A 60407-nucleotide genomic window follows, 5' to 3' on the forward strand; every position below is an offset into this window, starting at 1 on the left:
ACTAGATCGACCTTCTCCTTGCTAAAAAGAGAGACAAAGAGAAACATATGACACAGTTACAGTGAGCAGAGAGAGAGAGGCGGCGAGTGTGAGATCGTTTTTTTTTTTTTTTTTTCTAGCCAGCACCAAAATATCACTAGCTCTGGCGAGGGATACTCTAATGTTAAAATTGTGAGAGAAAATATTGAGAATGATGCGTGAGTTTTTTTTTTAGTAGTATTAAAATAACTACACTGAATGCTCTTATATATACCACACAAAGCCAAACTCAATCTCATTGTAATGCTTCTTGATCTTTTCGATGATCTTTCGCTTTTCCTCTACTTGCTCAGCCAACACTTTCTCCTCATTCTTTATGGCCCAGAGAAATTTAGTGCTTAATGTGCTCTTGTTTCCTTTACAAAACTACAACCTCCCTCTCACTTGCTTATATTGCCCAAGTGGAGAATCAAACAGCTTTTTAATTAAAACATAAATGTGCTATCACAGGGTCTACTACTTTTAGAATCATCAATCGGCATACATATGATTCTTGTTAAACAATCAAACATGTGAATTTATTTTATAGGTCAAAATATGTGAAATAGGATTACACTAGTCACTAACCCGTGCAATGCATGAGCTAGTTATTATAAAAAGATAATTAATCAACCACATGGTAAAAAAAAAAAAAAAAAAAACCAATAAGAGACTAATTTGTTCATCAAGTAATCAATCTAAGTAGCATCATAGCTCATGTACAAAACTATTAATCTATTGTCAAAGGGTCAAATGACAATGTGGAAAACATTTCATAAATAACTTATTGATAATAGGTATATAGAGAGGGGACTTTCGTAAATCATCAATGGAATTCGAGTCAACATCTCATTGCAAATGGAATGTAGCTCTATATTAAAACTAAAAGTAAAGTTTCAATCATTCTCTTTCTATAAAACATTATCGAAACTATAAAACATTATCAAAACTATATGTAGTTTACCTCGGTTTCAAATGGAAATTACTTGAAGAAACAACTATATCTATGTCCTCAGCACCATACATTTCCATCACGTATTGTTGTGTCAAGCACACTAACATAGTGAAGAAACAGTCACCAATACATGCTCTCACCAATCATAGAAGTTGGAATGCCAAATTGTGACGATGCAGAAGATACCATTGCCATACCATAAAAAATATTCTCTCTTTCGTCTTATTCAACTTCAATTCCATTACTCTTTCCACAAAATTGTAAAAAATGAAATGAAAAAGCATGAAGTAAACTTTGACATCACAGCCACTAGGAATGTTGTCTTTGCTAAAAATTGAGGGATGAGGGTTTACACCCATCACAACTTGGCAACAAAATTCATTCCTCTGCTTCAAGTTCATAATTTCTGTAAAAGCCATAAAATGTTAAATACTATCCCAAGTTTCACTATTGCAACTGAAACCTTCATGACTGCCTGTTTTATATGCTTACAATTAATCATTAAATAGGAAGATAAATACTTGATAGATCTCATTTACCTACTTTACCCAAGTGCTTCAACATCTTCCAAATAACCTTTTTTTTTTTTTTTTTTTTAATTTTCTATTATTATTATATGGTAACATCTTCTAAATTACCTATGACATGGGTGTGATGATTTAAAAAAAAAAAAAAAAAAAAAAAAAAAAAAAAAAAAACCATGAACTTGATTTTTTTTTTTTTTCCTGAGATTGATTACCTCAATCCTATCTATGTCTATAACCTTGAGATTTTGGAAACCTGACTAAGCCAAGTCTTTTAGTAGCTCACAGCCCAATCCATCAGCCCCTTCTACTAACACTTTTGCATTTTTTGCAAGATCCTCACTCAAGTCTCAACTACCACCAATTAAAACAAAAACCTTAAAAGTTTTAACATATTTTGAATAAGGATTAAACCCAAGAAGATTGAAGATGAAAATTGATAAGAAAGAGCAGTACCGTGTGGGGGTACCTTGTTTGCCGATTAAGTCCATGAAATAAAAGAAAAAGAATTGAACCCATAAAAGTTGAATGAAAAATAAAGACCCAGATATTATAAACTAAAGAAAATAAAATTTGCTTTAAGAAAGTGAGTGAATTTGAAGGAAAATTTAAAAGAAACATTGCCATCACATAACCAAGTATATGCTTTGAAGAGCATCCCAAAAAATAAAAACCTATACCTGAAAGGCCAAAGACAACCTTCATGGCCTTCTACTTTGATCTATCATCATATAATCTTTTACAGAGGCTATTTGAGACTTAAAGATTCCATTTGTGGCACTGTGAGATGATAGCCTACCCTAATAAATAAAAATGGAATTGGTAAAGCAAATAATACCTTCATAGATTTCATCCCATCCAATGTAGTAATGATGTCCATTTTTCTTTTCAAATCCAAGGCTTTTGTTCTCTAAAGATTTCATTGCATCTTCCATCTCTCCAACTTCTTTCATGGTTATTGTCTCTACTGCCTAATGAATTAAAAGAATAATCAAAATATTTAGTCAAAAACCATGTTATATGTACAAAAGATTGCAAGACTTTTATTTTTATTTATTTTATTTTACCTCATCCTCTTCACACAGGTTCAAAATTTTTGGTAGCACCAGACTCAACAATATAGTTGAAATTTTATGGGTCAATCTTGATGGTAAGCTCAGCAAAGCATCTGTACATTTGAAGTAGAATCAGAACCTTCGAATACCTAATTAATTGTCACCAATAACATCTACTTATGGGGAGCATCATGCGTGCTTGACCCCTCAAAAGCCTCTGGGTTGAAGACAGGTGAGTAGTATTTGTCTAGCACCTTCCTCTCTCCCATCCTTCAATTATTAAAACCAAGAAAATTTTCAAAATCCAACACCTAATTGTAATGTGTAAGACACAAATAAATACTAAATCATAAGAAACAATTTGTTAGTAATCTCCATTATTTAATCAAATAAAACACATCCACTCAGCTTATTTTTACCAGTCAACATCTGATACCAAATACCCCCCCCCACCTTTTTTTTATAGAGAAAAGAGTTCAGTCAACATTCGATACCAAATACCCCCCCCCCTTTTTTTTACAGAGAAAAGAGTGCAATAGTGATACACATTGTGATTTCTTAGAATGAGCCAACAATTATGAACAATCGCATGATAACAAAGTCAATGTTTGGTACATGTTTAGTCATATCATATACAAATGAATAAAAGAATTGAAAGTCAAAGATTTCAAGTTTTTCATATCTCCTCTTAGATTCATTGTGACTGCTTTGGTTCTCATTAAAATTATCAAACATGCAGATTGAAGTGGCTTTTCATTCTTCTTCTTATAGTCATGCTCCAGTTCCTCCTAACACATAGACACCTAATAATTAAATAAAACATATATAAAAAAATATGCTAGAGTTCCAAAGATTGGTCATTTGGTTGCATTCAAATAAAATAATAATAATAATAATGGAAAAGAGAAGAACAAACAACTTATGCAAGAGTATAAACTAAAAGAGAATAAAAAGAATTTGTCCAATACCAGAACAATCTCATATACATAATATTCAACTCCATGCTTCATCTGTGTCAGATCAGCAATTAATACAGCAATCTTTTCATCAGTATTAGAGGGCACCGGTCTGACAGTAGTGAAGGGCCTCCCGTAGATCTCTCTTTCTCTCTCCAACTCTCTCTGCACAATACATATTCATTACCAAAAAAAAAAAAAATGAAATCAAAATTAAATCGCTGAAAACTATAACAAAACAAAAGGGCCTGAAAACAAAATTGGAACAGAAAATTAACAACAAAAGGCTTACATTTCTTCTCAGAGTCATAACAAAGGTCATATACCTGTATTCATAAAAAGTAAGGACTTCCTATAGCGTGAAAATACCAAAATTGTTATATTCAAGAGAAATACCTGTTGGGGAATGAGTCGTGGGCAACTCATTCCCTTCGTGGCCTAAACAAAACCTGAAAACTCTTGAATAACAAAAAAAAAAAAAATTAAGCTATAACCAAATTAAGTAATAGAACTTTGACTAAAACAATCAAATCAGGGAGGAGTAAAATAAAAATCAGATAATGATTCATAGATATAAAACCCAAATTGCCCAGATTATAAACCAACCAATCAAATCTTCAATAATTTTGACCCTTTTTTCAAGTAGAGAAACCCCCTGATAGGATTAAAATCAAAAGAACATTAAATTACCAAGTAGATTATAAAGTTAGCCTAAAAAAAAAAACACAAAACCCCTTAGTAACAATCGGAAATTAAGCGAAAATTGAAATTAGTAATATATCTTTGACTAAAAAAATCAAAACAGGAAGGAGGAAAACAAAAATCAGATAATAAGTCATAGATTAAAACCCGAATTGCCCAACAAAAACAACGAAATTTCCCATTTTTTAATCAAATGAAAGCAAACCCAGATTATAAATCAATTAGGACTGCCCAAATTTTGATTGAATAAACACAATAAACCTAAAAACCCTAGAATATGAAACTAAGATCAAAAACAGAAAAACAAAAGGCAAATAATAGAAAGATTCAGAGAGAGAGAGAGAGAGTAGAAACATTGTGGATTTGAAATATCTTTTCCCTTCGTGGCTTGCGTTTGCTCCACTACCTTCTTGTCTAATAACCAAGATATCAAACCAAATAAATAAAAATGAAAAACAAAATAGAATAGAACAGAACATGAAACTGAAACTTAACAACAACTGTGTGGAACTGGAAGATAGAGGGAGATTGGTCTAACAGTAGTGAAGAGGCCTCCCTCAGGTTTCTCTCTCCAACACTCTCTGCATCTTATCATATTTCTCTATGTTTCACTATCACAAAAGCTCTCTATTCTTTATATCTCTCTCTCTAGTCGTTTTTTATTTAATATAGAGAAGCAGAGCATCGGGTTTAGGGTTTAGAAAAGTATTATTATTATTATTATTATTTTAATATTGTGCTGACGTGAAAAATTGTAGAAGTTTTAAAAGTTTCGGTATTGTAGAAGTTTCAAAAGTTTCGGTTTTATATATATATATGAGTAATTCTACGGTACCCTCCCCAAAAAAAGGGGGTACGGTACCCACTAGTAGGTAGCCTATTACATCAGGTTACTTTTTTCTCACATTTGACGGTTTCATGTATACATTGTGCAATTCCAACATCATATTTGACAATTCTTTTTTCACATTTGATGGTTCCTTTCTCACATATGACGGTTCTATTCTCACATTGTGTAGTTCCAACATCACATGTGACAGTTTTTTCTCACATTTGGTGGTTTCCTTACTTTTTTTTTTCTCATATTTGACGGTTCCATCCTCACATTGTACGGTTCCAACATTACATATGACAGTTCTTTTGTCACATTGGATGGTTCCCTTACTTTTTTCTCACACTTGACAGTTTTATGCTTACATTGTGCAGTTCCAACATCACATGTAACAGTTCTGTTCTCACATTTGGTGGTTCCCTTACTTTTTTCTCACATTTGACGATTTCATCCTAATATTGTGTAGTTCCAACATCACATGTGACAGTTCTTTTCTCACATTTAGTGGTTCCCTTACTTTTTTCTCACATTTGACGGTTCCATTCTCACATTGCGCAATTCCAACATCACATGTGACAGTTTTTTCTCACATTTAGTGGTTCCCTTACTTTCTTTTTCTCACATTTAACGGTTCCATCCTCACATTGTGCGGTTCCAACATCACATATGACAGTTCTTTTGTCACATTGAGTGGTTCTTTACTTTTTTCTCACACTTGACGGTTCCATCCTCATATTGTGCAATTCCAACATCACATGTGACAGTTCTTTTCTCACATTTGGTGGTTCCCTTACTTTTTTCTCACATTTGGTGGTTCCCTTACTTTTTTCTCACATTTGATGGTTCCATTCTCACATTGTGCAGTTCCAACATCACATGTGACAGTTTTTCTCACATTTAGTGGTTTCCTTACTTTTTTTTCTTACATTTGACGGTTTTATCCTCACACTGTGCGGTTCCAACATCACATATGATAGTTCTTTTGTCACATTGAGTAGTTCCCTTACTTTTTTCTCACACTTGACGATTCCATCCTCACATTGTGCAATTCCAACATCACATATGACAGTTCTTTTCTCACATTTGACGGTTCCATTCTCACATTGTGAAGTTCCAACATTACATGTGACAATTTTTTCTCACATTTGGTGGTTCCCTTATTTTCTTTTTCTCACATTTGATGGTTCCATCCTCACATTGTGCGGTTCTAACATCACATATGACAGTTCTTTTATCACATTGGATGGTTCCTTACTTTTTTCTCACACTTGACGGTTCCATTCTCACATTGTGTAGTTCCAACATCACATGTGACAGTTTTTTTTCTCACATTTGGTGGTTCCCTTACTTTTTTCTCACATTTAACGGTTCCATTCTCACATTGTGTAGTTCCAACATCACATGTGACATTTTTTTCTCACATTTGACGGTTCCATCCTCATAGTTGAGGTCATTTTCTTGATGTTTATATTTTTATTATTTATATATGATGGTGAACCAAAAATTAGACTATCTCCAATTCGTCCATAGTGTCGTTCAGGACCAGAAAGGTCACCCAAGTGTAAGAAGGTTGTCCAGTATGGAGTCACCTGGACGACCGCCAAAAACTTAAAAATTTTCGGAGTAAATCTATATCCAAAAGCTTATGATTCAGACCATGTTCTACTATTCTGAAGTAGAAGCAAAATTCTTATCCATCGCTCTAACTTCCCACAAATTCTTAACTTCTGATGGCAGTTGTAGAAATTGAGTTTGAACCTTCTAACTTCCATCCATGTTGAGGAAGTTACTAAACAAGTAACCACTCCAAAGCTCACTATAAAAGGACTCAGCCATATGAAATCAAAATAAGTTTTTCACCACTTATAGAGTTGGAATTCCTAATTTCAAGAGAGAAAACTAACTTAAGCATCGGAGGGTTCTTGGCCAGTTCACCACAGTCACCTTTGATCTTGTGCTTCTTTCTTTTCAGGCCTTCCAAGCAATCTCAAGCCCATTGAAACCCGAAGCATTCAGCCTACTGATTTTCTATGCATCATCAATATATACTATAAAACTGAAGATGTATAACCTTATGTGCTCTCTAATTGTTCTTATGCAACATCTGCAACTTAATCACAGTTTTGTGTTTATTGTGGTGTCTAAGGTTGGAAATAGGGTGACTATACAATTAGCAAGATATGCAAAAAATCCAATACAAAGATTGTTGACAATTTTAAATTTTCAGTAAACACTTGAATTGAAACTACAGATCCAGTATGAAATAGTCATCAATCAAGGCTACTACACCAAGTTTTATATTTTTTAGGCATTTTCATTAGATCCACGTGTGCGGAAATGTCAAATGACTGTGTCCGACACAAGTATAACCACCCCAACTAAAGTGTCTAGTTTGTTTCATAAAATTATTATTATATTTAGACCCATCTAAAACAAAATAAACATCCCAAAAAATTTCCACAATAACAAAAATTACCAATAGAAAAGCTAAAAACAATTAAGCATAATTGACCGATTTTACCAAAAACGAACAACCCAGTCCTTTTAAAAAAAATTATCAAAATAATTTTGTCATTGAGAGTTTAACATATCGACCACAATGATAAGTGTGAGCCTTATTTGAGTTAGCAGAGCCTCCACTAGCTAAGTCTGAAAGAGCCCTAATAGCAATGGAATGTTTTCATTGTTGAAGACTTATCGGTGCCACAAAGCACTTATCTCTCTCTCTCTCTCTCTTTCTCTCTCTCAGGGTTTCGCAAAATTTATACAAACCCGTCATTCTAAATCCATTTGGTATTTGTTCCTATAAAATATTAGAATGTGTAATTTGAACATAATTGGCTGTTAAAAGGTCAATTTTCATCTCTATATTTTGTTTGAATCAGCATGGTGGCAAGTCGATATATTTTTTGCCGAGCAACTCTAGTTCGAATCCTTCACACTTGCAATTTTTTTTTTTTAATTTTCAATTTTTGGTCCATAAGCTGAAAAGCCCACAAGAGCCTACGCCCAAGAAAAACCCTAGTTCATCCCAAATCTTCATTCCTTCAATGTTGGTGATAAAACCGCCGATTTTCCTCTCTTTCTTTGCCCTTTTGTTCGAAGTCTCCACCGTTTCTCATCTCTAAAATATCAGTACGTCTCATCCTTATTCTTTAGTTTTCCATCTGGGGTTTTTGCCGTTTGGCTTTTGTATTGCTGAATTGTTATTAATCTTGTTTTGTTTTTGTTTTCCTTTTTGGTTTTGCAGGGCCAGGGATAGACACAAGTGGGGGCCTGGACCCTTTTGGCCGAATTTTTTTTTTCTTTTTTTAAGTAGGTTAATTTTCAAAAAATAAAAAATCAAAAATAAAAAGACTTGGGCCCCCTTACAAAAGGCTTGGGCCCCCTCAGAAACTGTAACCCAGCCGGCCAGCCCACATGTAAAAAAAAAAAAAAAAGGTTTTAGTCCAAAAATGTAAACCTAGCAATCCGACCGAAGACTCCAGTCTCTGAAGTCCAAACAGAAAAACAAAAGAAAAGAAAATCTAAGGCTGAGGCAAGACAGAGAGAGTGAGGGGCTTTTCAAAAAAAAAAAAAAAAAAAAAGACAGGTGTAACTTCTTTAATATTGGATACTTTTTCTGGTCCAAATTCACTACTGGCCTTTTGATTATTTGAACTGCTTTTGCCTTTATTTATTGCAATCATCTCAAACTTGAACTATTTTTGCCCATACTTCAAGCACTGCCATATTTTTCTTGATACACAGTGTCAGGTCCTGTTGCTGCATGCAATGGGGTATTGCTATTTTTCCCCCTGTACTGGTTTCTCTGCACTAGGTACTGCTGAATTTCTGCACTGGATAGCTGCTGCTTGTAGCGTGTGGACTGTTGTTTTCTTAATGCAATTGCATCAATAGCACTCACTGAATAGGCTTGCTTGTGTATCTGATGGTGAAAGTGGTAATAAATACATTTGTACATAGTATTACAGATTGCATCATTTATTTCTTTTGAGCTGAATATTGCCAATTGTTGTATGTGTACAATTTTTTTGTATGGATTATTTAATTAGTGTACTTGAAAATCTTAGTGTTTTCTTGGTTTTGGATGAGGGCTGTACTTATTGGATCATAAATGAATGTAGCCAGTTGCTTTACTAGTTATATGCTTTGCCTTCAAGATCATATCTCCACTTCATGCAAGACCTGCTTGGAAAAATAGTACCTACTTTGGTATTTTGGATGTCAGAAACTTGAAAGAAAGCATTGATTTTTTCATTCACCAAGTAAAATTTGCACCGATATATTTCTCAGCTTAACAACATGTCTAGCCAATACTAAACTAACAATATCATTTCACATCACAGAAAATTATTCTCATATACACAAATATTCACTTCCACAAAAACATACTGCAAAAAAATCTATACACATAGCTCTTAGTTCCCACTATTTTCTTTAAGTGCAGGTAAATGAAGGTTGGTGGACTCTTTTTATAAAGGATGAGGCAACCTGTGGTGAACATAGAGCCAAAACTCACAATAAATTCAAATGAAATGGCTTAAATGCCACACTTATAACTCCAAAAAAAAAAAAAAAAAAAAAAAAAAAACCTTAGTTTTGATAATAAAATGAAGTAAACAGTGTTTTATTATTGTAAACTCACATTACAAATATCACATGGCATATTGCAAAAGATAGTACACTAAAGTAAAAACAGAATTCACTAATTAAATACAATGCTTATTGTGCAATTTTTAAATAACTTGCAACTGTACAAAATAATTTGAATGTATTCAACATCATAAGTCCTACTGCCTATTCAATCTAACACGTCTTTCTGCCGTTTGAAATGGTTGAGCTGCAAATCACTTTATGTCTCAAGACGCTTGAAATGCATCCCTCATAAATCCTAAAGTGGCAAACTTTGCCAATCTGTCTGCCTATGCACAAGTCAGAACCAAGGCAAAATGAGAAATATTAACAAAAATAGTCAAAAGGTGGCACTAAGAAGCAAGCAGATATGTACAAATATTTATGTTCTTCGCATACATTGGCCTTCACATAATGCTGTTAAAAGCTCCTTAAGGGAGACAGTAAATGCAGAATGCTAGTTAGAACAATCAAATACGTATTTATGTCTCCACTTACTACCTAAATGAAGTAATATACTAGCTAGCCGCAAGGTAAGAACTTCAATAAATAATCCTTGGCATTACCAGAACTTCACTTTCTTACAGCAACTTGTGGACAGGTGTTTTAATTTTAAAAAGGGTACCTAAGGTACTGTATCTAAGTTTTGCTCTTTTCATATATATGCATCTTAGCATCCTCACCAATCAAACAACATAAATTGATATCTAAAAACATGCAGGGCAACTCACATAAACAAGGGTAGTGCAACTCACGAAATTCAATCTCCCTTTCAATTAAAAATAAAATTCACTAAATTGCAGCGAGGAAGTGCCCAGGTGCTGGGGTTGCTTGTGTGGAAGGTCCAGAGAGAAGGAGCCAGGGAAGGAAAGTGTGAGCTTCCCTATAAACTTGAAACTGTTGAGAGAGAGACGGAAGAGTTGAAAAAACTGAGACGTGAAGATGCAAGAGCCACTGAGAAAGTTGTGAGAGGCAGAATAAGAGTGAATTAGAAGAAAAGCTAAAAGAAGCTGAAAATGTCATCAAAGAATTGAGAGAAACTGCAACGCTTGAAGCCCAAGAGCATTCTTCTGAGCTATGGAAGCACAAATCTGCCTTCATTGAAGTTGTGACAAACCAACGGCAACTTGAAGCTGGAATGGGCTGCACACTTAGGAAAATTGAAGCTACAAAACAAGAACTTGGAGTAGTATTAGAGCAAAAGGAGGAGGCAGACTTGATGGTTCAAAAACTATCAATGGAGATGGTAAAAATGCATAAGGATTTGGAGCAAAAAGAAAAAATTATGTCAGCAATGCTTAGGAAGAACAAGCTGGATACAACAGAGAAACACTTGCTTTTAAAGGAGGTTAAACTATCAAAGGCTAAGAGAAAGCAAGCTGAAATAGAAACTGAAAGGTGGAGGGCAGTATCAGAGTCTAGACATGAGAGGCATTCATTAAGAAGTATGTTGACTAACCAAGTAAATTCAAAATTGGACTTTTACGCAGGGGCAAGAGGGGTGCATCAGCATGCAACAGGATCATCATACAATGGAAACACAAGATCACAGCCAATTGATCTTGTTCTTGAGTATGGGCATATTGGACTTAAAAAGGACAGAAGGGAGCCAGAACTTTCTCCAATCTCTGACTGCTACTCACTGGAAGGAAATGAGGCATTGGGTAAGAACAAATTTCCCAATTTTCATTAGGATTTAACATATATGAACTCTTAGCTTTAACCAACATTATCAATAGCGAACTCTAATACACATGTGTGCACGCACACATATATTCTTGATTTTATTTTCCTTTATAAAATCCAGTCAAAATGCTTTAATTCCTGATTATGTATAAAATTCTAGATTCTTATTTTCTTAATACCTTCCCTTTTCTTGCTTTTTAAGCTATGACAGCTGATGTTAAGCAATTGGAAAGTTGGGTACTGTCAGAAGCTGAGAAGTATGCAACTTTAATTGAGCAAAGGCATCACTTAGAACTAGATGCTTTTGCAAAACAAATGAGAATCAAAGATGAGAAATTAGAAACATTTCGTTGGCAGTTGATGAGCATGGAACTAGAATTAAAGCGGCTGCAGTCCCATATTGAGGGAATGAATGAGGATATGTCACAGCTCAGACATGATAATATGAAATTGGAAGCCTTGTTATTGGAGAGAGAAGAAGAATTAACTTCCTTAAAAGAGCAACTAGCATCACAATTGAAGGCCCTAAATTACCAAAATACTAATTTAAATTGTTCTGTACATAGTCCATTAATAGCCCATAAGGCCATTGGCTCTGAAGTTATCAATAAGAGAAAACAGAATGAGAGAGAGCAAGAAACAAGGACTCCAAATTCGGAGGATTTGTGTCAAGAGGAAGATGCTGAGAAAGAAGAAGGAAACTCATCCTTTAACCAGTCCAAGGATGTAGGTTTAATAGCCCATTCTCCTGAAAAAGAGTTAGAAGATGATAAGGAAATTGCCAATGAGGGTCCTGTAAAAGAGGGAAGAACAAGTCCAGTGGATATTGATGTTACTGAAAACCTGGCATCATCTGTTCAGCCCTTGAATAAGACAAACAATTTTCCTTGGAGGATGGATCTTCATGCTCTTCAAGTTTCTTATAAGATCAAAAGGCTGAAGCAGCAACTTCTAATGCTTGAGAGACTGACAGGGAAGCAAGAAAGCCTAGAAGATACAGAAAGCAATGATAATGGGCAAATTGGGATCAAGAGTTTCCTTGCATTGATGTCTTTGCTGAATAAACAAGTTGGCAGGTACTAGTCCTTTCAAGAGAAGGCAGATGACCTTTCCAAACGCATAGTAAGCTTGGATTAATTCAGTAAAGTTCAAAAAACTATGACAATAAAATTGACTTTTGGCAATTCAGTGTTCTCAACACTTTGATAGTTGCAAAATTTCAACCATCTCTTTTAAATATCGGTGCTTCTGTTTGGCTTCAATTAGGGCCTAACACACTATATGACATTCTCATTGGCCTCTCTTTTGGCAGTTTAAAAATGTAGTCATTTACGTATGGTTTCTTATTTATATTTTTCAGCATAAGCATAATCTAACTGCGAGTGGTGGACATTCTAGTACAGCAAGACCAAAGGAAGAAACTAAAGCACTACAAAAATTCCTAGACGAAACATTTCAGCTGCAGAGACATATAGTTGCAACAGGACAGAAATGGGTGGAAATTCAATCCAAGATTGCTTCTGGATTTATTGGGGTCACTGAAGAAATAAATAATATTGCCAGCTTTGACATGAAACGCTTTGCTGATAGTGTCAGAACTCTCTTCCAGGAAGTTCAAAGGGGCCTTGAGGTTCAGATAGCTCGAATTATTGGAGATCTTGAGGGGACATTGACTTGTGAGAGGATGATACATTTAAGGAGGTAGTGAGGAGAGCTAAAAAAAATAAAGATGAGGCTTAATACATATTAGATAGTCTTGCAGTTTGTAAGTGTTTCTACTGATTTTTTTTTGAGATTTTTTTTTTCTTTTTTTTTTGAGAAACCAGTCTATGAGACAGAATGATGCTTTTATTAAAACATAAGAAAACTAATCAAACAGAGCAAGGGGGATAATGTCCCCAGGTAAGTCTTCAACCCAAACCTGACGTTCTAGTTCTAGCCCAACCCAAGATTTCTTTGCCAAAGCATCGGCAACAGGCAATCAGTGGTGGATTGTCAAGCCCTTCGGTGTAAAGATTAATTTGTCAAATATATAAGAACCGAAACTCAAACAAAACAATAATATCATAAACCCACAAAGTTTAGAGAAATAATATAAACCCATATCAGCGATAATCACATGTAAAGAGAGAACCTGAAGATTGTGGGTGGTGTTGCCGATTTAGAATGGAAGAGAAGAAGCGCCGCTGAGTCGTCCGGGAAGAGATGAAGCGCCGCCGAGTTGGATTGGATATGAGTGCGCTGCTGATTTGAATATGGATTGGAAGAATAAGCTAGAGAGTGGCGTTGACGAGTTGGATTGGATGAGAAGAAGCGCCTCCGATTTGAGGTTGTGGGTGCGCCACAAATGTGGTATCAACTGTCTGATTTGAGGGTTTTGTTTAGAGAGGCAAACAGAGCAATTAGCAAACGAAGTAGAGAGGTACAGAAGCAAACGTGAGAAAGGAGAAAAGGCTGAAAAAGCGTGATATATAGATTAGGGGTATGTTTGGATAGAACTTATTTTACTAAAATTGAAAACTGAAAACTGAAAACACTGTAGCAAAATAATTTTTAAATGTGTAAATAGTACCGTGGGACCTATTTTTAATGAAAAAGTTGATAAAAAGTGGAGTTTGTGGGACCCGTGAACAGTACAATTATGCACTGTTTACAAAAGACCGGTCAACAGTTGCAGCTGAAAAAAAAAAAAAATTTTGAGAAAACGTAGACGCAACACTTAAACCTGCTATCCAAACATACACTAGATAACACATAAGTATTGAATTAACTTTGATTCATTCAGCGAGAAAAAGAAAAAGAAAAAAAAAAGACTTTGATTCGATGTTGAATGGAAAGATAATCATATGTTTGGATGGATGGAAATAAATTCATGACTCACATGATGACTATTTTTCGATCCTGGTCATTCCACCATACCCCCTCTTTTTTTTGGGGGTATGGCACCCACCTAAATCTAAACCGTTAAATGAATAAAAATTTGATCCGGACCATTCATTTAATTTGGAGTAATTTAGAGTAAATACTGGCTACCGGTCAAACAAGTTATATATATAAGTAAAAAATCTAAAACAACCCAGTATTGACTGTGCGCTTCTCCTTCTCAGAAACAAATTTCTCTCTGTCACGCTTCGGACTCTGTCACACTTCGGACTCTATCACGCTTTCGATTCAGTTTATCTAAAGAACCCAGAATTTGGCTTCTTCTTCTCTTACTAATCAACCACAAGAACCTAGGATAGCTAAACAAAACCCAAAGAAGAAACAGTATCGGCCGGCGACGATATTTGAAATAGGTTTGTCTTTCTCTTTCTGTTTCTCTCAGACGAAGTTGATTTCACTACTAATATACAGATTATTAAAGTTTCTTTGACTATCAACGCATGATTTGTCTTTAGTTTTATTCATTGTTAGTAATCGCTAATGCTATTAATTGATTTGGGTTTTTATTTTTATTATTTTGATAGGAGATTTGGGTGTTGTTTGTTAAAAGTTGATTTGGAATTTCCTCCTATTTGAGAAACAAAATTTCAATACCATGATTGCTGTTTTCTTTCAACTGTTTAGGTCCCCAAGTAAAATTTCAAATACAGTATTGCTATTAATTAGATCTTTTCTCTTCATGTTCCCCATATTAATTTCCCTGTTATGCTCACTTTCTTGGTACTGGTCCTTATATCAGTGAGTCTTGGAATTTAGCACATGGGTCCAGAAGTTCCATTGTACGATGAAGTTATATATGTAGACACTGTTCTGGAAAAAAATTGGCATTGAAGGTGAAGGTAAGGCCCCGCCTCAATTCTTCTAAATGAATCTACATTTTTCTACCTGAACTCCCATTTCATATTTTTTCTTCGTATAAATTTTGGAATGGTCATTGTTTGCAAAATAAATTTGCTGCACAAATGAATTCAAAAGCTTTCTCACGACTTTATTCTATGGAAGCAGATTTTTTAGAACCCAAGGAAAATTACACTTCCGAGATCAAATAGATGTTGATGTACTATGATTTTTCCCTTTTAAGAATTGTACTCAGTCTCAACTGATTAACAAGTGCATGAAAAAAAAAAGCTTCATTTTGTTTTGTCCAACCAATGAATTTTCCATTGATTAGACTATTTACTCCTTGGTGGTTGGTAAAAGTGTCATGTATGCTTTGTAGATTTGGTGATGAAGAGTTTATTTTTAGAAGTCAATTACACAATTTGCCTTAATGTTTTCTTCACTCAAAATATTTTCAAAAAATCTCTTGAGATAATCAAGTTAAAAATGTTTAGTTGAAGTTTATCTTAATTTCTCAACAGATTTCCTTAGTGTATGTAATTATTTATTTATCTTATAAATTGATGCTTAAAGTCATGGCTTAGTTCGTCCAAGTGAAACAGTGCTAGCACTTACAGTGCATAAGGCTAGAATATGGCTTAGCTCACTAAATGTTTTTATGGTTAATGAGTTCTTAGACTTCATTTTTTGCAATAGGAAATTTTAGACTTTTGTCATAGTTATTGAATCTTTCTTAGCAGATTACCTTAGTGTATGTAATTATTTATTTATCTCTTAAAATGATGCCTAATGTCATGGCTCAGTTCATCCAAGTGAAACAGAGTTGGCACTTACAGTGCATCAAGCTAGAGTAAGGCTTTGCTCACTAAATGTTTTTTTTTTGATTAATGAGTTCTTAGACTTTATTTTTTGGCTATGATGATAGAGTTGGGGGTGGTGAATGTCATTGCAGTTCTGGCAGCATGGTGTGAAAGAGATTTAGGGTGGTATATCATAATAGGTTGTTGCATCTTCATCATAATCACAAGGTGAATATGTGTTTACCCAAATCAATAGCTGATGTGTTTTTGTCATTATCACAAGATGAAGATAGCCTTAGTGTGGTATATTTATCTTAGTTTTAAAATTGATTTTATTATCCATTATAACATTTGTATATGCCTTCTAATTTTTTATGATATAAGTTTTATGTTAAGTTGTGCGGTAGTCACTCCACAAGTATAAGTATTTGTGGGGTGTGAGGGATAAGGGATAGGGTTTAAGTTTCCAAGAGGGAACTTCACACACATATGCACTTAGATTAGGCTATAATAGAATTTTTATATTGTATAAAAAAATAAAAAAAATTAAAAACATTGATCATCTATGTTGTCCAGGACAAAGTTTGCAAGGAAAAAGTTTGCAATTCCCACAGCTTTCAATTGTGACTTTTTTTTTTTTCAAATGTATGTCATTGCTTACCTTGTTTTTATTTCATGTTATATTGAGATAGGAGAATGGGGATAGTGGACCATTTTTAATTTATTAGTAAGATTCATTTTCATTATATATCCATTTATAATATATTTCCTATTTTTATATTTAAAATAATTTAAATTTGGATTTTCAGTAAAAAGCAAATAGAATTGATGAAAGCTAAGGGCATTGTCGCTAAGATAAGCACAGCTGTAAGTTGAATAATACTTATAGTTTTTAGGTTATTGTTATTGTTTAGTTGACATGACATATTCATGGAGATCTTAATTGAGTATGAATATCTATTACACGTTAAGACTAGGGGTGTCCAAGGCAACCCGGGAACCGACCCACCCGCCCAAACTGCCCGGGCCGACCCGAAAACCGGCCGACCCAATGCCAGTGACAGTTGAAGACGGGTCTCTGTCACCAAAAACCGACTTAGGCGGGTCGGATGGCGGGTTTTCTTCTTCAAAACCCGATATACCTGATCTGACCGACGAAACCCATGAGAGAAGGCCGGAGTTCCTAGATCCGTTCAGATTCATCAGTATTCCGGTGAAGGTTTGGTAGTTTTTGGTTAGATCCGGATAAGATCTAGGTTTTCTTCCTTAGATCCGGGGGTGAGATGAAGATTTTGCTCTGATTTGCGCGTGCTTTTGCTTCGATTTTTCTTAGATCCGGCGATGAGAAGAAATTTTCTCTCAAATCTGAACTTGATGTGGGGGTTTTTGCTTCAATTTTTGCTTAGATCCGGTGATTTTCGCTCAAATCTGAGCTTGATGTTGTGGTTTTTCTTTGATTTTTGCTTAGATTCGGTAATTTTCACTCAGATTTGGGCTTGATGTGGTGATTTTGAGCTTGATCCGGTGATTCAAACTCAGACCGAGGCTGACCGACCCGACCGTTGTCAACTGGAGACCGATCCGACTCGACCCGAGGTTGTCGACGGTCGGCGGCGGGTAGTTAAGCCATTCACCCGATTCCGGCGGATCGGTTTCGGGTTGGGCACAAACCCGACCCGGACCGACCCGTGGACAGCCCTAGTTAAGACGGAGATTAGAGAAAAGTGGATGAATCTTGATGAAGATTCTAAATTAGAGTACAAGAAGGAAGCACGTGAGAATTTTGAAAAGTATGCTAATTTGTCACATAATATTCCTCGCAAATCACGTAAAGTAAGTATTTACCTATGAAACTTTTAGCATTCAGGACTATGTATTAAATTTCATAATGAAACCCTTTTTATTCATTATATAATGCAGGTTTCATTATATTCTCGGTGTGCCCCTAATCGTGTTCATTTGATGGCTTTAAATTTAAATGAAAGACAAAGATTTGTTATTCGAGAAATGGGATTTGGTAGTATGTTGGATTTAAGGTCTATACAGTTGGATAGAGATTTTTGCAAATGGTTAGTTGATCATTTTGACCACAATTCTTGTGTATTGGATATTTGTGGAAGGAGGTTACCAATATCCACTGAAGATGTAGAATTTATTATAGGAATAAAATCAAGTGGGGTAGATGTGTCTATTGTTGCAAGCGCTGAAGAGATAAATCATATATGCCTACAACATGGATTAAATGTGGTAGGGGATATACCAATTAACCTCTTAGAGGGTAAGCTGAAGGAGATGAAAACATCAGGAAAAGAATTTGTTGGTTGTTTTTTGCTGTTTCTATTGGGTACTTTATTATGTCCCACTCCAAAACCTTATATCAAATGGTCCTTTATCTCAATTCTGCTTAATATTGATGAGTTCAAAAACTTGAATTGGGCAAAGTTGGTGTTGGATTTTTTTATTCAAGGTGTGCGCAAATATAAAGAAAAGAATCGTGTTGGCGTTAATGGTTGCTTGCTATTTTTAATGGTAAGTTGTAGAAAATAGTTACTTTCAAGAATATGATTTTGTTTATCAAATTTCTATGACTCTTTTGACTAAATTTCTATGACCCTTTTATACATATTGCAGTTGTTTTATTTTGAGCATGTCAATGTTGAAACGAATCTTGAACATGTGTCCAAACGACTTCAACCACGTGTTTGTTATTGGGGGAAAAAAGAAGTTAACCAAACGATGCTTCAATTACAGTCAATTGGAAGTTTTGACAATCCTAAGGTAATAATTGACTTTTTTTAATGTTTGACTTTTTATAAATAAGTTAAATATGTTTTATATATGAATTATTATCCCCATGTCGTTGACACTTTTTTATTTTTATATATATATATATATATATATATATATCATAGTTGGTTGTAACACAAATGGATGGTGCACACGCGACAGAAAGTATTCCACTAGAGAAACAAGATATTAATGAATCTCATGCTATGCCATCTCAACATGAAGACAAGCGAAATATGGTATCTTTTTTCGACCAATAAATCTTATGAATTTGATGATAATTTGGTGCTAGACATTTGTTGATGATTGTACCTATAAATTAATCCACAGGATTCTGTTGAAGCAATTTGTAGAATTGAGCAATCAATAACAAGTCTTAGAGATGAAATGCTAGTCATGCAGAAAACCGTGACAAACATTCCAAACAATCTGGACACATTTAAGAATGACATTCTTTTGGAGTTAAAGAAAACAGCAAGGGAACATAGTGGACATTCCAATGACCTCAACTTAAATGATATTGTAGATGTTAAAAAAGAAATGAAGTCTGCATCTCCATATATAATCCAAGACACAATGGATCAAGATGATACAGTATGTGCTAAAAATGAATCTAAGATAGAGTCTACATCTCCAGTTCAAGACAAAATGGATCAAGATGATACAGGGCACATTAAAAAAGTATCTAAGATGGTGTCAATGAAGGAAGACTACAATGTTCACATTGCTGGGCTAAATCAATCTAATCAAAAACCTGGCAGTAAAACACCCTTATCTCATAATGTGGTAAGTGAATTAGTATTTGTTATTTATTTATTTTAAATGTGTTTAGGATGTTTAGTAGCAACATGAGTTTTTTTATTTTTTTTATTGCACAGGATGTGGATATGCTGCAATTAACTTTCCCTCATAATGTTCAACTTAAAGCATCACGGGTTACACCTTTTAGCAGGAACAACTTCTCACCTCCAAAGCTTTCTCCTCATCATATATAAATTTTGGCAACTTCCTCAGTAGATCTTTTCTGTCAGCTCCAGCAAGTGCCTTGCTTATCTGCAAAAACTAAACTAATTAGTACTTCAGCCTAAAAACATTTTGAAAAATAAATAAATAAACAGTGCATCTGAGCTGTTAATTGTATGAACAGTATATAAACCACATCAATAGCCCAAAAGTGAATCAATAGCCCAATACTTACTGATGCATCACATTGCTGTTTAATTAGGCCAAAGAATTACATACATTTACATATTTCTTGATACTATGACTTTAAATGAAATATTTTTACTCTATAGGCTCAAAAATGTGACAAAAACACATGTATTACTCCAATTAATTAGAACCTAAGGAGACAGATGAACAACATTCTCATTACAAAGCCACTAACAAAGATACTTGCACAATTTGGTTTTCCATCAAATAAACCAGATTTTAAATCATTAAAGTGTCAAAACGAACACATACACCACTCTACTTAATTGATAACCTAGGGAAACATAGACACCCAAGACCAAATAAGTTGGATTTCAGTAGGTATATTTCTCAAACATCTTCAGTGCATTTCACAACTCAAACCACAGCAGTAACATAGGGAATGAAAAAAAACTGATCCATTGTGACAAACTTCAAACTAAGAAATTATTATCAAGCTAAGAATCATAGTTCTGTTTCAGTGAAAGAAACTAAGGAATAAGAAATGGATACTCTTAGGCAAAGAAATCTGGATCAGAGGAAAAAATCATAGATTTAGTATCAACATTTCCAAAATGCCAAAGCCAAGAGACCCATACACACAACAATTACAAGAAAACCCATATTCATTCAATCACAACAGATTCGGCCATATTGCAAAGCCCCAATTTTCAAACTCAAGCAAAACCATCAAGCTTTACACTCAACAAGAAAACCCATTAATCAAGCTAATAAAAAAAAAATTCCAATTTCCATACACATAGCATCACAGTTTTAGCATAAAAATCCAAAAAAAAAGGCAGAATACAGAGAGATAAACTAAAACTCTATGAAGCACTTCAACAAACATCTTCAATGCCCACCCAAAAACCAGCTTTAAAAATGCCAATAATAACAGTTATTGCTAATACCAGAAATCCAAACAAGAAAACCCATTCATCAAGCTAATCAAAACTGAAAAAAAAAATGTTATTCATCAAACTAATAAAAAAAGGAAACAAAATGAGTGTCAAAGGGGTTTCAGTCTTGTCTAAAAGGTAAAAAAAAAAAAAAAAAAAAAAAAAAAAAAAAAAAAAAAAAATATTGAAAAAAAAATAAAAGAGAATGAAAATAAAGAATAAGAGAGCTGGACCCGCGGCCACCAGTGGTTGTGACGTCGATGAGAAGCACCGCCAACGGCGATAGGTGTGAGTGGAAGCAGAAGCTCGGCCACGGTTGGGCTTGAGAGAAGGAGAAAACAGAGAAACCTAGATGAGAGAGAGAGAGAAATAGTGAGACGAGGAGAATGCCATAGCGGCAAGCATCACCGGTTGTGGTGAGGGATTTGGTGGCTGCTAGCTATAGCCATGGAGATTCAACCATAGACAAAGGTTTGGTGGAAGAGAGAAATATTTTGAATTTTTTTGGTTCTGATGAGAAGCTTAGGTAGGAAGCAGTGAGGAGAGAGCAAATTGAATTGGCAAAGAGCTGAGCACACGGATTGCCAGCCTGGTATGATGAGGTGTCAAGTAAATGAGTCTTTAGATTAAATGGACGCCTGAGATTTGTGGGGTATTGCAATACCTATGGGATGTGAATCCATTTTTTATTATAGGAAAGCGCAGCATGGTGGTACTACTCAATGTAAAGATAGTACCATTAAATGTGAGAGAAAATAAGACAATTAGGGAATGTGATAAAAGTGCAGTGACATGTGATGCAGGTGCTACATAATGTGAGGATAGTACCATTAAATGTAAGAAAAAAATAAGGAAATTATTGAATGTGACAAAAGTACAGTTACATGTGATGTTAGTACTACTCAATGTGAGGATGGTAACATAAAATGTGAGAAAAAAAATAAAGGAACTATCGAATGTGACAAAAGTACAGTAACATGTAATGTTGGTACTGCGCAATGTGAGGCTGGTATCATAAAATGTGAGAAAAAATAAGAGAACCACTGAATGTGACAATAGTCACATATGATGTTGATATTGCGCAATGTGAGGATAATACCATAAAATGTGAGAAAAAAAAAATAAGGAAACCATCGAATGTGACAAAAGTACAATTATATGTGATATTGGTACTACGTAATGTAAGGATGGTACCATAAAATGTGAGAAAAAAATATGGGAACCATCGAATGTGACAAAAGTACAGTCACATGTGATGTTGGTACTGCGCAATGTGAGGATAGTATCATCAAATGTGAGAAAAAAAAAATTAAGGAACTACCGAATGTGATAAAAATACAGTTACATGTGATCTTGGTACTACGTAATGTGAGGATAGTACCATAAAATGTGAAAAAAGAAGGGAATCGTCGAATGTGACTAAAGTACAGTCACATGTGATGTTGGTACTGCACAATGTGAGGATAGTACCATCAAATGTGAGAAAAAAATAAAGGAACTACTGAATGTGACAAAAATACAGTCACATGTGATGTTGGTACTGCACAATGTGAGGATTGTACTATCAAATGTGAGAAAAAATAAAGGAACCACCAAATGTGACAAAAATACAGTCACATGTGATGTTAGTACTGCACAATGTGAGGATGGTACCATCAAATGTGAGGAAAAAAAATAAGGAAACCACCGAATGTGACAAAAATACAGTCACATGTGATGTTGGTACTGTACAATGTGAGGATGGTACCATCCAATGTGAGAACAAATAAATGAACCACTGAATGTGACAAAAGTACAGTCACATGTGATGTTGATACTGCGCAATGTGAGGATGGTGCCATCAAATGTGAGAAAAAAGAAGAAGAAGAGAATCACCGAATGTGACAAAAGTACAATCACATGTGATGTTTGTACTGCACAATGTGAGGATGGTACCATCAAATGTGAGAAAAAATAAGGGAACTACCGAATGTGACAAAAGTACAGTTATATGTGATGTTAGTACTACACAATGTGATGATGGTACCATCAAATGTAATGTTTTGGTAACCTGGTATAGCAGGTTGCCTACTAGTGGGTACCGTACCCCCAAAAAAAGGGGGGTACGCTAGAATTACCCCTTATATATAAAATGATTGCCTAATTTTAATTACTCATTCCGTTCATTGAATTTTTATTTTCTTTAGTTGGTAAATAGTTAATATGGTAATTGGGTAGATAACTTGTGATTGCTTAACTCAATCAAGACTAGTTCCTTTTCATATGGGGTTGCTATGCTTTATCTTATTTTATTTTATTTTTCATTATTTGAATTACTTTAATTTGATTGATTAATAAATTCTATAAAAAAAATAACATAACAAAAAATTTTTAATTCTTGCAATTGTCATTTAATTTTCATAAATTTTAGAGTTAGGGTTTTCGTGACTTTAAGTTAGGATATTTGGAAATAAGGAAATTCAGAAAATAATTAATTTGGAGAAGATTTAGTCTTTAAAAATGAATGAAATATCACATTTACATAAGTGAGCTAAGTCAAATGAAATTGGAATAGTTAATTTAGGACATATCTTAAGGGGCACTTAAAAATAAAATCTTTCGTAAACAATGAGAATCAAATCATTTTTAAGTCATTTTCAAATTCAAAATTGGGAAAGATAATGGTTTTAAATAAATTAAATGCTAAAATATTTTTTAATAAAAGATATAGTCAATTAGGTTTAAATTTCAAATTTGATTCTAATTCATTTTAAGTCAATTTAAGTTTTGAACTTCTCTCTCTCTCTGACTCTACGTAGTCTCTGACAGTAGAAGTTATGTACTCACCTTTCCTTGTGAGTTTTCAACCTCTCTAATCTGCTTTCTTATCAAATTAGAATCTCATGAAGTAGCTGTTTCTGAACAGCAGGCTCAGTTTAGCATTTTGTTCAGATAATTTGAAATCTTGGTTATCAAACCATTAATGTCTCATTATGTCAATCTTTCTAAAAAAATCGAGTTCAATTCCTTCAACCATTGCAAGGTCAATGTTCTGATATCAAATGTAATGAAAAATTTATGAAGTTGGACTCTTAGGGAAATTAGTGGTAAATAGACCAATTTGAGGTAGTTGACTTCCAAGAAAAGAGAATGAGAGAAACAAATAGGTTGAAAGGAAAGAATAAATGTATATGACTAGTTTCTTATTGAGGTTCAATAATATTGACACATATTTATACAGGCTGGTTTACATCGAGTTCTCTAGTTAGTTTACTCAAACTCGTAAAATTAATTGAGTGAGACAACTAGCTAACTCACCAGCCAACTAATTATAACAAATTCTTAACAACCCTTTACAATACCCCTTAACCCTTCCAACAATTAGAAGTAAATATTACAACATTTGGAGTCATTAAAAAAATTCCTCTATAACCTACCTATCCCACTTTGTGTATTCAACAAGGAGTTCTATCATCTATGACATTTCGATTTTTGACGGTGGGGAGGCCCGAGCAATATCGTCAGGAATGTCGATAGTGTTCGGGTCTTCCCATCTTAAAGAAGTCCAACTATGTAAGTCTGGCGTAGATGAACTTGAAGCCCTCGGTGGAGTAATGATCTCTCCATTGTAAAAGTATTTTGCAAGTCCAACTACCTTGTTCCAAACTCTTATAGGGCTAGGAGTTGCATTCTCTTCGTTTGGCTCCTGATGATGTTGATAATTCTTTATTAATCGAATAAATGATAGGAGTAAACAAATAGTAGAAGTGGTAGCAGATATAAGGAAGAGACCCCAGAAGCTCTGGACGCTCAAAGGATCTGTATTACTAGATGTTTTGTCTGTTGAACACTCAGATGAGGGAATCAACCATTTTTTTTCTAGCTCTGTTAGGCTACCATCTTCTGATAGTTTTAGTATGGCTTCTGAAAAATCCTTCGTTATTGGTGAGCCCTTTGGGAATACCTGGATGGAGGGTAGTTAGAATTTAGAAGTGAATCCTACTAGATAAAAGATGATCCTCTCAATTTCACTTGAATTAAAAATAGTCTATTTCATTGTTAAAATTTTAGTTTCTGACAAAGTATAGATTTTCACGTTATTTAAAACTTTAAACAACAGGGCACTAGATACAACTTTAAATTTATAATAATATTTAATCTAAAGCATGAAATTGATACAATTCAAATGGCGAGGATGCTAATGCATTTGGAATGGAATTACTAAAACAAAAATCATAGCATTTATGGAAAATTTTATTTAATCAATATTTATTGAGGATTTGTGTCTTTAGAAGTCAGAACCAATGTCTGAAAATAAATGAAGACTTCTTAGCCACCATCGAAAGCTTGTATAGAAACTCTCTACAAAATTGTTTCTTTCCATATTCAAACTGTCTTGGAATTCAAATTTTCTGCAAAGAATATATAAATACCTGAAATAATCTAAAAATGCATGAAAATTTTTGAAAAAAATTCTGTTATGGCCAGTGCTAATATGTAATATGCTTCTGTTTCTTTTCTGGAAAAATTCAGTATTGAGCTTTATTTGGAATGATCAACTTGAAGTTATGTGGAAACTGAAAGGCCATAAGGAGTTTTTTTTTTCTTTTTTTGTGCGCGTGTGTGTAGAGGAAGGAGAACATGTAGAAGGAGTAGTTATTACTTACAAAGCCAAAACCTCCAAATCTATAGGTCTGTGTGGAGGCAGTGAATCCCTTGCAATACTTGTTGATGAAAACTTTCTCATATGGAATTTCAAAAAAGGCTGCAGTTATGTTTTTGTTTCTGAAATGCTCTTGATAAGCAGATTCGTTTGTAACTTGAATGATGTTCGTTAACTTAAGCACTTCCTGCAGGTAAGTCATTACAAATGAATCACCATCACAACCAATTGGTGCATTGCTGCTCTTCAGCCACTCGATATCTCTAATTGGTTGCAGTCGTTGCACAGTGAGCATTGAAGACAGATTAGCAGTGTAGCTTGAGGTTAGGATCAACACAACAAAAAGCCAGACTACTACCACCACTCGAGTGAGGTTGCTATAAACTCTCTCCCCTGCAAATTATTGGTTCCGTTCATTAGAAATCTCATCTTGGCTGTGTTTAGTCTTTTCTCTGGGGGCTTCTATTGATTAGAAAGCAATTTCATTATAAGATGAACCTAATTGATCCTGCAAGGGTTAATCCCTTTTTAATATTGGCATTATGTTGTAAGAAAAATCTTGCATCAAATGAAAGTTTCTATTTCACACACAAGTATATTTTCAAGTCATATATGACCTGCAACCTTTCACATATTCTAGCATTCTAAACCTTGAACATAAACCTACCTCTTTATCTCCCTCTAACTACTAAGTGCTAGGTTTCTCAAAATTAACTAATTACACATACAGAAATAAGAGAAGGATTTGTGCCATGGTAAATCAATTATATTATTTTACATCCTAGACAGCCATAAGTTATTAGGGGTGGGTACAATAAGGCTAATTAGACCCATAAACAGTGTTGGAGACTTGATCTTTACCTTGTGCTGACTGCTATGCGTCACACAGTACTTATCATAATCCCAAATATTGGTGTCCATTAAAATAATAATAATAAAATAAAACAGATTATAGAAATTGGTACTTACTTTGAGCAAAGAACAGAGTGGAGAATGTGAACCAAAGTGTGGTACCAATCTGATTCTTCAGTGTGCCATTAAATTCTGGATTATATTGATGCTCCAAGAACCAAACTATAAGCATTGTGTACATTAAGACGACACCAGTCATTAACCACATTTTCCAGGTAAGAGGCTTCAAGAATATCCATGCTGATCCTTCAGGTTGTGCAGGAACTACCATGGACAACCCTGACTCGGCATATGGCTGAGTAAATTCCACATATTTTGTACGGCTGGCTAATATTGTCAAATCCCCAACAACAGCATCAAATGTCTTCCTTGGTTTATGGTCCGTACAAAACAAGCATAGTCTTTATCAGAAACGAGTTCATAATGGAGAAAAAAAATGAAAAAAGTGCAGGTTATACACAACTTATTTTAGATATAGATTCGCTGCTCTTCCAAGGGCTTTCACTTTCTGAAGTCAAACTGGCAGTTTTCTTGAAGTGCAAGTTAGAAATGAGAACTTTGAAAGTTATGAGAAACCATAAGAAGAAAATTCTGTATGAATTTATCTCCTCAATAGTCAATACTCTTTTTTCTTTTCATGGTAGCATGTAGAAACTTGACCTATAGAAGATTTGACTTGTAGGCTCTCTTCTATGTAAGATCAGATTGGAGAGAATTTACATTTATTGCTTAATTACTTGCTCTTGAAGGATAGAATTTATATTTATTGCTTAATTACTTGCTCTTGAAAGCAGCCAGTGTTGGACAGTGTTCCACTTTGTATTATATCAATTACAGCCTGCCACATGCCTCTTTTTCTTTCTTTATAAAATTATCAAAGTTGAAAAAAAGAAAAAAAAAAAAAAAAAAGAATTAAGGACACATGATATACTGTGATTGGAAAAACATAAAGTGGAACACCTAGAGATGGACAGAGGATTTCTATTCAAATTTGTTGGACTATTGAATTGAATTTCATTATACTAAATAATGTGTATCCAATGTAACTTTTTGCTAGGTGAGTAGAAGCAATGAGGAAATTTTTTGGTAAGTCCATAAATATAAGTGAATATATAACAATTTGAGAAATTAATGTGGGAGTTTGTTTGTTTTGTGTCATGCAAATATGAAACGCATGAAAATTAACAAAGAGGTTCAAGAAACTGAATGGTAAATCTAGAGTTGTTACCTTGTTGTAGACACAATCAACCAGATCCTCATAGGTGCCATTCAAGGGTATGAATTTATAGGGCGGAGAATAAGGCAAATTTTTATGCACCTCATTGAAAACCTCAATGCACCAACCATCAAATTTGGAATTATCTAGGTTCCCGTTGTAGTCAACCTTTACAAACTTCGGAAATGAAGTTCTACCTGGAACTCCAATTTTCAATGGATTTTGTTTAGTAGGCATTGCCCAACCCTTTGGAACTTGAATTAGATTTCCTGGCCAAGTTACTAGACCTGCAATTTTCTCTGTACTATTTTTCATTTCAACACTTTCTGAGAATCCAGACTCTGGCGTCCAAAAGTCTAGTTCTTCATATCCCTCCTTTACAACGTTTACTATCCTCAATATAGGAGTTTGCAGCAGCTTTCCTGCTTCAAAATGTATTTGGCCACTTAAACCAGAGAAATTGCTTGATAGTATATTTTCTAAAATCATCTTTTGGCTAATTGAGTTACTAATCGTTCTCTCTATGGCTTGTGAAATTGTCATAATGCTATCATATGCTCTTAGAGCATAAATTCCAGGTTCGTGATTATGTTCCTTGGGATACTTGGTTTCAAAGATTTTTGTGAACTGGCCATAGAAATCTTTATAAGAATTACTACTATTAGAATAGTAGGTCTTGATTCCCAAAGCACCTTCCATAGAGGAAATAACAGAGTTGTTAACAGAGTCCAGTACACTTGCAACACTCTCGGGAATTATCCAAGCTGACTCTCTCCCTACAAGTCCTACTTTCTTAGCTTCTTTGAACAAATGAGATACCATTGGTATTGATGACTGAAGAACGATAAAAGCCCGAGATTGTGTTGTTAATTGTAGTTTCAAAAGCTCATCAAGAACAAATCCCCCTGCATTAGGGAGAGAAGAAACGGGTGGAAGAACCAATTGGTACTCAATCTCTGAATCAACCTCCTGAAGAGCCTCAGATAGAAGACCTAACATCCCTGAGTCACTGCCATATGCATCATCTTCATATATTGCTATAACCCTTCTCCAGTTATAGGCCCGAACAATTTCTGCAATGCATTCAATCTGAGCAGAATCATTGTTAGCCATTTGAATCAAGAAGGGCCAACGATGTTGCAGAATTGGTGAGGTTATAGCAGGAGCTGCAAATGAAAGAACCGGAACATTAGCTTTGTTTCCAATAGCAGCTACTAATGCTGCTTCCTCCCACTTGTTCATGCCAACAATCACTTGCACTTTCTTTTCTTTAATAAGCTCATCAGCTGAACCAAAAAAACAAATTAAGAAACAATATAATTAATATCAAATCAAGAATCTGTCATAGTCATCCTAATAAGAAAATAACTCACCAGCAGAAACAACTTGAAGGGGGCCTTTCCCAGGGTCTTGGAAATAGAGAGACAGCTTGTGACTCTTTGCATGGTGGTTGTTGAAGTTTTCAGCAGCAATTTCCATAGCTATTTTCTCTTCTTTCCCAATTCGGGAACTGACATCAATGATGGCACCGATATTTGTAACTTCGTTAGTCGTATTAACTGCTTCATCTCCATGAGAGAGTAAGAGAAGAAAGGAGATTAGTATGAGAAAGAAGAGGCAAAACTTTATCACTGTTTTACCAGTAATGAAAGGGAAAGCCATTCTGAGAATTTGATAATTATGTTCACCCAAATGGGAAATAAAAGAACACACAAACAAAAGTCTCTTAAATCTTAATGTCAGCAACTATTATACATGGACATGGTTGAATACTATTCAATTTACGCAAACGTGTATGATAGAAAACTACAAACGAAATCGAAGGCTGGCTGGTTTGAACATTATTCAAAATGTCGGAATCGAATTTTTGTTTTTTAAGTATCTTTGACTAGGTGCCTTAGTTAGACTTGACTGATTCAATCGAACAAATAAAAACGAAAAATAACAAACTCGATTGTTTGCAGGGAAAGTTGGCTTCTGATGGTCAAATCCAAGCAACTTTTTACGTGGCATTGTGGAAGATGTTATTTTTGACTTGTGATGTTAAGAAAGTACATTACAACATAAGTTGTTTAATTGCTCCTAAATACGACCAATGATACATATATCTGCGATGTCAACGTTTAGAGATAACTAGATGATATCCCACGCAATGCGCGAATTACTTTACAATTTTATTTTAAATTAATTTTATGTATATTAAAATCTACATATAATACTTAATACTTATTTTTTTTTGTATAATATTTATGTGCCCACAATATTGTTAATTTTGAAACTTGATTTTCTTAATTCATATTTTCTTAAAAAAAAATTGTATTACACTATAAGATTATAATATTTACTATTAAAAATAGATTTTATTTTTCAAATTAGTTAAATGATTTTGAAATCTACAAATAAGAATTTAAAGTATATAATACTTTTATATCCTAAAATTATATAAATTTTAGCAACCTACCAAACACTTTCTCAACCACACTATTCTCACAACCAAATATAGAGACCTTGATCACAAACACCTAATTAATTATCTCAATGAAATTAAGGAAATCATTTGTAAGTATCAACATAAAGAGAACGTGATTAAACAAAGAGAAATTTGCTAAAAACACATTTATTTATGAAAATTCAATCGTCTTTAGTTGGGCTTTCGTATCCTTTAAAAAAAAGCGAAAAACACTTAAAATCACTATGGCTCATACGGCACAAAATAGCAGTAAAATAAACTTACAAAGAAACCTACAAATTATGAATTCTAACACAATTTTTTTTTTTAAAAAAAATATCTAACTTCATAAATAATCAATTATAATGTTTCTTTTTCTTTTTCTTTAGTTCTAAAAAAAATACATTTATAACTTTCCCAAACCAAAATCTCAAACACCCAAAGACTCCAAGCGAATCATAATCTTGACAAAATCTACAATGTCTGACTTCAACATTAAAACGGCAAACTACCATTACTGAATAAAAGACGTAAGCCCCCTTCCTTGGTCATAACCTACTCATACAAGTTACGATCAAATGATACTACAACATTGGAGTTATGTAGGTGTCATTGAAAGGTTGAAAGTAAATGACATTGTTTTTTGTCTAAGCGTATTTGAGATGGGATGGTATGAAAGGCTATGAAAATGTGTATATAAAGGAGTAGAAGTGAAAAGGGTGAATGGAAATGCAAAGCGTATTTGAGATGAAAAGTCTTGAAACATTAAACAAAATAAAACAAATAGTAGTAACATTGAATAATAATGTAACAAAAATAGTCTTGAAACATTGAACCAAAAGAAATAAAGAGTCTCTATTTTAAATTTGTGCTTATCTCTAATGTGGCTTAAGGGTATTTTAATTCTCTTCATAGAGTGCGTTACATGGCAGAACCTCATTCTTTCTCGCATGAGGTCTCTGCTTTTATATATATATTGATACGAATATTCATGTGTGTTGCCACCCCCATATTATGATATTCAATACTCAATAATTTTTCTAATAATACATTATTCATTTAATATTCTCCTATAATATATGAATGGGTCAACTTATCTAAATTTTTTAATAAATTTTAGCTTATAAGAGCATTCATAGTAAGAAAGCTAAAAAAAATATAGTTAAAAAAAAGTATAGCTTTTAGTAACTCAAAACACTACTTTATCTATTTTAACACTCCACTTTATAATACATTCAACATCAAAGGTTTTATTTTAACATTCAACACATTAAAATAATATAAACAATACAATAATAACAATCACAACTATCAACACATTAAAATACTAATTTTTTTTAGCCCCACGCATTAAAAAATTAATTATTATTATTATTATTATTATTATTTTTAAGTTTTAAGCTACAGTGAGCTACTATCTAATATCTATAGCAACTTACTGGTAATTGATACTCAAATTTTTTTACATTTCCCTTCTTTGCTATAAAAACACATTTTAAGGTTATTGGTTGCTAAATTGACTTTATAGTCAATTTAGCAATTTTATGATTGCTCTTACTTATTTTTTTTATATTTGCCCCGCTTTTTATATATAACTAAGTCAAATTTACCTTTTTTTCCCCCCTAGTTTTGCATTTAAGTAATCCTTTTATGTTCTTTTATTATTTTTTCTTCTCTCCAAAATTTTTCCTTTTTATTTTTTTATTTTTTTATCTCTCTTTCCATCCTTCTCCGCCTCATCAAGCTTCCCATCTGAGCACCATCCTTTCACCAACAAAAATTCCCAATTTTCATTAACAAATAAAAAAAATTTCCCCAAAAAACTTTCCAATTTTCAACAACAAATCACAAACTTGTTTTGTAGCCCCTTCATACTCTTGAAAAATAACATCACATTGCTCAGATCAACCTATCAATTCCTACCCACAAAATTCTTCTTGCAACCTCCCTATCAATCCTCGTTAGGGTCAATGACTCTTTATCACGCCCCAAACCCACTAGGGGCCTAGTGCCTCTAAAAAACCATGAGTTTCTAAAAATGAAAAAGAAGTTTTCACACACCTGGTTTATTAAAAATAGTAATAATAAAAAAGAAAGAAGAAAAATCACACACATGGTTGCATTGACTAATAAAGTGCAACCAATGTTATCTTTTTCAAGAACAATTAAATTCAATGTTATCTTTTTTACCACTGCACACCTTTGATGCGATGGTTACTAATAAGTGTTTGTGGGGTGTGGAGGGCAAAGGTTGGGGTTCAAGTCTCCAGGAGGGAGCTTCACATACATATACAGTTAGATTAGGGTAGAGTAGAATTTCTATCTTGTATATATAAAAAAAATGTTATCTTTTTTAAGAACAATTAAATTCAATACAACTATGTGTTTGATTTTAATTTGGGAGTGGCCTGTTTGGTTTGCTCCTAACTCAAAACTCAGTTCTCATATTTCATTTCTCATCATTTAAACACAGTTTTCATATTTTATATCTCTATCTCTACTTTTTCCTTAACTCTATCTTATTTTTGTTTGGTTTCAAATATGGGTGTGCTTAACTCAAAATTTTGACAAAATGGTGGAGCCCATGTACTGTGTAGATCAGAACGGTAACATGTCTCTCCTCCATCTCTTTCATTTTTTTTCCTTCTCCTCTTTCACAAAGCCTGAAACATTGAAACCTTTCTCCTCCCATTTTTGGCCTTTACCACCTCCAACAACCCACAAACCCACCAATTACAATTCTCAAAAACCCAACCCACTATCATTGTTTTGCATCCACCACTGTACATATCACAAAAAATCAAACCCATCCACCATAGCAAATCCACCAACACCTTCAACATCATAGCAAATTCTTTTACATATATAATGAAAATAAAAATAAATACAAACACTAGAAAAAATTATCCCACAAAATCCACAACTCCAAGCCCAAAAAGCACACCTTAACCTGATTAAGTGTGTATTTGGCTCCAGCTTAAAAAGCCAACTTATTTTACTGTTCAACTTATTTTTGCTACTATTCATGGGTCTCATTGCACTTTTTTGTACTATTCATGGGTTCCATTGTACTATTTCAGCTAACTTTTACCTTTATCTACAATACTTTCAGCAAAAATTTTTCAGTTTCAGCAAAATAAGTGGATCTCAAACAAACCTTAAAACACAAATCACAACTGAAATCGAAGCCCTCTATGATCTCTGCGATCATCACGTGAAGAAAAAGAAAGAATGAAGAAGAATAATAAGAAGCTGAAAAAAGAAACCAGAGTGAAGAAGAAAGAAAAAAAAATGAAAGAACCCAGCCATGAAGAAGAATTAAAAAAAAAAAAAGAAAAAGAAAAGAAAAGAGAAGTAGATGAAAGAACCCAACTTGAAGAAGAAAAGAAAGAAAGAAAAGAGAAAAGAGGAGAGGGAGAGAAGAAATATCAGTACGGTGGAGAGAAAAAGTGAAGAAGAAAAAGAGGTTTGAGAACGTGTGTGGTCTTGAGTGTCTAACCGTGGGTCCCATAATCATCAAATATTTACAAAAATACCTGGTATCTCAGTTTTCAGAATTTGGAAACTCCTAAAATTTGTTTTCAATTCTCATCATTCTAACTCTTTTTTTTTTTTTTTTTTTTGGAGTTTTGAGTTATGAAAACTCAACTCAAAAACTAAACCAAACAACATACTTTGAGTGGGTCCCACAATTTTTGAGTTTTGAGTTATGAAAACTGAGTGATATAACTCAAAACTCATCAAACCAAACATACATCCCCAGCCTTGGTCCATGGTGAATTATAATGTGGATTGGGCTTTTGTATTTGTCCAAACTGGGCTTCGTGAGGCCTACCTTTTGGAACCCATATGCTTTTTCGAAATACCCAGAAAAATAGTTCTAAAGAACCAGAAAAACACCCAGAATACCAAAATTTGCGAAAACAAAACATAGCCAAAATATATAGTGAAAACCTAGAAAAACAAACAGAACTAAAATTCCACTACTTTAATTGTACTAAAAAATCCAAGAAAGTAGATTCAGAGAAAAGAATAATTAAAAAAGGGGTAAATTTTTTTCTCATTCTTCAAAATAAAATCTCTGTGTACATGTTCATAGTTCATGCATTATGGCTACGCTATATATACACTTCTTTGTACTCTGTACACAATCTCACACACTCAGAAGTAGAAAATTGCACAAAGACTCAATAATAACACTTTAACCCCATAACACCGAATATCCAACACGACTTTCACGCACCAACACATAACCCTCATTTATCCACCCTTGATCTATAATCTTTAGAATTTCCAATCCTTGAATCCATTACCCATGTGCTGTCTAGAGGCACCAGATCGAAGAGAAGGAGTGCGAGCCTTGGGATTTGAAATTTTTGAATAGGCAAAGATAGGGGGTTTGTACTAGGATGATTGAAAAGGAAACCAACACCTTTTGTGGCAATGGCATTTAGAGTGGAAGAGATCGACACATTTGGGTTTGGGTTTGAGCGAAATCAAAGTGGGTCGGTCAAAGAAAGAAAAGAAAGCACCACCGTTGATGGGGTGATGGTGGTGGCAATGAGTGTAGGAGGCAACGCTCGAACCTTTCGACCATGGAGTTGGAGAGAGAGAAGGCTTGGGGAACCAGTTTGATAAGGAAGTAATGGGTTGGGTTAGTTTGACCTAGTTGGCTGAGAGTATTTGAAAAGTTAGAAGCCATATAAGAGCATTCACATCAGTGGATGTAAAATTTTGCAAAATACAAAAAGCAACAAATTTTACACATTTTGCCCCAAAAATCTTCCACATCAGTCCTTCTAAAACTATGTATATTTACACATTTGTTATAGTAACTGTTTATATATACACGGTTAATGTAGCTGTGTATACCATTATTTTATTAATTTCACATTTCGCACATTTTTTCTCTCTCTTCTTTGTGCAAAATGAACTCAATCTCAGACTTTTGATCTCCTCGTCTTCTTTTTCCTCAGATACACATAAACACATCTACACAGACAAATCAACATAGAGATGGACAAACACACCCACATGGACAAACCAATAGAAAGACAAATCGGTGTTGGTGTTGGTCACTTGTGGATCTGTGGATCAGTGTTGGTAGCGCTAGATCAGAGTTCGTGGGTCGACGGAAATGGGCCTGGATGCTTGTGGATCGGTGTTGGCAGGGTGGATCGGTGCTTGTGGGTTGATGGGAATGGGTTTTGATGCTTGTGGATTAGTGCTGGCAGCAGAGATCGATGCTTGTGGGTCGACGGAGTCCGTGCTTGTGGGTTTTGATTCTTGTGGTTCTTATGGGGTTTGGTTCTTGTGGTGGAGATTGGTGCTAGTGGTGGATAAGTGATTTAACCATTAGAGGAAAAAGAAGAAGAAGATGCTTAAGGAGGGAGGTGATTTGATTGTGACCTTGAAAGGAAGAAGGAGAAGTTACCATGGAAGGAAGAAGAAGAAGAAGTAGAAGAGGGACAAAAGATTGGTCTGAGAGATGAGATAAGGACAAAAAAAAAAAAAAAAAAAAAAAGATAAGTACAAAAGAAAAGATAAAAAGATAGGGACAAAAAAAAAATATAAACAATAATTAAAAATTAAAAAAATATTATTATTTAAATAAAGGGGGTTATAAAATTGATGAACTGATGTGAGTACTTTGGACAAGTGGTAGTGCAAAATAGAAAAAAGTAGGTTTTTAGTGTAAAATAGACGGAAAAATTTGGCCAGATTGATGCAATTTCTCTAATAAGCCTAACCCAAAGTAAAAAGAAACAAATTCATTCCCAAATAACAAGCCCAGTCCAACAAATATGTGACTTAAGCCCATTAGCCGCCAAACTTCCAAAATTTCACAAAGTCCCTTCAAGTCATAAAAATGTATTTTTGGTCCCAAACTTTATCAAAATAAAAAGATTTTCTTTAAAATTGTTAAATGAGATTATTTTTCACATTTTCTTGAATTTAAGCCCTTGAGTTCCTTGTTGTTTCTTTCTCTTTTTGCATGAAAAAAAATGCTTAGACAGGGATCGCAGTACTATGCAATGCTATGGAATGACGTAAGCCTCATTAAATTTTTGTCATGCAATTTGCTTTCCTAGTAAATGCAATGCAATCGCATCCTTAGTTATGCTTTCTAGTCTTGTTTTCTATAATAAATTGTTCATGTGTTCATGCATTTTACATATGCTTGCATGCTCATGTATTTGCCATGTCATCTCATTGGATAAATTTATGTGTTTATATAATCACATGCTCATGCATTTTCCTATGTCATTCTCTAGAGTAGATTGTACATGTTTCACATGGTCAATAATGAACCAAATGCCAAATTCTTTAGTTATCCTTTAAATGTTGAATCTTTGGATTAATTTTGAAATAATGTGCTATCCTTTGAGATAAGTGTTAGGTGTTGTAAGGTGTCTAACCAAGATTTTGAATTCTGTTAATTATGGAGATTGTTTCAAATTGTTAATTGGAACAGAATATTTTGATATCGATGCACCATTTTGGGATTACATGCTATATATATATATACACACAAAGTTTGGCTATAAACTTGACTGTAGCCTAAGACTACAATTTTACTCAATATCTTTTTATTGAATGTGAATTCTAACAAATCCATCATTGGATTACATTTTCTTCTTACATCCTTTATACTTGCAAAATTTCCAAAAAATCAAAAATCAATAACTATGTCATCAATCAATTGTTAAAATTGCAAGTTTTTGTAGTCTTAAATTATGCATCATCCATTTTTCGCTGAATGTACACAATTTTATTACATCAATGCACTTAAATTTTTCTACAAATCTAGACAATTTGTACATCATATGTACTCAATTTATAATAGAATTTATAAAATTCTATACATTCAACTTATTCCTTTTTCCCAAAATGTACACAATTCTGTTTGATCAATGCACTCAATATCTTTTTATTGAATGTGAATTTTGACAAATCCATCACTGGATTACATTTTTTTTTACATCTTTTATACTTGCAAAATTTCCAAAAGATCAAAAATCAATAACTATGTCATCAATAAATTGTTAAAATTGCAAGTTTTTGTAGTCTTAAATTATGCATCATCCATTTTTCACTGAATGTACACAATTTTATTACATCAATGCACTTAAATTTTTCTACGAATCTAGACAATCTGTACATCATATGTACTCAATCTATAATAGAATTTATAAAATTTTATACATTCAACTTATCCATTCTTCCCAGAATGTACACAATTCTTTGTGATCAATGCACTCAAATTTCTCTAAGAATCTAGACAATCTGTATATCAAATGTACACAATTTTTCATTGAATTTACTCAATTTTATACATTCATCATATCCATTTTTTCACTAAATGTACACAATTTTTTGTTGGATTTACAGAATTTTGTACATTTAGCTATCCATTTTTTACAATTCTATACAAAGAACACATTCATTTTTTATAAGAATCCATGAAAATTTTGTACTAGAAAGCACGGGTGTGGCTCCAGGGCTATTGCACCCGCACCCGATACTTGGCGACGTGCTGATTCACCTTTTTTTTTTTGGGTTTTCCAATTCATGCTGATTCGGGCGGAAACCAGTCGAAATTGGCCCGATTCGGGCCGAAATTAGTGTTAAAAAAAAAAAAAGTAAAAAAATTGTGTCAAAACTCTCTCAATGTTCATTCTTTTTATCCCTTCTTGAGTTTCACTAATTCTATTCTACCCATGGCATCAAATATAACCAAAAAAAATCCAAAACAAAACAATGAACATTGAGAGAGAGAGAGAGAGAGAGAGGGTAAAAAACGAAGTGATCTTTGATAATTCTTTGAGCCTTCTTCAATCTTCACATATTGCAGCACAAAGAGAGAGGCAGATAGAGTGTTACAAGTAAAAGAATAAAACATAGAGAAAGAACGGAAAACCAAGAGCTGTATACGGGTAGAAGAAGTGGGGTAAGTGAAATCTTAAATGGGAAAGTAATAAAAGTTTGCCACGTTATTCTTCCTTTAACGCTAGTGCCACGTTTTTATCAACCACGAATATAAACATGAACAAACAGTGAAAATAAAAAGGTACTTTTTTTTTTTTTTTGTTATAAGTTATTAAAAAAAAGGTACTCTATTTAATAATATATAAATATATATTTACCATTATATGAAAAAATATGATTAGTAATATATAAAAAATATAGATAAAAATATATTTAATAATTTAGTAAAAAGCATATTCTGCTGCACCCGCACTTTAATTTTCAAAAATTGTCGAGTTGCCACAGCACACCCTCACTCGCACCCGAACCCGAATCCGAATCCGCACTTGTGTTTCCTAGAATTCGTACATCAAATGTACACAATTTTATTTATTTATTTTTGTGGAATTTACTTAAGTGTATACATTTAAAGTATCCATTTTCCCTGAATGTATACAATTTTGTACTATGAACGCTCTCAATTTTTTTTAAGAACACATCAAATGTATAAAATTTTTAATTGAATTTATATATTTAACTGATCCATTTTTTACTGAATGTACACAATGCTCTGCATGAACGCACTTAATTTTTTTTAAGAATCTAGAAAATCATTAAGTTAGGATATCTATACTATATATAAGAAGATTCCCCTCCTTCAATTGGACTTTTTTCATGTCAAAAATACCCTCATCAAGTATCCAATATATTTTCTTACAAGTTTTTAAAAAATAGGGTCAATAACGTCACACCAAATTACTTTTTTTTTTTTTTTTTACAAGTTCAAACTTGCTTCTTTTTTTATTTATTTATTTTTTAATTTTTTTACATTAAAAACAGACATCTTTAAATTTAGGTTTCATTTTTCCAGTTTCTTTTCACGTTCTTTAATTCTTTTTCATTTTTTTTATAACTTTTTTCACGTTCTTTTAAATCTTGTACAGCTCAGGGTTTTTTTTTTTTTTTTTTTTTTTTTTTTTTTTTTTTTTTGTGTGGCTATATTTTTTCATGTTCTTTTTCATTCTATAAGGATGATTTTTTATTTTTATTTTTTTTTTCATTCAACCTATCGGATGAGGTTTTTTAATTTTTGGATAGAATTATTGATATAGGTTACCGTGGGATGAGGATTAGGTTTTTTTTTTTTTTTTTTTAATTTTTTCTTTCAACTTACGATAGGTTTTCGTTTTGACAAGTAGGGTTGTGTTTGAAAACATGAGTTAGTGGAAGAGTGGTTTTAACTTATTTTCTTTTAACCCTTCACCTTTAGAAAAGAAATTACTGCTTATCTCTAAAGATTATCATTTTGGAGCTCAAAAAAAAAAAGTTTATCATTTTTATTTGTTTGAAAAATAAAAAATATATTTCTAAATTATAATAAATGCAAATTATTAACTTTTACCCAAAAAAAAAAAAGAAGGGCCTCTGAGCATGCGCTCATGCGTGTACTCAGAGGCTAGTTTGGAAATAAGGAAATCAGAAAATAATTAATTTAGAGAGGATTTAGGGTCTGTTTGGGATCCGCTTATTTTGTTGAAACTGAAAACTTTTTACTGAAAGTATAGTAGATAAGGTAAAAGTTAGTTGAAATATACCGTGAGACTCATGAATAATATCAAAAAGTACAATGGGACCCATGAATAGTAGCAAAAATAAGCTGAATAGTAAAATAAGTTGGTAAAAATAATTTTTACCAAACATACACTTAGTGTGCGTTTGGATTGGGCGTTTTGCCCAATTCGCGCATTCTACGTTTTTTAGTGGGTCCCATGGGTACTGTTCACTTTTCTACCAAACTCAGCAAAACACAGATTTCTAGGTAAATTTGGGTTCCCCAACACTATTCATACCTTTAAAAATTATTTTGCTATAGTGTTTTCAGTAATAAGTTTTCAGTTTTTAGCAAATAAGCGGTATCTAAACACACCCTTAGTGTGAGTTTGGATGTTGCTGAAATGATTTTCTCAGTGCGTTTGCGTTTTAAACAGTGGGTCCTGTGCACTGTTAATGGGACCCATAAGTACAAAATTCAGCAAAATTTTCATTAAAAAAGGGTCCCATGGCACTATTCACACATTTAAAAATTAATTTGCTACAATATTTTCAGTTTTCAGTTTTCAACAATAAGTGATATCTAAACAGACCCTTAGAGTCCATTTGGGATCAGCTTATTTTGCTGAAACTAAAATTTTTTTGTTGAAAGTACGGATGATAAATGTAAAATTTAGCTGAAATAGTACAGTGAGACCCATAAATAGTACCAAAAAGTGCAGTGGGATCCACGAATAATAGCAAAAATATCACATTTCCATAAATGAGCTAAGTCAAACGAAATAGGAGTAGTTAATTTAGGACATGTCTTAAGGGGCACTTAAAAATAAAATCTTTCATGAACAATGAGAATCAGATCAATCAGTTTTCTAGGCAGATTTATCTAGCCTGCCTTAATAAAACATCTTTGTCTTCTTTCTCAAAAAAAAAAAAAAAAAAAAAAAGAATCAAATCATTTTTAAGTTATTTTCAAATTCAAAATTTGAAAAGATAATGGTTTTAAATAAATTAAATGCTAAAATATTTTTTAATAAAAGATAATATTTTTAAGTCAATTAGGTTTAAATTTCAAATTTGATTCTAATTCATTTAAAGTCAATTTAAGTTTTGAACTTCTCTTTCTCTCTCTCTCTCTCTCTCTCTGACTCTACGTAGTCTTTGACAGTAGAAGTAACGTACTCACCTTTCCTTGTGAGTTTTCAACCTCTCTAATCTGCTTTCTTATCAGATTAGAATCTCATGAAGTAGCTGCTTCTGAACAGCAGGCTCAGTTTAGCATTTTGTTAAGATAATTTGAAATCTTGGTTATCAAACCATTAATGTCTCATTATGTCAATCTTTCTTAGTTTAAACATTACGCTCTATTACTTATAATGGGCTTAAATCCTAACAAAAGAGATCTAATGAACCACGTACGTACGACGTACCTTGCCCACACCCCCTGTCATGGACTTGGGAGAATCTTCGTATTTAGGGAACAAGACTGAATGTCGCATGCAGTTGCACACTTAGAGCTTCTTTTTTTTATGGCAAACTTGGAAGAGTATCATTCCAACTTGAAATTGAAATACAACAGAGCAAGGAAACAGGTAGAGACAACAAGAGAAATTACAAGAAGTCATCCCTATTAATCTGCTGAATGGGAGGGGGGGGTGACACCTTTCCATATCTGAGTTTGGCCCGAGAGTTTAGCTTCCTTGGCTAACGCATGAGTTGATCTATTGCCGCCCCTTTTCAAGTGCTTGAAGGAATAACAAGAGAGGAGTGCGAAGAAGACTTGATATCATGAAGGATATGACCAACCTCACCACTTGAGTCTCTTAAGGATAGAGCTTGAATCACTAATAGAGCGTCGGACTCAAAGATGGCACGAGAAATCTGCATCTCTAAAGCGAAAAGGACTCCCTGGAGAAGGGCAAATGCCTTGGTCACCTCAGCAGAAAAGTCTAATGGGAGGGGTTTGCTTAGAGCTCCGATGGGGTTGCCTGAGTAGTCTTTGATGATTACACCTATGCAAGAGTTCCTCCCATTGTCTGAAGTTGCTCCATCTACATTGACCTTAAAGAAGCCTGGTGGGGGAGGGGGGGGGGGGGGGGGGTGGGGAGTAGGTAGCGTTAGGAGGGGCTGGATGCAGGCATTATTGAAATCAAGTAAGGTTCTTCTAGCTAATTCCCACGCTTGCAATGGAGGGCCACCTGCATCATTGTGGATGGCTTGGTTCCTATTACTCCAAATGGTCCAAGCAGTCATGAAGAAGATATTCAGCTCCCTAAAGGTCCCTTTCTTGACGAATTGGCCTGTGTTAAGGATACATCTGTAGTTGTCAAGGATAGCAACTAATTCATTTTCAGCTAGAGTTACTGATGTATCATAGCTGTAATATTCAAAATACAAATCTCGGATTGTGATGAGATAGGATTAGGATAAGATAGAATTGAATTTTGAATCTGTATCTAAGTTATAAGATAGAAGTATATCTGAATTTGTATACATGTGATAAGTTAGAATTGTATTTAAATTTAAATCTGTAACAAACTCTTCTATATATTAAAAGGCCTTGAACCGTGAAAGGTAAGGCTTGAAAACAATTTCAATTATCTTGTTTTTTCATGGTATCATTCAATGGCTTCCTCGTCTTCATCAACTTCTGCTGTGAACACTGCTACTTCTCCTTCTCCCACTTCACTTACTACCATTCACCATCTCATCATCATCAAACTTACCTGTGACAACTACCTACTGTGGAAAGCTCAAATTGTTCCTTCTCTCAAGGGGCAACATCTCTATGGCTATCTCAACGGAACCACACTTGCTCTACCTCGGATTGTCACCATTGCAGCTGATGATACCACTCAAGCTATCCAAAATCCAAAGTTTCAGCACTGGCATTTGCAAGATCAAATGATACTCAGTGCCATTATTTCTTCCCTTTTAGAGAAAATTCTAGCCCATGTGGTTAAATTTACCACCTCTCGAGATGTTTGGTAGGCATTAGAACGCATGTTCACCTCCTAATCTAGGGTTAGGGCAATGCAAATCCACTATCAGCTCGCTACTTTGAAGAAAGGCAATTCCTCTATTGCTGATTATTTTCACCAGTTTACTTCATTGGTTAACACCCTTGCTACCATTGATTAACCCTTGAACGAGTTTGAAATTGTTTATTTTCTTCTCGCTGGTCTTGGCTCAGACTATGATTCATTTGTCACCTCAGTGACTACAAGAGTTGATCCTTTCTCAGTTGAAGACTTGTATGGGCATTTATTAGCTCATGAACTCTGGCTTGAGCATCAATAACCAATTGTGGACCTCTCACTTGTAGGGGCAAATTTTGCAAGGCGAGGGCTTTCACGTGGTGATCGTGTAGGTGGCTCCTCCCCTTTAGTAGGCCGTGACTCTTCATCCAAGAATCAACAGAATTTTTGAGGATGGGGTCGTGGTCATTGTTCCTCTTCCTCCCAAAATCGTCCCATCTGCCAGGTTTGCCACAAGACAAGACACATGGCCTTGAAGTGCTATCACAGGTTTGATAATTCCTTCTCCATTGACACTACTAGCAACATGCATGCTCTACTCGCCACTCCACAAGCATCACCCGATCTCAATTGGTACCTCGATTCTGGTGCAACTCATCATCTCACTTCTGATTTTGCAATTTTGAATGTGATGGAAGAGGAGTATCACGGTCCAAGTCAAATTCGCATTGGTAACGGTATTGGTTTGAATGTTAAACACATTGGCTCTACTAAACTATCCACTCCTTCCTCTTCTTTTCTTTTACATAATGTGCTCCATGTGCCTCACATTACCAAAAATTTGATTTCTGTTCACAAATTCACATATGATACTAATACCTCTATTGAGTTTCACCCCTCTTATTTCTTTGTGAAGGATCAAACAACGGCAAGAGTTCTGCTGTGCGGACTGAGTAGAAATGGGCTATACCTTTTTCCCTTTGCTTTCAATAAATTGCCTTCGTCATCATCTGTCTTTGTTGTTGAACGTACTTCTCCAGCACAATGACACTCACGCTTAGGACATCCTATTTTTCGTATTGTTAATCATGTTCTTTCAAAATTTGGTCTGCCTGTTATTTCCAGCAAAATTGTTCATCCTTGTTCTGCTTGTTTCAACTCTAAGAGTAAACAACTTTCTTTTTCATTATCTTGTACTCAAATAAATTTTCCTTTGGATTTAATTCACACCGATGTATGGGGTCCATCTCCTATTTGCTCAAAATTTGGTTTCAAAAATTATGTCTCTTTTGTTGATGCGTACAGTCGCTATACTTGGCTTTATCCCATGACAAATAAAAGTGATGTGCTACCTATTTTTATTAAATGGCAAAAATATGTTGAGCGTTATTTTAATCACAAAGTAAAAGTTGTTCAATCTGATTGGGGGTGGTGGATATTACTCACTTAACAATTTTTTCCAAAACTGTGGCATTACTTATCATGTATCTTGTCCTCACACGCTTCAATAAAATGGTGTTGTTGAGCGCAAACACCGTCATCTTGTGGAAACTGGTTTAGCATTATTAAATCATGCTCACATTCCTCTTCAATATTGGGAAGATGCATTTCAAATAGCTTGTTATCTGATAAATAGACTCCCCACTTCCACAATACAAAATCTATCTCCTTATGAAAAATTGTTTGTTCAAGCACCTGATTATAATTTCTTGCGTGTTTTTGGTTGTGCATGTTGGCCAAATTTACGTCCTTATAATTCTCACAAAATTCAACCACGCTCAACTCAGTGTGTCTTCCTTGGATACAGTTTACTTCATAAGGGATATAAATGTTTACATCTTCCTTCAGGTTGTGTCTATTTTTCCAAAGATGTGTTCTTCAATGAAGATGTCTTTCCCTTTGCTAGGCCTTGTTCCACAAATTTCCAGTAACTATCTACTTCAAGTTTAACTTCTTTTCAGGTACAATCCTCTACTGGGCTTCGCAGCAATCCCTCTCTCTGTTGGCACGCCTTCTTTCACTTCTGCCACATTCCCCTCTTCAGCCCATATTGCATCTCCACAGGCCCATTCCGAAACCTAAGCTAGCCCACAATTGTTGGCTCATCCCTCATCTCCTTTACCTTATTCTGAATCCCTTCCCTCACATATCTCTCCGCCCCTTCAACTCTCCCAAATAATTCCCTTGACGACACTCAACCCACCGACCCTCAACCCATATCCACCGACCCTCAACCCACCCATCCCATGATCACCCGCTCCAAAAACTTAATCACCAAACCCAAAACCTTCACCGACAGTATCGTGCGATATCCAGTTCCGTGTGCACTCCTTGCTGATGGTAATGCCTCCATTGTTGAACCCACTTGTTTCACCACTGCTGTGAAAGACTCCAATTGGCGTGCAGCCATGAATCTCAAGTTTGATGCCTTGCTAAAAAGTCAGACGTGGGTTCTTCTTCACACTGCTCGCAATGTCATTGGATGCAAATGGGTATTTTGGGTTAAGCGTAATGCCGATGGTTCCATTGAACGCTATAAAGCTCGCTTGGTGGCCAAAGGATTTCATTAATTGCCTGGAATTGACTTCGGAGAAGCCTTCAGTCCTGTAATCAAACCCACCACTATCAAAACAGTTCTCTCTATTGCTGTTTAAAGAGGCTGGGTTCTTCGCCAATTTGATGTTCAAAATGCCTTCTCTCATGGCCATCTATTTGAAGATGTTTATATGTCTCAACCTTTTGGGTTTATTCACCCCCAATTTCCTAATCATGTTTGCAAGTTGAAGTAAGCTTTTTATGGGTTGAAGCAGTCCCCTCGAGCTTGGTTCTCACGACTCTCTTTTCACTTACTTGCTTTAGGCTTCAAAGGATCGAGGTCTAATTCTTCTCTGTTTATTTATCATAGTGCCACCATTACTATATATTTTCTCATTTGTGTGGATAATCTTATTATTGTTACTGCCTCTAAACCTTCTGCAATTGATGATCTTCTTTGTCATCTAAAGACTAATTTTGCTATTAAGGATCTAGGTAATCTCAATTTTTTCCTTGGCATTGAGGTTCTGCCAAACTCCTCGGGTCTTGTCTTGTCTCAGAAACGTTACATTATTGATCTTTTAAGGAAGACAAATATGCTAGAGGCAAAACTCGCCAGCTCTCCCATGGCTCAATCCACAAGTTTATCTGCTTTTGAGGGGGATCCCCTTTTTGATGTCACTATGTATAGAAGTACCTTTGGGGCTTTGCAATATCTCTCCCTTACCTGTCCTGACATTTCTTTCACAATCAACAAACTCTCTCAGTTTATGCATCGCCCTACTAACATCCATTGGCAGTCTATCAAACGCTTCCTGCGTTATCTTAAGCAAACTATTCATTTTGGTTTGCAGCTGCACCGCTCTAAGTTCAATTCTTTTCTGATAAGCCAAAAATGAATTGACCCCTTGTGATAAATTAACCAATTAATTTAGCCAAGTGAATTAATTAAGTTAATTAATATGCAAACGCGTGGTAGCACAAACAAACCACCAATAAACTAATTATGCATCGGAAAATAAATAACACGGTGATTTGTTTACGAATGGGGAAAACCTAACGGCAAAAACCCTACCGGGTGATTTTCAGGTCACCACTCCCGAAATTCCACTATTATCACAACAAGCGGTTCCAAGTAAAGGAATCTCAGTACCTTATACCAACCTACAGTTGAACCCTTATCCCAATACCCAATTGGACTTGTTCTGTAGTGACAATTTCCCCTTTTGATGCACGGCTCCCAAGTATGTGACTAACCAATGCGCGGAGCCTAGTACACGACTTCAATCACCAACTAGAGAAGGTTGTTGGCTGCAAAATTTTTCAGTTCATTCCAACGATGAAGATCAAGAAGATGCTTGGTCACAAAATCCTACAGTGCACATACACAGCAACTTCTTCACAAGAATGATGAACTAGGGCAAAATTTTGTCTCCAGTTACAAATTGCTTGAACAAACTTTGCTCAACACTTGTGCAACATGTATACACTTTGACGGCCCTTAAAATAATCATTTTATATGTCTAGGGTTAGAAGAAAAGAAAGCCCAAACACATAATCACGGATTAGAGTCAAAACAAAACTGGAATTCTGTTTTTCATAAAGCTCGATAGATACTTGTCTGTCGAGATGCTGTCAAGCCACGGGGCTGGAACAGCTTCTTAAGCTCGATGGATAGCTAGCTGTCGAGCTTTAATGAATAGCACTTCTTCAGCTTGAATCTTGGATAGACTTGCATGTCTTCAACACTTGATCCTGAAACACAGTTTCTTGAAGTATTAAACACATTCTAGATATACCCAAATACAAGTAAAGTGCATTTTGTCAAAAGATAAGTCAATTACATAAAATAGCGACATATGTTCCTAACAAGTGAATCACATATGTCCTAACATCTTCAAGCCTTCTCTGATGCAGATTAGGCTGGATGTCGTGATGATCAGCGGTCTACTGGAGGTCTCTGTGTCTTTCTGGGCAACAATCTTATTTCCTGGAGTTGTAAAAAGCAACAGATAGTGGCTCGATCCAGTATAGAGGCTGATTACAAGGTCCTTGCCAATGCTTCAGCTGAGGTTAAATGGTTGCGTACCCTTTTGTTTGAACTTGGAATTCCTATCTCTAGTTTTCCTGATCTGTGGTGTGACAACATTGGTGCGACCTATTTATCCTTAAATCCTATTTTCCATGCTCGCACTAAGCATGTTGAGATTGATTTTCACTTTATTTGAGATATGGTTGCTGATGCTCCTCTTCTCATTCGTTTTCTGTCTACCAGAGATCAGCTTTCTGACATTTTTACAAAGCCTTTGTCTTCCTCCAGATTTTCTCTTCTTTGGACCAAGCTCAATGTATCTCCAATACTATTGTGCTTGCGGAGGCGTGTTAAGAATACAACTGTAGTTGTCAAGGATAGCAGCTAATTCATATGCAGCTAGAGTTACTGATGTATCACAGTTGTAGTATTCAAAATACAAATCTCGGATTGTGATGAGATACGATTAGGATAAGATAGAATCGTATTTTGAATTTGTATCTAAGTGATAAGATAGAAGTATATATGAATTTGTATACATGTGATAAGTCAGAATTGTATTTAAATTTGAATATGTAACAAACTCTTCTATAAATGAAAATGACTTGAAACGTGAAAGGTAAGGCTTGAAAACAATTTCAATTATCTTGTTTTTATAGCCTGCGATGTCAATGATGTTCATTTCAGTGGCTGCAATGTCCATCGGGCTCTTGCATGATTACAATTTAGAAGGGCATGCAAAGTGGATTCCATACTTTTATCACATAAAGGACAAAACCTAGGAGAGTTCAATCCACTGCAGCGGAGATTGTACATGGTTGGGAGTCCATTCATGTAGGCGCGCCAAGCAAAATTTTTGACCTTTGGTGGGATTTGGAGTTGCCAGATTTTCTTCCAAAATGGTGGGTTTGAGCGGTTAGATGTGCCTTCCTCGGCTCACATTGTTCAACCACCTTAGTAGCAACGTAATAGGCACTCTCAAAAGTGAAAGATCCACTTTTGTTCCCCATCCAGATTAGACTATCCTCCGAAAGACTATAGTCAACAGGAATTCTAAGGATGGTGTCAGCTTCAAATGGGAGAAACAGGGACTTTACAAGGTCTGGTTTCTACCATTTGGTATCTTCATCGGTAAATGAGGACACCATTGGGAAGTTGTCGAAAGGTTTTGGAGGAGAGATCACCTTGTGGGTGGTCGGTATTGGGAGCCATCTATCCTCCCAAATATGGATCCTTTTGCCGTTTCCCACCCTCCACCAAGTGCCTTTCCTTATAATCTCCAGGCTGTTATGGATACCTCTCCATGCGTAACTTGGGTTGCTGCCTTTCTTTGAGTTCAAGACATCGTCGTGGGGGAAGTATTTAGCTTTATAAACCTGCGCCACTAAGGAGTTGGGGTTTGAGAGGATCTGCCACCCTTGTTTGGCTAATAATGCCAAGTTGAAGCCTTGGAGATTTCGAAAGCCCATACCCCCAAAGAGCTTATCTTTTAGGGCGCTCCCATTAGCAATTTCAATGTTTTGTTTTTTTTTTTTTTATCCCTTTTCCATGAGTAAAATATATATTTTTTAAAGTGAAAAAAAAAACAAAAAACAAAACACTAATTAGCCTTTTATATTCAAGTTGAAAGATTTTCCCCTCCGTACTTGGGAAAGTCAAGATTCATTGTCTGCCTCAATTACCTCTAGGAAGTTTTAGGGTATGTTTGGTTGGAGGTGAAATAGGGAGGATAGAAAAAATAGGAGAGAAAGGTGGAGAGACGATGTTTAATTAGTTCTATCTTTCTATTGGATTCTTGACTCCTTATGTTATATTTCAGTAAGGGCTTTAGCCTTTAAGTCTTTCAAAGAGCAAGTTAAAATTGTTGTGCTGGCCCGAAGCTCCAAGGCATTTTGATGGTAATTTTCTTGTTACTTCATGGAAACCATGGATTAAATTAACTAAGAAAATCAAGTTTAATTCCTTCAACCATTGCAAGGTCAATGTTATGATATCAAATGTAATGAAAAATTTGTAAAGTTGGACTCTTAGGAAAATTAATGGTACCTAGACCGATTTGAGGTAGTCGCCCTCCAAGAAAAGAGAATGAGAGAAACAAATAGGTTGAAAGGAAAGAAGAAATGTATATGACTAGTTTCTTATTGATGTTCAATAATATTGACACATATTTATACAGGTTGGTTTACATCAAGTTCTCTAGTTAGTTTACTCAAACTCGTGAAATTAATTGAGTGAGACTACTAGCTAACTCACCAGCCAACTAATTGTAACAAATTCTTAACCACCCTTTCTTTCATACAGCACCCCTTACCCCTTCCAACAATTAGTATTACAAAATCTATATCTATATATATTATATTTTTATATATAATAGCAGAAGCTGAGAGAAAGTGGATTCCTATAATTAAGGAGTTGCTGACAAATAGGATAACTACTTATCTAAAATTCAGACACGTATAAGTTAAAAAGCGATACATTATATTGTTTGGCAATACTATGCACAGTTTAAAAGCCTCTTATTATAAATATCAAAAAAATAACCGATGTTTCTATAAAAAAAAAAATTAATAATAACTGGTTAATATTAAAAGATACACGAAAATAGAAATAGAGAGGCAATGAGGAAACAGGGAAAGAAAAGAAAAAAAAGAAAATAAAAAGAAAGATTACTACATGATGAAAGGAGGAAGAGAGATTGAGAGAAAAGAGAGATAGAGAAATAGAGAGGCAGAGATAGAGAGACATCACCGTAAGGGCGCCTTCCGTTTCTCCTATTCGAATACTTTCTTTTCGCTTCCTTTTCAATTTTCTAAACACCGATGCTTGCGATCCAGATATAGAGAAGGAGGAAAAAATAAACCTTGCAACACAGAGTTGAGAAGGAGACAAACATTGAGAGAATACCACCGGTAAGTTTTTCTTCTTTTCATTCTTTCTTAGATCTAGGTATGGGTATGAAATATGAATTAGTTTTAAGAAATTTGGTTGGATTGATTTTTATTTAGGAATTTGGGTAACATTAGGTTAAAAATTTGGTTTGATTTTTTGAAATTTGGGTTTATATATGATTTAGGTTTGGAGAGGGCAAAAATAGAGAAATATGAGAGAAGGAGAGAGTTCTCCTTCCCTCTTCAGACTTAGAGCACCGTTGCAAGCACATAGGGAAAGAAAAATCAATGGGCATCAACACTGTTAGGCTACATATCTGCCACCATCAAATTGTCAGAACCGGCTCTAGTACGTTTTCCTTCATTTATTTTAGATTTGGTAATGAAACATTACTTTTTATTGAGTTTTTTGTTGGATAGGTTTAGATTTGATTTTGGTTTTGATATTATTTTTGTTTCGGGCTTTTGGGTTCTCCATGAAAATGTTTGTTTTCTCAATTTTTCGAATTTTTTCCCTATTTTGGATTACAGAAATCACTAAGCCTTTCCCTATTTTCTAATATCTACGTTCATAGGGTTTTTTTTTTTTTTTTTTTTTTTTTTTTTTTTTTTTTTTTTGGGTTTTGATTTGGAAAACCGGTTTTGTTGTTGATTCATCACCAATAGCAAAACTTTTATCCCTATTGAAAAATATATGGGTTTAGTAGAAGGTAGGCATGGGTTTTTTTTTTTTTTTTTTTTTTTTTTTTTTTCCTATTCAATTACCGTTTCAAATTGTATAAAACTATTCCCTTTTATGATTTGGGAAATTATGATTTATTCATTCATTCTGTTCTTTCTTTGCTGAATTTATTTGTATTAAGGAACTGTCATTTTGTATGTGAATGTTTTGCTTTATGAAATGGGCAGTACTTTTATGATTTCTTCTTTTCATTTTGCTTTGTTATAGTGTGAAACTTGGAAAACATTTTTTTGTTTATATGTGAATTTGATTTGGTATTTGATGTTTACTATTAATTAAAGCCTTTTTTTTTTTTTTTTTTTTTTTTTGTTTATGAATTCATGGTGTTGAATGGGAAGCCAAGTCCAAAGAAGAAGAAGAAGAAATTGTCAATTCTTCCCCTTCATCATATCTCTTATTTGGTGTTTTTACTTTTCTATTGATTTCAATATTTGTTTTATATTGAAATATTAAGTTCTTTTTCTTTCTCTCTTTTACTATGGATTGCCTACATTGCCATTAATTTTGTTACTGACAATAATTCGAATTTTTGTATCTTTATGGTTTCATATGTTTGAATAAGTTTTCCCAGATTATCTGTTGCTGAACAATCTCAAAACCGAGACTTCTTGCCAAGTGCCAAATCAAGTTCAAAGGTTTGCACTTCTCATTTTACAACACCTTTTTACCGTTTTGATCATTCTAGAATAGAGTTTTTACATTGCTAGTGGTATCCAATAGAGTTTTTTTTTCTCACTGCCCGTTTCTCCTTTGCAATCTCTACTGATAGTGTTCGGCAAAACTTTTCAATAGAACATAAACAATTTTGGCCCCCAAACTCTCCCTATAATGTTTTTTTAAAGGTAAGATTATCATCCTGTATAGTGATAAACTTTGTATATCCCACAAAAAAAAAATAAATAAATAAATAAATTAAATGGGCATTCAAAAAAACTAGGATGTATACAATTTTTTTTTGAACAAACTTACATTGCAGAGTTGGAGTTGACCATGAAAGGAGACTCATTTCTTGGTCTCTCTCTCTGACTCCTTAGTATTTGGCATCTAGACTTACTATTTAGGCTGGTTTTTCTTTCCTTCTTCTTCTTTTTCTTCTTCTTCTTCGTCCTTACTTCTTTGACCCTTTTACAGTTTTTTACTTATGAATCTCTAAGTCGAAGGTTTCTTTTTTCATGCTACAATTTGCTGGATTGCTCCAACTTCTACCACATTTGTGGCTCACGTGTTCTAGCCACCAGCTATCACCCACTTCAATATATTTACTATTTTATTTGTTAATTTTACCATTTCATTAGTTTTTTTGGGACAATAACATTTCATTCGTTTTTTTCCAATTTCCAAAAAGTGAATTTGACACTTGATGTGGTTTTCTTTGTTTGCTAGCAAAACACTTCTTGCTATTTATATCATCATTTTTTGCTCTGTATCCCATTAATTTTTTTTGGGAACCAACTTTTTTTTACCCCCTCCTATTACAAAAATAATTTTAATTATTGATAGATTTTGTAGCTATCTGAATTCTGGGCTGTACATGAACCACTAACAAATGCAGAATCAAGGTTTGATTAGTTGTGGTCCAAACCTTCATTTTCCAGATTTAAATTTTCATTGAACTGCTACATTACATTTTACAATTCAACCCATATTTTCAATGTTTTCTTAGGCTTCGTTTGTAGTATTTCTTTCATCTTTCTCTGCTGCAATTTAAAGTTGCTATGCTTTTTTTTTTTTTTTTTTTGAGCAATCAGAAATAATGGCTGCAATTATATGGATTGCCCTCTTTGCAGTTTCACTAAGAATAGTTAGGTATACAAAAGTGCTCACCACAACCAAGAAAGAAAACCAAAAATCCATAAACTGATACCGAAGCAATAGTAAAAGTGTTAAACTTGAAACTAAAATCCTATGAATAGTGGAGCTAAGCAAGATGTTTTGCACAGATCATGCACTTGTAGAGCAGTAAAAGATAGAGAACACCAGTTACACATCACACGCATGATACAATGCCCTTCAAATTCCACTAGACATGAATTGGATCTTACCTTCTGTTGTAGGACTTTAAAAGTAGGAAGTAAGGCTACAGCATTTGATGCAACATGAAAAATAGTTTGCAATCTTTGTTCTAATGGTTAAGAGATGTCATTTTTTGGTTTCACATACTGTGCAAACCAAAAGCCAGCTCAGCTAGATATTGCACAGATCACTATTATCCATAGAAACATCATGCCAAGTTAAATTAAATTAAAGGGAGTAGATATATCATAGAGTCCAAAGAGAATAATTGCACAGATCTCTATTACCCATAGAAATCCTTGGGTAAAGTATAAGTGAAAACCAGATTTCGCTTATACTTGAGCTCACTACATTTTCTGTTTTAGAGCATTTTGATTCTTAAGTTATATTTAAACTTAATTAATCTATGCCTTACTACTTTGTGTTTTGTCAGTTGGGCATGAAATATAGATGTAGTTTTGATCTCTGCAATATGTGTTGAGCATGAGAGTTATATCATTTTTGTGAAATGAAAGTTATGTTTTTCTCACCTCTAAGTTTAACTATTTGATCGTCTGGGTGTTTCTTTTAAATATTATTAGATATTATTCTCATATACTTTAAATGAAAACTTGATAAATATTAATGCCTAACTGATTAAAAAAAATTTGTAGGTCACTATTGACTGTCATTCACATGGGCAACAAGCTCTACATCAACTTTGACATTGCAAAAGTCACAAAGGAAGTTATGCCAAAAGGACCTCCTAAAGGACTGGATGGATAACTTTCTTACATAATAGAAAAATAGTTGTTTAAATAGAAGACTTGGATGCGTAAAAAATGCTTGAGAATTATGCACCAAGTTCTATTCTTCATACCCTTTTCTTATTTACTTAATTTTCTGTTTTATTTCAGATTATGAGAGATTTAATTTTTTGTATTTAGGCTATGGCTTTGTAATATGAGCATCCTAAGACTCTTATATCAACATGAATTTAAGTTTTGTAATATATGTGATTCTAATTTTGAACTCAGTTATAATTGTAGATTGTAATTCATTTGTCTCTGTTAGATTGCCGCACTGTTCAGTGTAGACTTATTTTGGGAATACAAGATTGATGAAAAATGAGAATACTATTAGTATGCATTTTTATAGGTGCTACATTAAAAAGCTTCTAATTTCAAGTAATGAATCTGAGTCCTAATTTTAAGTACTGAGCTTGATTGTTGACCTTTTAGGTTTATATTATACAAATAACAACTAAAGGCCATGAACAAGGCGAATATTTGGAGTTGAGAAAATCAAAATGCAAACCATTATGAGAGATCGCCAACTTTTGGAAAACTAAATATCAGGAAATCTATTAATTTATTGTGCTTGGTATCTTACTTTTTTCCTTTTTTGAAGTCCAAGTTGTTCAAGTATTGAGAAAGTTGTTAATCTATTAAATAAATAAGAAGGAATAGCATAATGTTAACATATATACAATTTTATCACAGATAGATCAAATTAATTGGTGACATGCAAAGCCAAGATTGTTAATGTTAACAACAGATGGGGTATTATTTTTGCATGTCTTACATGCAACACAAAGGTCAAACCTATCAAAGGAGTTTTATGGTGTGAGTGATGTAAAGGCGAGCTTAAATTATAAAATGATCCCGCGCATTGCACAGGTTAAACGCTGGTCTATATATTACTAAAAGTTGAAGCGTAGCGTTTAATACTGCTGCTCTCACGTTGCGCCACATCAGCTGCCACATCATTTTTTTTTCTTTTTTAAAATATAATTTTTCCTACAATTTTGAAATGGTTTTTACAATTTTTAGCCTTGTAAATGTAGTCTACTACTTATTTATTTACTTCCACTATCACCCTATAATAAATCCAGCCCATTACTTATTTATTTACTTCCCCTATCATCCTATAATAAATCTGTATAATTAATCTAGTCCACCTCTTATTTATTTAGTTCCACAATCAAGCCCAACCCAAAACCTTTTCAGTTCAGCTTTAGGGTTTTATGTGAGCCTTTTCAGCTTAAAAAATAAATAAATAAATAAAATTAAAAAAATTAAAAAATTAAAAGCTGAAGCGTAGCATTTAGTGCTGCTATGCTCACGTTAAGCCACATCAACAACCATGTCATTTTCATCCCTTTTTCTGAATTTATTCTACAATCTTAAAATAATTTTTATGAATTTTAAAAGTTAAAATACTAATAAATATAAAATCAATCCTAGCCTTATCTCCACCATAAAGCCCACATCTTATAAATTTAATTCTACCATAGAGCCCAAATCCAAAGCCTTTTCAACTGAAACCCTTTCTAAAACCTTTTGTTTTCAGTTTTCATGGTTTCAACTTTCAACCTTCTGTTTTTAAATTCCTTTTGTTGCACACTTGCACGGTTTAAAGCTCCTCTCTCCCCACATTTTGTTTCACATTCCTTCCCCTTCCTCACTTTCTATTCTACTTCACGCTAGCCTCTCTCCCTTCTAACAGTAGCCTCTCTATCTTCCTTCCTTCCTGCCTTTCTCTCCTCATAGTATATAAATATTGATAGAAGTTGGTTCAAAGCATAAAAGCCCTAGAACCATCCGTAAACCAAAATCTACAATTTGATTTTTATTTTCATTTTACTTTCTACTTCTAATTTGTTTTGTGTTTTCTTCATTTTAGATATATCTTTCTTTTTTGGTTTTCAGGAAACGGAAGTCTCTTTTCACGAAAGCTTGCAGCAAGAAGTCGTCCCAGCACAGATTCTGATATGTACATCTCTTTTCTTTTTAAAATTTTCTTTTGGGACTTTGTTTGCTTAAGTAATCCAATTTATTGCTCTCTTAACACATTATTATAATATTAATATGCGCTTGAATATTGTCCAAGAAACTTTGATCGGATATTGCAAATTTGGAATTACGAAGTTGTGAGTGTAAAACCACATAATACATACCTGTTTAGGACGTTTTGTTGTTACATTTTAATTTTTCAGTGATTCATTAAGTGTTGCTTCTTTGACATGTACACAAAATGTTCGATAAAATTCTTAAGTGATGTTCTATTGGCCTTTTTTACTCTTTTCCCCGGTGACAACTTTAGCCCAAAACACCGACTCCTTCAAGAAGGTCACTCTTTTCATCTCTCTCCGAAAAAATCGAATCATGTATATGTGAATCATTTAAATTTTTATTTAGTTTTACTAATTCATTTATTTTTAAATTGCTTTTAGTTTGAGTATTGTTGGTTTCAAAAGTCAATTTGGATTTTAAGACTCTAATCTACACCTAAGAATTTGTTAAATTGTTTGTTCGTTTTTCAGATTTCAATTTGCCTCCAATAAGTTCCCCTTTCTTTCTTTCAGCATGTTTTCTTTTTCCTTTTTTCATTTTTATTGTTGTGTTTGGCCATAGAGAAAAGCTCATATATTTTTGGTAGTATAATTTGAGATTTTTTGATTTGTAGGTGGTATTGACAACTTTCATCGTGATTTAATGGTTGGGTTGGTGCACACGAAAGCTTCTTAGAGAGCAACTTGGCCATTGTTGGTGGCAATGATTAGTTAGGACGGTTGTGACTTGTAAGGCGATTGGAGCAGCGGTATTCCATATTACCTTTCTGTCACTCTAAATTTCTTGCTCAAGGTAATAAAAGGTTTCCACCTTTTGTTGAGTGTGAAAGGAGTGTGGGCTGTTTTTTTTTTGGTTTTGATGGGTTTTCCCAACTCTTTCATGTTAGAGTTATTGCATTGATATTAGCAATGGTCATGAATTTTTTTGGGGGGAGGGTTTGTGTATAATATGATTGATAAAATTCCTCAATGAATGAGTGGTACTGGAATATATATATATATATATATATATATATTAAAAATGAGTTGTAGCTGTAGTTTCCTTTATATGATTTTTTTTTTTTTTTTTTTTTTTTTTTTTTTTTTTTTTTTTTTTTTTTTGTGTGTGTGCAAGTTATCCTATTTGGTTATAAAATCTACTAAAAGTTGAAACTATGTGTGTTTGGTATGGATTTTGGAGCCTAGATATGTCTTCTCCAACTATCACTTTAGCCTAGAGATGTTTGCCAAAGCTTTGCAGGAGTTTCTTTATGTTGTCTTCTCTCACCCTCAATTCATCTTCTTATCCCTTCAATTATAACCTTCTTTGGATGCCTTTTTTTTTTTTTTTTTTTAGTAACATATTGGTAAGCTATCTCAGTAAGTGCAGAAGAAATTATCTCAGGAAGTACAATATGAGAAAGCTTGCTTTGTTTGGCTGATACCAAAAAAACAACATAGCAAAAGGCCATAATATTTCTATGATTGAACACAATCTAATATTTTGGTTTTGGCCTTTGTTTTATTGTAAGAGCCTATTGCATTATCAATAGAGAATTTTTTGTGTCAAGGATATTTAAAAAGGAAACTCAAACCCATTAGATTGAGAAGTCTGTTTTACTCACAAGCCTTTAACTTTTAGTTACTTTTTGAAGTATTTTTCTTTAATGTTTGGTTTTTCTTTATGCCTTTTAATTTTTGGATTTTCTAAAAATAAATTAATCTTGAAGATGTTAGCAGATTGCATAATTCGAATAGTGAATTGCACTGGAAATAGGATCAACAAAGTTAACCAGTTTGTGCTAAAAATTTGGAATTGGGTATTGTTGAGAGTAATTTATCTAATGAGGAGAAAAAATAATCTATTCAAGTAGTAACTCTGCACTAACAAATGCACATAAGAAATGAGAACCGTGAGAAGGGAAAAAAAAACAAGCTTGATACTTTACAACTACTAAGTTTGGTCTAGAATATCAAATTTTAAGGCCTATTGTTATTGGCATCGTAAAGCACGAAACAACTTGCTATATTCTATTTTCATTAAATACTTGGTATTATTTTGTTACGAGAAACGGTTGTTAAATAGTATTAATGTTATAGGTTATAGCAATCTAACACTGATCATCTTGAATTCCATTTGATATTCTATTACGAATTAAACTACCATAAAAAGGTTAGGATAAGTCTATTAGCGAAAAAAAGAAAAAAAGAAAAGAAAAAGAGATAGATAATTTGTCTTAGCATTTATCTAGAGATTGTGTTTGTGTAATGTGTAATGAGCATTGGCTTTACTGTGTGTTTGTTGAGTTTGCGTCATCTTTACATGTTTGATAAAATATGTTTGGTCCTGCATTTTATTATTGTCATTTTTTTCCCCTCCCAAAAAAGAAGGCTTTGGATTGCCATTTGTTGGGTCTAAATTGCTGAATTATTTGATTGGTTGCACTTGATGTCGTATGAGCTTGCTGTAATTTTTTGTAGAATATTTGTATGGACCACATAACAATAGATTGTATGGATTAGGGGTAGCTGTTCGTGATAGTGCAAGCCAATGTATATGAGCAATGTGTGTAAAATTAGAAGTAGGGAATGACCATATTGAAGTGCAGGCTATAAGATTACAAAGTGTAGTGCTTTGTGAATTTGGGGCTTCAAAAAGTTGAAGTAGAGTGTATAGTCAAAAATCTGATAGATGAACTAAAGTTAGTTGGACCACTAATTTGCGGATTGCCTAGATCCTTAATGATAGTAGCGGGCTTGAGTCTTCTATCAAGAATATATGTTTCTCTTATCCGACTTATTGTCTTCCTCGAAGTAGCATATGAAGCAAAGAACTATATTGATGTAATATATTGGCTAGAGGAGTCCCTTCCATGTATTATGAGTCTCATAGACAGTGATGTACCTGTTATTTAATGAAAATACTATTAATAAAGTCTACACTATAGTTTTATTCACACACACACGCACAAAAAAAAGTGTCTCTATTGAGCAAATTCAAAATATTGTTATTTTTCCAACAATCTGAAAACATTTTCAGGCATGTACAATTACAGCTTCCAAACATGTAGATTCCTTTATACAAATGTATTTTTAGTGTAGTTACTCCTTTGTTTGATATTCTGTGTGTACTTGGATACATTTCAATAAAGATTGTTGTTTATAAAAAGAAAAAGAAAGTCATTTTATCCATTTTAAAATCATAGAACCTTCAAGCAAAATAAATATTTGTAATTTATATATTTAACATTTATTTTTTTAAAATTTACACTTCTTCAACCTTTCTCTCTCGCTTACCGTTTCATTTCTCCACTACTTCAATCTTTCTCCCTCCCTTACATTTTCATCTCCCTACTACCCTCTATATTAATATCATTCTTCCTCTTTCTCTTCATCTTCCTTTATTTTTGTCTCTTCTTATTCACACCCTCTTATTATAAATTTATCACTATCTCTTCTATTCTATGCATAGTTTTCCCTCACAAAAAAAAAGGTCCCCTCTCTCTCTCTCTCTAAATTTTTTGGTGGATTTTTTGTATTTTTCTTGCATCTCTACTTTAGGTTGATAATTTTTTATATTCTTTAAAGCTCTATTTTGGGTTAATGCGATTTAGTTTTTTTTTTTTTTTAAATTGTGATTTAGTTTTGTTTTTTAAATTGTTTTTTTTTTTTTTAATTCTCTTTGATTGTTAATAAAATATAATATTATTCTATTACATAGCATGATTTGGATAATTTGGTATTTATTCTGTTACATAGCATGATTTTTTATAGTGCTCAATTTAGATGTTAAACTATGGGACTTTACTAATTTTTGTTTATTTTCTAATCCTTTGTGGTGGACAAAGTACTCTTAATAGTTGTATTAGAAGTACTCTATAATGCCATTTATTTAAAGAAAAACAAAGGTTAGCCAAACGAAAATAATTGAATAGGTGACAAATTTTAACTTTTGCAATTTTATTTTTATTATTATTATTTTATAACAATGCATGTACAGAAATTTAATTCTTAGATTTTGCTAATAATTTTTTATTTGATAATATGTTTTGGGCGGCCGAAATTATAATTTCTACAAAGAAAATAACCTTAATAGATTATCAAAAACAAAATTTTATTCTAATATTGGTTCAATTAATCATTGTTAAGTTTTATTAATTTTTTTTTAGTTTACGTTTTTTTTGGTGTTTTGGATTGTTCCTATATTACATTTATGATTGTTCCTATAATAAACAAAAATATAATTACGAAATACATTACTCATTATTAGATTAGTTTAAATTGTAAAAATAATTTTAATAAAACCACCATAAAAATAATTATCACACGCAATGCGCGGGTTTGCGGCTATTCTATATATATACATATATATATATATATAACCGAAACTTTTGAAACTCCCACAATTTTCCACATCAGCACAATATTAAAAAATAATAATAATAATAATAAAACCTTTTTATAAACCGGAACCCAATTCTACCACTATTTTATTTTCCTTTTTTATTTTAGGTTTTATAAACCGAAACCCAATTCTACCACTATTTTATTTTCCTTTTTTATTTTAGGTTTTATACGCTTTCTCTCTTTTGCCGTTCTCTCTAGCCTCTGCCTCTCTCAATTCTCAAAACCCCTAAACCATATCCCATGGGCACTCTCTCACTCCTTCAGTGGCAAAAAGTGCCAGTCTCCCATCACCGTCATATACCGCCAAAGCCATTACCAGTGCAGGTATTTTAATTTTTGTTATCTTAGATTTAGGTATTTGGATTTGGTTTGATTTTCTTTAATTTAGGTCTTTGGATAATTGGTTTTGATTAATGTTGAATCTGTGCAAAATCGAACATAT

At 33.8% G+C, this 60407-nt stretch overlaps 4 protein-coding genes and 2 long non-coding RNA genes across 7 annotated transcripts; 5 read left to right on the forward strand and 1 right to left on the reverse strand.

The window, feature by feature from the left end:
- Nucleotides 1-10815: 10815 nt before the first annotated feature.
- On the forward strand, nt 10816-13068 carry LOC126728255 (uncharacterized). Its single transcript, XM_050434109.1, has 4 exons — nt 10816-11341; nt 11566-12439; nt 12553-12613; nt 12724-13068. Exons 1-4 carry the CDS (start codon nt 10816-10818, stop codon nt 13066-13068), a joined length of 1806 nt encoding a protein of 601 aa, XP_050290066.1.
- Nucleotides 13069-16658: 3590 nt separating this feature from the next.
- On the forward strand, nt 16659-19728 carry LOC126728256 (uncharacterized). Its single transcript, XM_050434110.1, has 8 exons — nt 16659-16673; nt 16756-16813; nt 17648-17779; nt 17867-18475; nt 18578-18724; nt 18859-18972; nt 19064-19519; nt 19612-19728. The coding sequence occupies exons 2-8, from the start codon at nt 16775-16777 to the stop codon at nt 19726-19728; spliced, it is 1614 nt and encodes a 537-aa protein (XP_050290067.1). The 5' UTR covers nt 16659-16673; nt 16756-16774.
- A 4242-nt stretch (nt 19729-23970) lies between these two features.
- Nucleotides 23971-29297, reverse strand: LOC126726107 (glutamate receptor 2.7-like). Its single transcript, XM_050431231.1, has 5 exons — nt 28967-29297; nt 27606-28879; nt 26435-26741; nt 25470-25858; nt 23971-24766 (listed from the first exon to the last, which is right to left on the reverse strand). Exons 1-5 carry the CDS (start codon nt 29253-29255, stop codon nt 24278-24280), a joined length of 2748 nt encoding a protein of 915 aa, XP_050287188.1. The 5' UTR covers nt 29256-29297; the 3' UTR covers nt 23971-24277.
- A 15485-nt stretch (nt 29298-44782) lies between these two features.
- Nucleotides 44783-45106, forward strand: LOC126728257 (uncharacterized mitochondrial protein AtMg00820-like). Its single transcript, XM_050434111.1, has one exon. It carries the CDS (start codon nt 44783-44785, stop codon nt 45104-45106), a length of 324 nt encoding a protein of 107 aa, XP_050290068.1.
- Nucleotides 45107-49743: 4637 nt separating this feature from the next.
- On the forward strand, nt 49744-53794 carry LOC126726121 (uncharacterized). Of its 2 annotated transcripts, none has more exons than XR_007655711.1 (4): nt 49744-50012; nt 50177-50340; nt 51296-51368; nt 53400-53794. It is a non-coding gene; the product is annotated as an uncharacterized LOC126726121 (long non-coding RNA). The 2 variants fall into 2 exon arrangements; XR_007655712.1 differs by having other exon boundaries at nt 49752-50012; nt 51305-51368.
- Nucleotides 53795-55005: 1211 nt separating this feature from the next.
- On the forward strand, nt 55006-56582 carry LOC126726122 (uncharacterized). The gene is made up of 2 exons (XR_007655713.1): nt 55006-55500; nt 56194-56582. It is a non-coding gene; the product is annotated as an uncharacterized LOC126726122 (long non-coding RNA).
- Nucleotides 56583-60407: the final 3825 nt, after the last annotated feature.

The sequence above is a fragment of the Quercus robur genome, chromosome 5 (genome assembly GCF_932294415.1).
Source record: "Quercus robur chromosome 5, dhQueRobu3.1, whole genome shotgun sequence".
NCBI lineage: Eukaryota > Viridiplantae > Streptophyta > Magnoliopsida > Fagales > Fagaceae > Quercus > Quercus robur.

Excerpts from the sequence above, each read along its gene's own strand:
- LOC126728255 (XM_050434109.1), top strand. The coding sequence starts at position 10,816 with ATGGGCTGCACACTTAGGAAAATTGAAGCTACAAAACAAGAACTTGGA. Across the intron at positions 11,342-11,565 it reads GGAAGGAAATGAGGCATTGG|CTATGACAGCTGATGTTAAG; the intron begins GTAAGAACAAAT and ends TTGCTTTTTAAG. Across the intron at positions 12,614-12,723 it reads TTTTAAATATCGGTGCTTCT|CATAAGCATAATCTAACTGC; the intron begins GTTTGGCTTCAA and ends TATATTTTTCAG.
- LOC126728256 (XM_050434110.1), top strand. The coding sequence starts at position 16,775 with ATGAAAGCTAAGGGCATTGTCGCTAAGATAAGCACAGCT. Across the intron at positions 16,814-17,647 it reads TCGCTAAGATAAGCACAGCT|GTTAAGACGGAGATTAGAGA; the intron begins GTAAGTTGAATA and ends TGGACAGCCCTA. Across the intron at positions 18,973-19,063 it reads ATGAAGACAAGCGAAATATG|GATTCTGTTGAAGCAATTTG; the intron begins GTATCTTTTTTC and ends ATTAATCCACAG.
- LOC126726107 (XM_050431231.1), bottom strand. The coding sequence starts at position 29,255 with ATGGCTTTCCCTTTCATTACTGGTAAAACAGTGATAAAGTTTTGCCTC. Across the intron at positions 28,880-28,966 it reads CCTTCAAGTTGTTTCTGCTG|CTGATGAGCTTATTAAAGAA; the intron begins GTGAGTTATTTT and ends TTTTTGGTTCAG. Across the intron at positions 24,767-25,469 it reads GATTTGGAGGTTTTGGCTTT|GTATTCCCAAAGGGCTCACC; the intron begins GTAAGTAATAAC and ends CCCTCCATCCAG.
- LOC126728257 (XM_050434111.1), top strand. The coding sequence starts at position 44,783 with ATGATCACCCGCTCCAAAAACTTAATCACCAAACCCAAAACCTTCACC.